The sequence below is a fragment of the Macaca fascicularis genome, chromosome 20, assembly GCF_037993035.2.
Source record: "Macaca fascicularis isolate 582-1 chromosome 20, T2T-MFA8v1.1".
Classification (NCBI taxonomy): domain Eukaryota; kingdom Metazoa; phylum Chordata; class Mammalia; order Primates; family Cercopithecidae; genus Macaca; species Macaca fascicularis.
The window spans coordinates 80,093,278-80,144,817 of record NC_088394.1 but is presented as its reverse complement, the minus strand read 5'-3'; the positions used below and the strand labels follow the sequence as shown (position 1 = coordinate 80,144,817).

Below are 51,540 nucleotides of genomic sequence, written 5' to 3'. Positions count from 1 at the left end.
GGCAACCCATGCCTTGCCTCCTGGTGCACATCAACCCTCACCTCTGAACAAAGACTGCCTGGGTCTAAATCCCAATCTGCCACCTACAAGTCTTGTCACCACAGGCAAGTGACTTCAGCCTTTTGTAAGATCAAACTAATTTCCTTAGTTTTAAACAAAACGAGAAAACAGAGTTTTTCAACTCCACTACTGTGGACCTGAGGAAACAGATTCTTATTTGTTGTGGGTGCTGTTCGAACATAATAGAATGTTTAACAGCATCCCAGCTTCTACCCTCCGGCTATGGGTAGCGCCTCCTCTCCAGTCAGGATGATCCAAATGTCTCCAGGCATTGCCTGCTGTCCCCTGGGGGGCAAATCCATCTGAGCAGGAGAGCCCTGCTTTACAGGGTTGTTTCGAGGGTTAACAAGTTTAGAGAGAGAACCAGACATATAGTCAGTCACTGTCATTACCTGGTTCCTCAGTTAGGACTGGGGTTGCCTGTAAGGAATGGTGACCCTAAAATAAGTGACCTAAACTGGACAGTAGTTTGGTTTACTTGGACAGAAATGGACAAACATAAGCAGTTTGGGGCTAGATGGCAGTTTGGCTCCACTTCTCTAACGTTTGAACTCATCCTCTGGGTCCAAGAGGACAGCTACAGACACCGTGGAGAGGGGAGGGGCAGAGAGCACTTGCCGGCCAACCAATAAGATCCCCAGATGCCACCACCATGACCTTCCACTAACATCCCATTGGCCAGAATGTGGTCATATGGTCACACCTAGCTGCAAGGGAGGCTGGGAAATGTAGTCTTTATTCTAGGGGTGGGGAGTAGACAGTTAATGTTATATTACAGTGGAAGAAGAGAGAATTGGCTCAATGGGTCATGAAATCTCTTGGGCCTGCTGCAGTCAGGAAGCTGATTAAAGCCAGAGGCTGTCAGAGCCACGAGGACAGAGAGCGAGATAATCCTGGGAGCATCTGGTACATTTTGCTTAATAAACCATTGGACAAGAAATATTAGCAGAGCACATGAGAAATAAACACATCGGAAACTTGCCTCTAAACAGAAATCCTCCAGAACTGACACCCATTATAATCAACTCCCTCCTCCATGCCAGGACTATGTGCCCTCCATGTTCTGTGTGAATTTGTGGCAGGAGGATGGAAACAGAAATCCAGGGCACTCTGCTTTCCTCTCGAGTCTACCACCCGGAAGTTGCATGACTGAGGTGAAGTCCCCATGCCCTCCAGGCCTCAGCTTTCTCAGCTGTACACAGGGCCAGTATTGGATTCTCAAACAGCAAAACAAGGCTGGCCACGGTGGTTCACACCTGTAATCACAGCACTTTGGGAGGTCAAGGTCGGAGGATCACCTGAGGCCAGGAGTCTGAGATCAGCTTGGGCAACATAGGGAGACCTTGTCTCTACAAAAAATAAAAAATAAATAAAACCTAGCTAGGTCTACATGCCTGTAGTCCCAGCTACTCAGGAGGTTGATGTAGGAGGATGGCTTGAGCCAGGGAGTTCAAGGCTGCAGTGAGCCATGATCATGCCAGTACACTCCAGCCTGGCCAACATGGTGAAACCCCATCTCTATTAAAAATACAAAAATTAGCCTGGTGTGGTGACATGTGCCTGTAGTCTCAGCTACCGTGGAGGCTGAGGCAGGAGAATCACTTGAACCTGGGAGGCAGAGGTTGCAGTGTGCCAAGATTGCCTCACTGCACTCCAACCTTACTTCTCTAAAGAGAGCCTGAGAAAAAACCTGCCAAGAAAACAAGGGGCAGAGCTCTTGCCAAGTTGGGCTTAGCTTTACCCCTTCCATTAACAGGCCATGGTATAGAAACAGGGCTGATTATGTTTGGGGGCTTGACCCCCAAACCGGCATCTGCCTTTGAGGAGGCAGCAGAGGGGAAGACCCTTGAGCTTGCGGAGACAGTGGTGACTCCATCTTGGATGCTAGTCTGCCATGTTGATTTCTGATTGTCTCCAGTCCTGGGAATGCCTCTTGCTGCTTACTTTATTTACTATCCCTAGTGTAAGAACATGACAACCTTGATATTATTGGACAAATTCTAAGCTATGGCACACATGACATTCTTGCCTGTTAGGAGAGTTGCCTTTGTCTTACTGGAATATGTACCCCCTTCCCCTGTGATAGATATGATTTTGCTCTGTGTCCCCACCCAAATCCCAGCTTGAACTGTAATAATCCCCACAGGTCAAGGGTGGCGCCAGGTGGAGATAAGTGAATCATGGGGCTGTTTCCCCCATACTGTTCTCATGGTAGTGAATAAGTCTCACAAGATCTGATAGTTTTATAAATGGGAGTTTCCCTGCACAAGCTCTCTTGCCTGCTGCCATGTAAGACGTACTTCGCTTCTCATTTGCCTTCCACCATGATTGTGAGGCCTTCCCAGCCATGTGGAACCGTGAGTCCATTAAACCTCTTTCCTTTATAAATTATCCAGTCTTGGGTATGTCTTTATTAGCAGCATGAGAACAGACTAATACAGCAGATAAGCCTTGGGTCTGGGGTAACAGGTACAGAGATCTACCTGTCCCGCTGCCTCCAAGACTGTGCTTCTGTCTGCAAGCTCCCCCCATAAAACACGCTTTACCCACAAACTCAATTTGTCTGCCTTGCTCTTTTGTTTCTCAACTCCTTTGGCTTTTTTTTTTTTTTTTTTGATGCGGAGTCTCACTCTGTTGCCCAGGCTGGAGTGCAGTGGCGGGATCTCCGTTCACTGCAACCTCCGCCTCCTAGGTTCAAGGGATTCTCCTGCCACAGCCTTCCAAGTAGCTGGGATTACAGGCACCCGCCACTACACCTGGCTAATTTTTCTATTTGTAGTAAAGACGGGGTTTCACCACATTTACCAGGCTGGTCTGGAACTCCTGACCTCAGGTGATCTGCCCACCTCAGCTTCCCAAAGTGCTGGGATTACAGGCATGAGCCACCATGCCTGGCCTCCTTTGGTTTTGGGAGGCCACATTGCATACACGGCCTTTTCATGGAACAAGCCTCCTCGAAGGCTCCCACGACCCACAGGCACCACACTCAGTGCTCACCAGCGCATGAAACCCTCACAAGCCCATTCCACAGAGAGGAAAGCTGAGGCTCGAGAGGTTAAAAAGGCCTCTCAGTTGTGTGACACACAAGGCCACACAGCAATTTGTGTGCAAACAGAGCTTACAATCAAACCCACTGACCTCCAGGACCCCAGCCTCGTCTTGGCACTCTCTTCGGACTGATTTCCCAGACGGAAGCTCAACTTCTTCTGGGGTCTCCCTGTCACTGTCAGTCTCCTGCATTTTGGTCATGTTAAGGTGACATCACAGGAAGCCCAGACTTGGCGCTCTGCTTCTGCATGGCTTACCCAGGGGCCTGGAGGCCCAGCTTCTCTCTGTGTGTCTCATGCCATTGCAATCCCAGACCACGGCAAGAGCCCGGAATACACACAAGCAGAAACACAAAGGGCTCCTCAGGTGAGTCCCAGGGATGAGGACCCTCAGACAGCCCTTAGCAACCAGATGCACACTCACCCTCAAACCCCTTCCGCAGCATCTGCAGATCACTAGGCACTCACCATCCACACATAGCTAGTTTGGTTTCGTCTTCTTGAGACAGGATCTCACTCTGTTGCCTGTGCAGTGGCATGACCACAGCTCACTGCAGCCTCGACCTCCCCACGCTCAAAGCAATCTTCCCACCTCAGCCTGCCGAGTAGCTGGAACTACAGGCATGCACCAACACGCCTGGCAAATTTTTGTATTTTTTGTAGAGATGAGGTTTCACTGTGTTGCCCAGGTGCGTCTCCAACTCCTGAGCTCAGGGGATTCTCCTACCTCAGCCTCCCAAAGTGCTGGGATTCCAGGCGTGAGCCACGACACCTGGTTTATTTTGCTTTAGATTTTAATATAAATGGGACTGCACCAGAGACACTGATCTGCATCCTGCTTCCTCCCCTTAACAACATGCTTGAGATCCCTCCATGTCTGTTATACAGAACGCTATCATGCTATTTTTAATAGCTGTGTAGTATTCTACAGTGTGATGGTTAATTTTATGTGTTAACTTGACTGGGCCACAAGGTACCCAGACATTTGGCCAAACATGATTCCAGGCATGTCTGTGAGAGTGCTTCTGGGCGAGATGAACATTCCATCAGTACACTGAGCAAAGCTGATCATCCTCCCTCATGTGGGTGGGCCTTGACCAATCAGTTGTAGGCCCAGCGAGAACAAAAAGGCTGAGAAAGAGGGAATCCCTTCTGTCTGACTGCTCAAGCTGGAACACTGGGGTTTTTTGGGTTTTTTTCCCCTACCTTTGGACTCAAACTATATCAGCTCTCCTGGCTCCCCAAGAAAAGCCTCCCATTCTGGCCTATGGCCATACCACCCTGAACGTGCCCAATCTCATCTGATCTCGGAAGCTAAGCAAGGTTGGGCCTGGTTAGTACTTGGATGGAAAACCTCACATTCTGGCATTCTAGGTGGACACATGTTTTGAGGGTCACCCTTCGACTCCACCTTTGGCAACAATAATGGAGGTCAGCGTTTACTGATCCGCTTGCTACAAACCTAGTAAGCCCCCTGTAGACCCCCCGCACAACAGTGCAATGGAGGAGGCGCTACTGTTGCCCATTTGGATGGTGAGAAGATGCAGGCTTAGCTGGAGGATGAAGCTTCCCACTGAGGTCATGCCGCTAGGAGGAGGCAGACCTGCGCTTCTGCCTGGGTCTGTGCAATCACCCAGGGCTTAACCACAGTTGCAAATTCTACCCCATTAAGTGACAGTTACCATCTCACCCTCTAAAAATTACCTCAACCCCAGGCATACAATAACAGCAAGCCAAGAAAATTATTGGATTTGATGATATTGAGCTGAAATGGAAATGTAGATTCTCCACGTACATAAGCATGAGAATGAGACTGTGGGAGCCCATTACATTTCCTCATTAGACTGCTATTGTCATCACTCGATTCCCTAACTAATAGCCCATGTCCTGCCTGAAGCAATAGTGAGTCTTCCATGTAATTTCTGATGGCTTAAATGTCCCCATTGACATCACAGGACTTATTTTTCTTTCTAAATATATTTGCAAATGGTTGTTTCTCAGCCTCAAATCAATACATCATGAATAGAGTAAACCAAAGTCACAGAGAGCCTCACTGAGCACTTTCCACAGGAACAAACATCATTCTATTAAACAGGCCCAGAGGAACCTTGGACTTAAAAGCCACAGAGAGGCCGGGCATGTTGGCTCACGCCTGGAATCCCAGCACTTTGGGAGGCTGAGGTGGGCGGATCACTTGAGCTCGGGAGTTGGAGACCAGCCTGGCCAACATGGTGAAACCTCGTCTCTATTAAAAATAATAATAATAAAAATAAAATTTAAAAAAAGGCCAGGCATGGAGGCTCACACCTGTAATCCAAGCACTTTGGGAGGCTGAGGCAGGCAGATCACCTGAGGTCAGGAGTTCAAGACTAGCCTGGCCAACATGGTGAAACCCCGTCTCTACTAAAAATACAAAAATTAGCTGGGTGTGGTGGTGCACCCCTGTAATCCCAGCTACTTGGGAGGCTGAGGCAGGATAATCGCTTGAACCCTGGAGTCGGAGGTTGTAGTGAGCTGAGATTACACCATTGCACTCTAGCCTGGGCAACAAAAGCAAAACTTCATCTCAAAAAAATTAAAATTAAAATTAAAACTTTTTTAAAAAAATGGCATAGAGACTTGGGTTCAAATTTCTGCTCTAGTCCTTTGAAATCATGTGGCCTTGGGCCAGGCACTCAACCTCTCTGCAGCTTGGCATCCTTGCATGTGACGCTGCAGTGAGGCACTCATGTCAGAGAGCTACCAAATCAAGTAAGACTCAATCACAGGCCGCAAGTTTGTCGATTATGACACGTTATGCAGATGTCAGCCGCTATTCATCTTTTGTCAAGCAGAGGAGCCCACTGCCAAGATATGACCATTTGAACCTCCATGTTTTTAATCTAGGTTTAGTTTGTCTCAAGTTCAAATGCATGTCCTTAAATAATTAATTTCTCTTCATATTCTTTTTTTTTTTTTAAGATGGAGTCTCGCTCTTTTGCCCAGGCTGGAGTGCAGTAGCACGATCTTGGCTCACTGCAACCTCTGCCTCCCGGGTTCAAGCAATTCTCCTGTCTCAGCCTCCTGAGTAGCTGGGATTACAGGCGCCCGCCACCATGCCAAGCTAATTTTTGTATTTTTAGTAGAGACGGGGTTTCACCATGTTGGTCAGGCTGGTCTTGAACCCCTGACCTCGTGATCCACCCACCTCGGCCTCCCAAAGTGCTGGGATTACAGGCGTGAGCCACCGTGCCCGGCCATTTCTCTTCATATTCTAATCTTCAAAGCCTCAATGGCTGTAGTCTTAGTGAGGCGGTGCCACCAAAAGCAATGAAATTCCTGTGACAGCCAAACAGGGGCTGGTGGTTATGCGCTCACAGCTTGGAAAATAGAATCGGAAGGTGTCAAATGGGCTGTTGCCTCTCTGAAAAGGAGTTCTGCATGACACAGAGAGGACAGGCTAGACGCTGGGGGTCCTGGAGTCGAGGGATGCGGTGTGGCCCCTTTGTATTATGAGCTGCTGAAACCGGAGCTCAGACCTTGCTTGGGCGAGGTCTGCAAGGGGCTGGGCATGGGACTGAATGGCTTCTCTTCCTCCCACACAGAAGAGCCACAGCACATGCACACCTTACCAGCAAAGCTCCCGTCTTCACCACTCACATTCCTGGCCACCAGAGAGGGTCCTGCCCAAGGGTGCCCTGCGACATCATCATGCTTCGTCTTTGCAAGGACCACAAGATGCATCAGGGCTGAGATGGCAACCATGAGCAAAGGAAGACCTGGCGAGATGTACTCTGACATGGACACAAAGGTGACAAAAGACAGCCTGGTATGCCAGAGGGAGCAGGATCCCTGGAAGAGATGGCCATCTGGACTTCCCAGGCCCATGGATATGTTTATTTCCATACTTGGAGCATACACTGGACATAGGGGTCTTTTGAATCCACCAGAGCTGTGTTTTCCGCCATGATTGTAAAAGACCAGTTCCCAGGATGTACCAGAAAACTCCCCTGGACAGGTGGTGTCACTTCTGCCACCTTCTTAGTTACATGGTATAAGCCAGTTAGGAAACGTCAGTCATCAGGCACCTCTGCACCCGTCAGCAGGCCATCGTCCTCTCCTTTCCTTATAAAAAAATAAATAAATTTGGCCGGGTGCAGTGACTTATGCCTGTAATCCCAGCACTTTGGGAGGCCAAGGCGGGCAGATCACTTGAGGTCAGGAGTTCAAGACCATCCTGGGCAACATGGTGAAACCCTGTCTCTACTAAAAATTTAAAAATTAGCTGAGTGGGGTGGCAGGCGCATGTAATCCCAGCTACTCAAGAGGCTGAGGCAGGAGAATCGCTTGAACTGGTGAGGCAGAGGTTGCAGTGAGCCGACATCACACCACTGCACTACAGCCTGTGTGACAGAGCGAGGCTGCATCTCAAAAAAAAAAAAAAAAAGAAAAATTCACATACAAAAAATGAAAAAAAAAACCCCACAAATAATAAATTCACCTTTAAATCACAAAAAATATACTTGCAAATTAATTTTGCTAGGTTTATAAAGATGGGGCAGTCCAGTAGAGTATTTAAGAGCATGAACTTAGAATGCCTGCATTCAAATCTCACCCACATTCTCCTCACTGCTATGTGACCTTGGACAAATTGCTTGACCTCTCTGAGCTTCCGTTTTCTCATCTGTAAAAAGATAATATAAAGCGTCTCTATCTCAAAGTTGCTGGGAGGCTCATTGAGGTCATGACGGAAAGGATGGCATCAGCTCTCAACCATTTACTACTCTATGGGTCTGGAAATATGCATGACAAGATGGAAACAGTGATTGTTTGAGATAAGCGTGTGTATTCGAATATCTTCTGTAGACATAAATTTTGTACAAATATACAAACCAATGGTTATGGACTGAATGCTTGTATTTCTCCCCACCTTCATTTATATGTTATAATCCTAACCCCCAGTTGGGTGGTAGTAGGAGGAAGGGCTTTGGGGAGGTAATGAGGTCAGGGGGATGGAGTCCTCATGAAAGGGATTAGTGCCGTTATAAAAGGGACCCCAGAAACTCTCTTGCCCTCTTCCCTGTTGGCAGTCTGTTGCCTGAAAGCTTGCCTTCACCAGAACCCAACTATGTGGGCGGGCTCCCTAATCTGACTTCCAGTCTCTCCAAAACCATGAGAAATACGTTTCTGCTGTTTATAAGCCACCCAGTCTATGGTACTCTGTTACAGCAGCTCAAATTATCTAAGACAACACCACATGCTCATGCAGTGGGTGCAGAGACCAGAGGAGGGAAGATGGGGCAGTAGAGAAAAACACTCGGCTCAGTTTTCTCCAGAGAACTCATTGTCATAGTATTTTTGGAGAGTCAGCATTCGGATTTACACATATACATATAACATTGAGAAAATATGGAAAGTTATCTGGAAGAAAAATAAACCTTGTTTTCTATAACCTACCATCCTATTCCCAAGAGAGAGATAGTAGGTCAGTAACAAGGAGATGGTGGGTCAGTAATAAATGCTCTCATTTTTAGCTAGGCAAGTCCTACTTGGAATGGGAAAAAAAAATAAAAAGTGTCCTTTCTTTTGGATTTTAGTCACAGCCTCCAATCTAGTGCCCAGGGGATTTTGAGGGGGTGGGGGTCTAGAAAGTTGCATCATTCAACTCCTCTGAAACTATCAAGGTCCTTCCCCCGATCGCTCTCAGTTCTGTGTCACAGGGCACCATGACTTCTCCCTTTCAGATCCCCTCTCCCTTCTCCTCTTCAAGGACCCTTGACCTCCTTCCCTACCCCAAGGGTTCTCCATTTCTCAGTGCTTCTCGGTCTGCGTGGACCAAAGGGTGGGGCTTCCCATCTGTAAGTGTGTCCGAGTTGGTTCCTTCCGGTGGATTCGTGGTCTCACTGACTTCAAGAATGAAGCCACGGACCTTTGCAGTGAGTGTTATAGCTCTTAAAGGTGGCACAGACCCAAAGAGTGAACATCAGCGAGATGTACCGTGAAGAGGGAAACATCGGAGCTTCCACAGCCTGGAAGAAGACCCAACCTGGTTGCCGCTGCTGGCTGGGGTGGCCGGCTTTTATTCCCTTATTTGTCCCTGCCCATGTCCTGCTGATTGGCCCATTTTACAGAGTGCTGACTGGTCCATTTTACAGAGTGCTGAATGGTCCATTTTACAGGGTGCTGATTGGTCCATTTTACAAACCTCTAGCTAGCTACAGAGCACTGATTGGTGCGTTTTTACAGAGCACTGATTGGTGCATTTTACAAACCTCTTGTAAGACAGCAAAGTTCTCCAAGTCCCTACTGGACCCAGGAAGTCCAAGTGGCTTCCCCTCTCATAGGGAGTTCACCAACACCACCTTCCAGCCGCATTACTGCTAAATAGGGCTCCTCTTAACCCAGCTCTTGGTATTACTTTGCTGAAAGAATTTCTATCTCTTCCAGGCCAAGCACAGTGGCTCATGCATATAATCCCAGAACTTTGGAAGACTAAGGTGGGTGGATCACTTGCGACCAGGAGTCCGAGACCAGCCTGGCCAACATGGTGAAACCCCATCTCTACCAAAAAATACAAAAATTAGCCAGGCGTGGTGGTGGGCACCTGTAGTCCCAGCTACTGAGGAGGGTGAGGCATGACAATCTCTTGAACTCGGGAGGCAGAGGGCACAGTGAGCCAAGATCGCATCACTGCACTCCAGCCTGGGTGACAGAGTGAGACACTGTCTCAAAAAAAAAAAAAAAAAGAATTTCTGTATCTTCCAGCATTTTGTCAAATTAGCAAAATTCTCTTTTTGGAACATGCCAGGATCCTGTGGAAGGAAGGAGGAAAAATAACACATTCCATAACATTTCTCTCTACATAATTAACCTAGAAATACGTTTCTGAATGCCTACTGTACACATTCAGGGAATGTGTTGTGTTGTGCTAGCTACAAACATTTTCAAACATTTAAAAAATTACAGTAAGTGTTGGAAAGAAAATAATGAGAGCCAAGAGCGTGCATATGGCTTTCTAACCTGGAGTGCGGGGGAGGCTCCCTGAGGGAGAGACGGTGAAGCTGCACACGGAAGGAAGAGTAGGAACTGGGGAAGGTGGAGGGTGGGAAGGAAAGGACTTTCCAAGCAGTGGGAACAGCATGAGCAGAGATCCACAGTGGGGAAAAGGGTGATGCAGTCTAGCGGAACACTCCGCTTTGTCTTCTCCAGAGCTCATTTTGATAGTGTTTTGGGAGAGCCAGCATTTGGATTTATACATATACGTAGTTTTTCAAACCAAACAAGATTGCACAACATTCTGTGCACGCTTTTTTTGGTCGATAAATTTCACCTTCTCATTCCAGTAAGATTTCACCTCATCTAATACCCAGACCAAATTCAAATGATCTCAATTTACTCAAAAATGTCTCTCATGGCCAATTTGTCTCAACTGGTATTTAACTATGGAGCAAGAACTTGATAGTTCACAAGATCCGAGTCGAGACCTTCAGGCAGCCTAGGAGAGTGGAAAGAAATCTACCCATTCTAATGTCTGTTCATTCATCCATCCATCATCCATCCATCCATCATCCATCCATCCATCCATCATCCATCCATCCATTCATCATCTGTCTATTCATCCATCAATCCATTCACCACCCATCCATCTGTCTGTTCATCATCCATCTATCTTCCACGTTAGCTCTTACGCCAGGTGCCTAACTGACAAACTTCCAGCTCTGGCTCAACTCTGACTTCTTAAATCCAGGCCAGCCCTGTTCCCACAGCATAACACTACTGGAGGGTCTCAGTCTCCTAGTTTTACTGGGACAAGGAGACCATAACCCCCGCTTCTCCACCACTTTTTGCTCATTCAGACTAAATATACAGTGGATAGTCCTGTCTGTCCTTTCTATTTACTTAGCTAGCAAAAGTGTTATGTGCAAAAGCCTAAATTTTTGCTGACAGCAAAACAAATTTTTAAAAATCCTTTTAGGATAAGAAATATGTTTGTGTCCAGGCAAAGAACAAAACTTCTGCACTTAAAAAAAAATCAGGTCAATTATTCTATTGCTTTTAGCCTCTCAATCTTGCCTGATTAAATACTTACTCTAGAAAATTGAGGATCCAGGGGAGGACAGCAGACTTTCCTGGTGACCTTCTTGCTCCCCTCTAAGGAAAATCACTGCCCTAGATTTTCAAAATCTTCATAAAAGCACAGTATGTCTGGAGCAAATAGCTCTTAAAAGGTGTGAAAGCAAATTATGAGATATTTCCAGCAATAAAACTGGGTTTGTGTTTCTGGTAAAACATACAGATTCATTCATACAAAGAGCCATTGTCAAGATATTAGAAACAAGACTCATTTATCTCTTTTAAAACTCATTAATAAAACCACTAAAAATAATCCCTAACCTTTACTGCTTATTTTATGCCAAAAATTATGCAAAGCATTTACATACATAATCTTATTTAATCCTTAAAACAGCCCTTTGAGTAGAAACTATTGATCTATCATTAGCCCCATTTTAGAGATGAGGAAACTGAGTTTTAGAAAATCCAAGTAACTTGCCCAAGGTTAGAAAGCTGGAAATTGAAGGAATGGAAATTTAAACCCAAGGGGTCTGATTTCAGAGCCTACATGCTTAATTTCCACGAGATAGTTGGGCTTTGTATAAAAAGAAAAATACATATATGAGAAAACAAAATAGAAATTATGTCTAAATCTTCCATTCAGAGATAACCACTTAGCACCTTGATCTATATTCTTCCACTTGATTTTTCCTTTACTTTCTTCACTTACTAAATGTAGCATGAACATTCCCTCGGCCAACAGGCATATTTTCAGCTGTATTTTGAGCTCTCTGGAAACACAAATACATTACTGGAAGCTCCACCCCTAAGACTGGAAGAACCAAGAGAAAGAAGATATCACGAGTGGATAAAATCTCCAGGGACTCCTGTGGGAACCAGGAACAAAGGTGGAATTTGGAGGGCTGCTCTTTCCTTGGCTTCTGGCAAAGTCTTGTGGTTTATGATGAGATGTGGGTTGTTAGGAGTCATCAGAAAGGACTAAAGAGGATGGAAATTGTAGAAGCGGCAGCAGCAACATTAACATGACCACAGGTTCTTTGACATTCCTCCCACTGAGAGGTGGAGCCTGGGTCCCCTCCCTTTGAGAGTAGGCAGGCTTCTGACTGCTTAGACACAGGAGACATGACACTATGTGACTTTTCAGGCTGGGCCACAAAAGGCCATATAGCAACTACCTTACTCACAAGGCACTGACCCGCCATTTTAGAAGTCTCACTACCCATGGAGGCTGCCATGCTGAAGTGGCCACAGAGAGGTGCTTTGAGCAACCGTCCCCACTGAGCCCAGCCTTCCAGCCATCGCTGCCAGCATGTCAGACACAGCACTAAAAAGGACACCTTAGAAGTGGATCCTCTAGCGCCCCCCTCAGATACTAGAGTCACCCTCAGCTGTGGGGCTCTGGCTGAGACTCTAGACATCATGAAGTAGAAAGAAGCCGTTCTTGTTGTGCCTTGCCCAAAGTCCTGACCCACAGAAGCCAGGATTCTCTTTTTTTAAATTTGTAATAAATAATCATTATTTTATGCCAATATGTTCAAGATGGCTTATTGCAGAGCAAAAGATCACTGGGACAGAATTTGGCACCTGGAAATGGGGACTGACCTATACGAACTTGGAGCAGGGCTCAGAGGTTGCTATACTTGCATCTGAGGCACCACCACGTGCCATGAGACCAAAAATCTCTCAACGATCCCAATGATCCCAGTCTCCACCTTCCCTTCCTGGGCCTCCAGGAGATGTGTTCTACTAGGAAAGGGCATTAAAATATAATTTTCAAAAAGTTTTTAAAAATGAGGCCCAGCACGATCACTCACACCTGTAATCCCCTCACTTTGGGAGGCCAAGGCGAGTGGACTTCTTGAGTCCAGGAGTTTGAGACTGGCCTGGGCAACACGGTGAAACCCTGTCTCTACTAAAAAAAAAAAAAAAACAAAAACAACAACAACAAAAAAAACTTGTCCCACGAATATAGAATGAAGGAATATGTGTCAAAAATCCCTCATTCTCATGAGTGAAGGGACCAAGAACACTAAAGCTGGTGACCATCCTGAGTATTTACAGGCATGGGAGAAGAATGCTGGGACAGGGATCCTGGGTGACACACAAAACTGGAGAACATTCTTTAGGGCAATAAAACCGTGACCTTGGGGTTTCTTCACTAACAGACAGCAATCAGACTCATTTCTACCACACAAAAATTTGCAAGTTAACATGTTAACCTCAGACTCCAGGGGCCCTACTCAACAGTACAAAGAGAGTCAAACAAAGCCACAATTCCCCCAGATAATTAAATATAAATAACTCCCAAGCTGGCCTGTTCACAGAAGCTACAGCATGACATTGAAAGGACGCACATGTCTGCCTTGCTCCCAAGTTTTACATCCTTTTTCCTCAGGAGAGTCCTGGTAGCAGAAACTCTCTCTTGCCCAGGCACATCAGGTACACAAGGGACCCCAACACCCCTCCGCCAACACTGCTGCAATTCCAACATCCTGAACGTAGATGCCAATCTCTGCCTACAATCTCCTTTCTCTCCACCTCACCTCTGTCTTCCTGGAGACCTCAGGCTCCCACCCCTCCTGGCTTTCCAAGACCCCCAGACCTCTCTTGACCCCACTAGGCACCCCTAGCCCCCAAGATCCAGGACCGTCAAGCTTCCCAAAGACCTACCAAAAGATGGATGATTCTGAAAACATACAAAGTTTCCAAATCATGAGGAAGAAAAATCTCTTATTAATATAGACTTTGATATTTAATACATCCATTTGTTCATTAGTCAATTTTGCATCCAAAATATTTCATTACATTGAAAAGCACATGTCGGCTTCCCTGTCACATTGGAAGTGACCTCTCTGAAGCAGGTACAATGTCTGCTGAGGAGTCAGTGCCAATCATCCATTAAACAAGGTCCTCATAGCCAAAAGATTTGCAAAGCAAAACAATAAATATGTACCCACATCTTTGCAGAGCAAAACAGTTTCTGGATGTGAAAAGCGGGTGCACATAAGAAGGTTGATAGGCTGTGAGGTGAGGCCTCCAGGAGTAAGACCCCCTGAAATGGGCCAGCTGCTCCCCATCACTGTGCCCTACCCCCAAGTCTCCTATTCCCATCTCCTGCCATTTGGCCTTCTTGTCCCATCATTGTCACCCCTGAGTAGACTCCACTCCTGTGAACAAGGCTGGTGCAAAACGTCCTGCGCCATGCCGAAGATTCCACTGCAACCCCAGTGTTGCCCTTTTCCATCAACTTCTCAAAGGAGCTGAGCAGTTCTGCAAGAAGGGAACCTGCTTGGCCCTCCTTTCCCCAAACTTACTGGAACAATACTCTTTTCCTTGGACAGCTGGTATCACTCATACTCAGGAATGGCTCAGCAGATGGCAGGCCATTGAGGACAGACGCACAGCACAAATGTTTCCCAGGAGGGCACCAGGGAGTAGGGAGAGAGGAGAAAGGGGAAGGAGGTGAGGAGGAAGAAACTAACACCCCTACCCCGCCACACACACACACACACACACACACACACACACACACACACACACACACACTCTTCTGCAGGAAATAATTAGCAACTGACAAAGAATAGTTGGAGGCAGTCTACGGCTCTCAAGGCTGCCCCAATGGGGTCTTCGTGTGCTGGGCTACACAGACTCACCCAGGCTGTTCTTTGGAAACCCTGGGAAACTTTAAAAGGGTCCCTACCCATCAGAGTCCAGGACACGCCAGGGACCAGCCCATTTCCACATCCAACGAACGCCAGATCCTGGCTCTTTCCCTGCCTGTCAGCCAGGACCTGGCCTACTGTGGGAAGTTCTCTTTCCAGGGTTCCCTCCAGGCCTCCCATCTCACAGAGCCAAGGGGAAATTCATTGCTTTCCCCCCATAGTTTTGCCTTCTGGATTGCCCCTCATTTGCCTGTGTCTCCCTCTTCCCTCACTCCCTCTCCACTGGATCCTAACTTCCCTACCTCCTGGCCTCCACCCTGTCCCCCTCACCTCTCACCCCACCTTCCTTTTCATTCATTCACTCCCAAACTTCCAGCTTCCTGGGCTCCCCTCCCCTCGGCACTGCAACGTCCCTCTGCTGCCATAGAAACCACCCTGAAAGGTGACCACTGACCTTCTAATTGCCCAGAGTCCTGTGCCAGCTGTGCCTCCCTGTCCATTCTTGTATGACCCCCATTCTGCACACACCCCCACCTCTCTCCTTCTCACTGCACCCCTCTGAAGGTGAGTTCTGATCCAGGGACAAAGGTGCTGGGGAGACGTGCCTTTGAACTCCAGCACTGTACAATTCTGTGTGCTCCGGACTCAAAATCCCCACATCCCCAGTGATGCCCTGAACCCAGCATGCGCAAGGCCGACATCCTCTGGCCCAACCTCTCCTCCCCCACAGCTTTCTGTGTGAGTGGCTGCCCGCTTCATCCACTCTGCCACACAGACTGGAAATCTTGGGGCCACAATAGCCTCCTCTGGCCCTTCATTCCCTCCAATCACCCAGTCCCAAGCCCTGTCAACGTTTATTCTCCCTGAAACATCCCTGCATTCTTTCCACTGCCTCCTTCGTTCAGGTTCTTATCTCACTCACACACTCTTTTTGTGGTCTCTTAACTGGGGTCGCTGTCTTGTCTCTGCCTTCACCGGGTCTTCAAGTCCCACCCTAGATGAATCTTCCCCAAGTGCATGTCAGATCTGGCCAAGTACTTCTTGAATCCTTTCCACGATTCTGCGATGCCTTTGGAATAAGATCCAAGTGCCCAACCCAGGATTCAGCGTCATCTTTGCTCTAACCCCATTTTCCTTTCTAACCTAATCCCGGGCTGTCCTGTGCCAGCCACACAGGCATGCCCCACCCTGTACACCTCAACCCTCACTCCTGCACTCCCCTCAGCCCAAATGCCTTCATCAGTGCTACTGCCCAACCTCCTACCCATATGTCCGTACCCAGCTCAATGCCCCTTCCTCCAAAAATCTTCCTTGGATTCTCCCAGTGCAAACAAATCTGTTTTTCCCTGTCTTCCCCAGACTCAATGGTTACACTCCATTCTTATTACTCTAAATTCATCTTTGTTATGATGGGCTCAGTTATGAGTCTTCCTCCCCATGTGAAGTCCTAAGGCCAGGGCTGTGTCTTCTTCCTTTTTTCTTTTTTGAAATAGGATCTCACTCTGTCACCCAGGCTGGAGTGCAGTGTTGCAATCATGGCTCACTGCAGCCTCAACCTTCTGGACTCAAGTGATCCTCCCACCTCAGCCTCCTGAGTAGCTAGGATCACAGGTGTGCACCACCAAGCTTGGTTAATTTTTGCTTTTTTGTAGAGACAGGGTTTCGCTATGTTGCCCAGGCTGGTCTTAAACTCCTGGCCTCAAGCGATCTGCCCACCTTAGCCTCCCAAAGTATTGGGATTATAAGTGTGAGCTACTGCATCCAACAGGGCCGTGTCTTTTTCACTCTGAACACTCCTTGGGCTCCACAGTCATGCTCTGTCCATGGCAGAACTCAGCAGGAAGTAGATATCCCGCAGGAGACAGTACCTCCAACATGACTGTGGTCATCTTTGCAACAGACCTAATAAACTAGCCAACTCTCCCAGCCATCAAAAACTATTTAAAAAGCTATAACTTTATTATAGTTGCCAATATGTCCTATTAAATCATTATGACCATAAGCGGGTTTCAAAATGACACACGAAGATTAAAAACAGGTTAAAAGTAAAATTCAGGATCTTACTAACCTTAAGGTTACCAGTCGCAGCTCAGTCTATACGCCATCTTGTCTCATGCTTCTTACTCAGCCACGAACCCTTTTCCTGGCCTCTGCTGCCTCCTGAGGCAGGGACACAGCCCCAGAAATGCAGTCTTAGTGGAAATTAAAATATTGGCGACGTGCAGAAGAATGGTTGGGAGCAGACCACCTGGTTTTGAATCCTGGGTGTCGTGGGCAAGTTCCTTACCTTCTCCAAGCCTCAGTGTCTCCATCTCTAAACCGGGAGAATAATCAGATTGACCTGAAAGGCTGCTGGAAGGGTTAATTAAGATGAATACGAAGAAGTCAGGCATGGTGGCTCACGCCTGTAACCCCAGCACTTTGGGAGGCTGAGGTGGGCTGATGGCTTGAGGTCAGGAGTTTGAGACCAACCTGGCCAACATGGCGAAACCCCATCTCTACTAAAGATACAAAAATTGGCCGGGCGTGGTGGCTCAAGCCTGTAATCCCAGCACTTTGGGAGGCCGAGACGGGTGGATCACAAGGTCAGGAGATCAAGACCATCCTGGCTAACACGGTGAAACCCCATCTCTACTAAAAAAATACAAAAAAATCTAGCCGGGCAAGGTGGCGGCGCCTGTAGTGCCAGCTACTCGAGAGGCTGAGGCAGGAGAATGGCGTAAACCCAGGAGGCGGAACTTGCAGTGAGCAGAGATCCAGCCACTGCACTCCAGCCTGGGCGACAGAGCGAGACTCTGTCTCAAAAAAAAAGATACACAAATTAACCTGGCGTCATGGTACACACCTGTAATTCCATCTATTTCGGAGGCTGAGGCAGGAGAATCGCTTGAACCCAGGAGGCGGAAGTTGCAGTGAGCCGAGATCACACCACTGCACTCCAGCCTGGGCAACAGAGTGAGACTCCATCTCAAGAAAAAAAAAAAAAGATGAGTACGCAGAAAGAAGCCATAAGAAGTGATCGTGATGCTGCACTGGCCATTCTTGATACCCCAACCTAGCAAAGGAGAAACAAAGTGATGTGTTGTCTCTTGACTGTGAGCGCTGGGAGCCAGCCTCCTGTGGAGGGCACATTAGCACTCCTAATCCGTGTGCAAAACCCCTGAGTTCCTGTACCTTCTCCTCCACAGGACCAAAGAATCACAAGATTTAGGGCCAAATATCACCCCCAGAATACTTGTTCATGGCAAAGAGAAAGCATTCCCTTGTAGTGGTGACATCTGCTGTGACCACCTTAACCCAGCCAGGCACCCAGCCTCACCCAGGGCAGACAGCCAGGCACACTGAGCTCCCAGCGTCTCCACCTAGGGAACGTTCTTGCCAAAACTGCTGAAATCAAGTGCGGGCAACACTTTAGACCTCATTTCCAGACACAGAGGGGAGAGAGGGACAGCTGGCAATAATCGGATAAATCCAGAAGGAGAAACAGTCTACCAGACAACTGGCTTGATCTCTTTAAAAAGTCAGTGTCATAGGGGAGACAAAGGAAGGTGCTGGAAAGAACAGAGGAGCATTTGAGATTAAATGAGCAAAGAAATATAACCCTCAATTAATCCTTAATTGGATCTTTGTTTGTTTTAAATAAAAACAACCATAAGAGACCTTTTGGAGACAAGGAAATTTGGAAACGGGGTGGATATAAGATGGTATTAGGGAATTATTGTTCATTGTGTTCAACTTGATGAGGATTTTGTGGTTATGTAGAAAGTTATCCTTATTTTTCTGAATGTCCATGAGGAAGAATTCAAGAGTAAAATATCAGAGTCTGTAACTTACTTTGAAGCACCTTGAGAAGAAAAAAAATTATATGTATCTCTATATATATATATGCATGTATAAAGTCAATATGGCAAAGCGCTAATAACGATAAGTCTTGGTACTGAATAGAGATATTCATTGCACTCGTTTTGTAATTTTTCCACTTGCTTGAAAACATTTCATAATAAATAGATAATAGGATCTGGGGGGCCGAGACCCCCAGTCCTTGGTCTGCTTGGTAACCCTCCAATCAGAATCTAAGAATGTCAGATCTCCTTAGAGAGTCACCTTGCTCCAAAAAGGACTCTGCCACGGCCAGAGCTTCAGCTGCCTGGCATTCACAGTTTTAACTCAACTACATGTCCCTTTGTAGCAGTGGCTGTCCCTGACAACCCGCAACTGCCTGAGGACAGACTCACTCTCAGAAAAGAGCTTGCACCTTTCAATGGGGATAATTACATCCTGAGCAATATTTTTAAACAGGAAGTTTAAGCGGCTGTAAATGGTTCAACCAGATTCCTCTTCCTTCCCAGAAAAGGAAGACAGAACATGGGCAGAAAGTATCAGGGCTAACCTTGATCTCTGCCTTTCTTCCATCCTCAGGACCTCAGCATTCCACCAGGAAGGGAGGCGGAGGAGGAGGAAGGGCAGTCACAGGGGAAGAGTTGGACACAGAGCTGGGTATAGTTGCAGTGGTGACTGATTAAAAAAATGGGGCTTCTGGGGCTCAAGCAGCTTCAAAGGCTCAGCTGCTTAGAAGCCACTCACTGTGATACCTGATCCTAACCTGCAGCCAAGGCTGAATCAGCCCACTGATATGTCTTATTCGACCCTCCACAGCTGTGCTTGTTTTGAATTGAAGTATAACATACATACTAAAGTGCACAAATCAGTTGTACAAATTGAACACTGTGTCATCAGCCCCCAAAAACAACAGGCCCAGCCCCGTGACCCCGCTCCTGTGTCCTTCCCAGTCATTATGCCCTCCCAAAGGGAATCATCTTCCTGACTTGTATCACTGTGGAGTAGTGTTGCCTGGTTCTGAACTTCCCATACATGGAATCACAGGCTGTCTGTGTCCTTTTTGGGTCTGGTGTCTTCCATTAGCACGCTGACTGGGAGATGCTTCTGCATTGCTGCAAATGGCTGTAGTGCACACATTCTCATTGCCATGTGATATTCCGTGGTGTGGCTCTGCTATGATTGATTTGCCCATTCTCTTGTTAGTGGGCATTCCAATTTGCAGCGGTCATGAAACAGCAGCGTGACAAATCTCCTAACTGGTGAGCAAAAGTGCACGGCTCTCATGGGCATCCACCTAGGAGCGGAATTGTTGGGTCATCAGAAACACACATGTTCAGCTCCATGGTGCCTTGTAAATTTCAGAGTTGGTCAGTAACATTTAGAATTTGAGAGATTTAGGCAGGGCGTGGTAGCTCGTGCCTGTAATCCCAGCACTTTGGGAGGTCGAGGTGGGTGGATCACTTGAGCCCAGGAGTTTGAGACCAGCCTGGGCAACATGGTGAAACCCCATCTCTACTAAAAATACAAAAAAAGTTAGCCTGGCATGGTGGTGTGAACCTTTAGTCTCAGCTTCTTAGGTGGCTGAGGTGGGAGGATTGCTTGAGCCTGGGGGGTGGAATTTGCAGTAAGCCAAGATCATACCACTGCACTCCAGCCTGGGTGACAGAGCGAGCCCCTGTCTCAAAAAGAATTTGAGATTTAGCATAAAAATCAGGCAAATGGAAAAACATTGCAACACTAGACCCACATTCCACCATCATGAGTTGGGTATTTGGGCTCCCTCTTTTGCCAAGCCCAACCCAGCCTGCCTTGTGTCATTTTCCCAGCTCCTGGAGGCATCGTGACTTTGGGACTCTCCATGGTAAATGATCTGAGTGTGCTTTTACTTCAAGTGCATAATGAAAATTACTGAGCTTAGTTTCCCCAATGAGTCCATTCTGAATGATCCTGGGGGCCTGAGGACTGCGCTCATGTTACTCCAGTGGAGTCTGAGGCCTTGAGCAGGAATCAATTGCCCCTGATGTATGCCAGGCATGGTGGCTCATGCCTGTAATCCCAACACTCTGGGAGGCTGAGGCGGGTGGATCACCTGAGGTCAGGAGTTCGAGACCAGACTGACCAACATGGTGAAACCCCATCTCTACTAAAAATACAAAAATTAGCCAAGCATGGTGGCACACGCTTGTAATCCCAGCTACTCGGGAGGCTGAGACAGGAGAATCACTTGAACCCGGGAGGCAGAGGTTGTGGTGAGCCAATATTTCGCCACTGTACTCCAGCATAATTTCCCCTGATGTGGTGTAACTAAAGCTGAAACAGCTGAGGGCAGGTCAGGGCCCCCCCAGCTGCTGCTATCTACTTGGCACGTTCTCTACCTTCCTCCTGTTTATTCCAGTTCCCCTCCCACCCTCCCAACCCTCTAGCCACACAGATGGGCCCTTATTTACACTCACATCACCTCCAGGCTGTCCTGATACATAATCTCTTTCTTCCAGGCTATCTCCTTCTCAGGATGACTTTTAATTTCACTTAAGCCACATAAAATGATATATAGAGAGAAAAGGAAATTTCCCTTTCACCTCCTCTCCCAAGCTCCTCAGTTTCCCTCCCCAGAGGCAACCACCATTTCTAGTTTCTTAACCATTTTTTCAGAAATCAAATAAACTCACTCACTACCCTTGTCTATTTTGATGCAGGCTGGTGCATGCAGTGAGGTCTGTGCTGCGGCTTGCTCTGTGTGTCTTGCTGGGCCTTGACGGCGGTGTGTATATAGATTCTCCTGATTCTTTTGAACAGCTGCAGAGTTTTCTCTTGCCTTTATGACCATCATTTATTTAGCCAGTCCCTTAATGAGGGACATTTTGGTCATTTCCAACCCACCACAATCACAAACAACACCGTAATGTTATACACGTCTTTGCACACATGAGCAAGTATAGCTGCAAAATAAATCCCTAGACCTGTGACTGCAGGTCAGAGGAGGTCTGCATTTCTTATTTTGATCAACCGCACCAAATTGCCCTTTAAAAGGACTGCACCCATTTACACTGCCTCCAGCAATATCTGAGCAGCTCAAATGAGCTCTTGAAAATGCCTATCTGATCACCATCCTCCTAATTTAAAGCCACCTGTCCCCAATGCTGGCTGCACGGCAGAATCCCAAAGAGACTTCAAAGCAACCCTATAAGTGAGGCCTTAACCCCCGAGGTTCTGACTGAGTTAATTAACATGTGGCCCAGTCATTGGAGATTTTTTTTAAGCTCCCCAGGTGATTCTAGAACGTTCCAGCGTAGAGAACCACAGCTATAAATTCACTAGTGGTTCCCCATGCCTATTCCCACCACATAAAGTCCAGCCTCCTCAGCAAAATAGAGAAGGCCCTTCATTTTCTGATGCCCTCCTGCCTCTCTGCCCTCCTTCTTGGTACTTGCCACTTCATGTCCAACTCTCTGTTCCTGCTGAATCCGTTTCAGACTTCCAGAAGCATGGTGTTCTCCAGCCCATCTGTCTTGACCCAACCTGCCCCTTCTGCCAGTACCCGCTTCTCCACCTTGCTAGCTGCTACTCACTCCTCAAGGTTTGATTAACCAGGGGTTCTACCTTTAGGAGCCTTCCCTGACCTTCCTGGGGAACAACAGTCACAGTGATGTACTGGGGGCCACAGGCACAGGCTTGCAAGAGCCGATCCTTAGCTTCTCTTCCCAACTCCCTCTTCAATGATGCTGCTGTTAGCTTGACACTGGCCATGGCAGGGGTACTTATGCCACAGCAACTGGCAACCACCACATATCAGAAACTTTTTTTCCCCAGAAAGCCAGCTATTATCAATTAACATCACGCAGGTGTTACAAAGCTCCTCTGCATGCTCATGGCAGCCAGGGATTTCATTGACTCCAGCTCCTCTCATGCTGTTATCAGGAGACTTTCAGCCCCTGTAATAATAGATAGCAGTGAAGATGATGAAAATAATAATGGCTAACTCTTACTGAGCATGTGTGTGTGCCAGACACTGAAATGAAAGCCTTACGTGTGTGCGTTCATTTGCTCCTCACAATAACCCTGAGAGGCGAGGACTGTGGTGACCTCCACTGTCCTGAGGCACAGAGGGGAAAAGTGACTTGCCTGAGGTCATACAGCCAGTGAGCAACACAGCCGTGACAGTAGATGCTCAGTCAATGTTTGTCCCGTGGAGGGAGGGATCCTAACTTCTGCAAGCAGGTGCTGGGCGGCCTGGCTAGATAGACAAGGTAGGGCCTTGTCCTCAGCAAATTGCAAATATCCCCGATGGTTTGTGACTGGCCTATCCCCTCCTTCAGGCAGGGCAGTATTAATTAGCTATGGCTGCTATAACAAAAGCCATACACTTAGTGGCTTAAAATAATGCAAATTTAATATCTTACAGTTCTGGAGGCCAGAAGTCTAAAGTGAGTCTTATGGCGCTAAAATCCAGGTGTCTGCAGGGCCATGTTCTTTCCTGGAGGCTCCACGGGAGAATTTATTCATTGTCTTTTCCAGCTTTTAGAGGTCACCTGCATTCCCTGGCTCACGGCCCCTTCCTCCATCTTCAAAGCCAGCAGTATCTGATTGAGTGCTTCCTCACATCACTCTCTCACCCTCTTCTCTTTTCTGCCTCCCTCTTCCACATTTAAGGACCCATGAAAACATTGGGCCCACCTGGTGAATTCAGGATACTCTCACTACTTCAGATCAGCTGATGAGCACCCTTAATTCCAACTGCAACCTTAATTCCCCTTCGCCATATCAAGTAACACACGTGCAACTTCAGGAACTGGGACATAGACATCTTTTGGAGGTCAATATTCTGCCTCTCACAGGGCTGCCCCTTTTCTTGCTCCATTTTGTGGGACAAAGACAACTCCCTCTTCTGAAGGACACTTCTAGAAAGAGCCAGGCCTTGGTGACATCTAAGAAGGTAAAAGCTAGATGTGATCACATCCACCAGTTTGGGGACCTGGGGTCCTCCTTCTACCAAAACAATACAGAGAGATGTGCTCAGTCTAATTTTGATGATGATGATGATGATGACGGTTGATGTATTAGGTAGAGCAGGGCCGAGTTCTATGGGCTTTACAGAAACTAACTCTGGGTCAATAGGAACTCTTCTTCCTGTGGCTTCCTCTGCTACTCCTCCTCACCCATAGCCCAGTGCAGCCACCAGCCCCACTGCTAGATGATCTTACAGGGCCAGCACCCACTACCCATGCCAAAGTCTCCATGTCTTTGGGTCCAAATTCTCAGGAAAGAGAGAGAGCAAATTTGATTGGTTCATCTCAGCCTATGGGTGAAGCACTCTTAGGGTAGGTGTCCTTCCTTTGTCTGATTGGACAAAAAAATATTGGTCCTATCTGACTGGCTGGGGCCAGGAGGAGGTGTACAGGATATAAATACCATCTGTGATAGGCAGACTAATGCCGCCTACCTCCAATCCTGCAAAGAGGCCCATGCAACCTGTAAATATGGAAATAAGTTCCTTTGCATGGCAAAAGGGACTTTGTAGTTGTGATTTAAAATCTTAAGGCTGGAAGACAATCCCAAATTATCCACGGGGCTCAATGTAATCACAAGTGTCCTTACAAGGGAAAGAGGAGGATGAGAGTCAGAAATGGAGATGACAGCACAGAAGCAGAGGTCATAGTGATGTAACTGCAGGCTTTGAAGATGGAGAAGGGGCCACAAGCCAAGGGATGCAAGAGGCCTCTAGGAGCTGGAGAGGGTATGGCAACACATTCTCCTCTAGAACCTCCAAAAAAATCTCAGTCCTACCAACACCTTGACTTAATCACTGTAAGACCCCTTTTAGACTTCTGGTCTCCAGAACTGTAATTTTTTTTTTTTTTTTTTTTTTTGAGAGAGAGTCTAACTCTGTCACCAGGCTGGAATGCAGTGGCATGATCTCAGCTCACTGCAGCATCCACCTCCTAGATTCATGCGATTCTCCTGCCTCAGCCTCCCAAGTAGCTGGGATTACAGGCACGCACCGCCACACCGAGCTAATTTTTGTATTTTTGGTAGAGATGGGGTTTCACCATGTTCGCCAGGATGGTCTCGATCTCCTGACCTCGTGATCTACCTACCTCGGCCTCCCTAAGTGCTGGGATTACAGGCAGAAACCACTGCACCCAGCCAAATTTGCATTATTTAAAGCTTCTACATCGGGGTTGTTACCGCAGCCATAAGAAATTCACGTGTGGTCACTGTGACTCATCCCTTGATCAGAAAAATGTGGCAGAAGACATCTGGGTTGGGCATTTCTATGTATGCCTCAAGTTCCAGACTTCCAGGATGCCAAGAGGATGGGAGATGTGTTACTGGCCCTGATTAGCTGAGGTCAAGTGTCCATACTGGGGAGGGACACTAGGGACAAGAAGACAGTAGCACTAAGCCAAAAGGTGACTGGGACTTCACAAAGACCTGAAGAAAGGCTGAGTGGATGCCCTGGGGAAGGGGCTGACGGGGCTGAACACCAGGCTGAGGGAAAGGTCCCACAACCTGGGAAAAGTGACCATATTGACAGAAGGCGCCAAAGTGTGGAAAGAGCAATGGACTGCAAGTCCACACTGAGCCTGGCAGTGCCATCCACTGACTTGGAGGGTTCAAAATGAGGGACCTGCACTAGGTCAGTAAATCAAGCCTTCTTTTAGAAAAGTTTTTGAACAGCAGACTGCTGTATTTACACTAAATCTTTCTTGCGTAATTTTGGAAAGAAATTGCTAAGATGATAATCATGGCCGGGCGCGGTGGCTCACACCTGTAATCCCAGCATTTTGGGAGGCAGAGGCGGGTGGATCACTTGAGGCCAGGAAATCAAGACCAGCCTGGCCAACATGGGGAAACCCTGTTTCTACTACAAACACAAAAAGTAGCTGGGTATGGTGGCGGGTGCCTGTAATCCCAGCTACTCAGGAGGCTGAGGATCAAGAATTGCTCGAACCCAGAGACGGCGGCTCCAGTGAACGAAGATCTCGCCACTGCACTCCAGCCTGGGCAATACAGTGAGACTCCATCTCAAAACAAACAAACAAACAAACAAAAAAGATGATAATCACAATAATAGCAAGCATTTGAATAGGACTCACTTTTGTGACAGGCCGTCTTCTAAGAGCCTTGTCAATGTAAATTGATTTGTTCAAAACTCACAGCAAATTGATAGGTGCCATCATCTTCAGGTCACAGACAAAAAAAAAATTAAGGCATAGAGAGGTTAAGAAATTTGCTCAAGGTCACCAGCAGGGAATTGATAAATTCTTGATTTGAACCCGTATACTCAGGATCCAGAGAGAACTGAGAGGAAGGGGGTAAGTTAGGGGAGATTTAACCAGACAGGCTAAATCCAGACAAATAAGACACAGCTGAGAGAGGTGGGGAGACAGCTGGGGTAGGAGGAGGACCATGAGCTGGAAAGACAATTCTGAAGTGTCTTCTAAGAGCACCATTGGAGCAGCTGTGGGGTCTGAGGAACAGGGGAGTCCGAAGAAGGAGGGAAGCTTCTCCGCTACTGGCAGGTGCCCTGGGATCTCTCTGAGTGGCTCTGTGTGGACGCTGGACCATGCTGGGTCACAGCCTTTATTGGGGTTACATTTACAGTTTTATGGAAACAGATCAGTGCAGCTGCCATGGTTGAGGTAGCAGGCCAGGGGTTCATCCTTTTGTCTTCCCCGTCGTCACTGCCCCAGGCCAGGCCCCTCAATCATTTCTGCAGAGTCCTTAGGATTCAAGCAATACCATTTGAAAACCACAGCACCAGACAGACCTCCATTCAGTCAGTTCTCTGCTCTGCCTGGATTTGTTCCCATTGCCAAGTCCACAGAGAGCCCACCTAGGCCAGCAGCACCTGTCATCCCCTTGCAGGCAGCTGTGGAAGGCTCACCCTCTAATCTCTCTCACTCCTGGATCCTCACATCAAAACTCAAGGGTCTGTTAAGTGATCGTTTTTATTTTTGTTTTTTTGAGACAGAGTCTCACTTTGTCACCCAGGCTGGAGTGCAGTGGTGCGACCTCCGCTCACTGCAAGCTCTGCCTCCTGGGTTCAAGCAGTTCTCCTGCCTCACCCTCCCTAGTAGCTGGGATTACAGGCACCCACCACCATGCCCAACTAATTTTTGTATTTTTAGTACAGACAGGGTTTCACTAGTTGGCCAGGCTGGTCTCGAACTCCTGACATTGTGATCTGCCCGCCTCTGCCTCCAAAGTGCTGGAATTACAGCTGTTAGCCACCACACCCGGCCTAAGTGATGGTTCTAACCAGCAAGATGACCTTGAGCAAACCTCTTCTCAGACCTTCAGGGCCTCAACTATCAAATGCAGTGAAGATAACTTACATTCAGAAGCCAAGAGCCTGGGCTTCAGAACCTCTCAAGAAAATGCAGAACAGTCAACGTATAGTGAGCACCTACAAGATGCTGGTTTTGCAATTGCAGCCATCACTGGTTTCACTGTCCTCATTTGACTGAGAAACCCAAGGCCCAGAGAGGTGAAGTGACTGACCGAGGACACACAGCCAGGCAGTGCAGAGTCCAAGTCCACACCCAGGCCCTGGACCGATGCCTCTTCCTTTTCACCCAGCCAACCAGTCAACCAGCACAGGAGCTTGCACTTACAGTTCTGATCTTCCCTGAACCCTCTCTCATTCCTGTGTTTTAAAGACAAGACATTTGAGGCTCAGAAGCAGTAACTCACCTGCCCAAGGTCACCCAGCCTTTCACATAGGAGCCAGGATCCAGGCGTGTGCGTGAATTCCAAGCTCACACCTCTTCCTATCCCTGTTCTCTAACACGGCCCCCTTGACTCCCACCCAGGGCTCAGAGCCTGGGCTTCTGTCTGAACCTGTCCCAGGCCTGGGCTGGTTAAAAGCAGCAAAAAGTTCCTTCTGCAGCTTGAGCTTGAGCCTGTCACCATCATCAGCATACCCCAAGAGCCTCTGGGGTGGCTGGAGACAGGTAGCTGCAGATGCCTCCGGCCCCAAGTTGCCCTCTGCCCCTCCTGAGTTGTGCTCCTCCATGCCAGGGGAGGGAGGACAGCTCCCCTTGCCTCCTAGGCGGTTGGCAGAGTGGCAGCGGCTGCTGCTCCTTCCTGCTGCTGGCTGATGGAGAGATTATTTCTAAGCCCTTCCCATTCCACCCCCCCCCCAACACACACACACACTGGCTTCTCTTGCAGGACCACACTGGCTGTCCCTGTGGGACTTGAAGTGCAGAGTCCGCTGCTCAACCAGAACAGCTGCCCTGGCTCCCTCCCAGCAAGAACCCCCAGACTCTCATCTCTCATAAGGAAAAGGACTTCTGGGTCCTTTAAAACAATCCCACCTCAATCCCCCAGGGCTCTCCTGCAGCTGCTGGAGAGAGATGCAGAATGAATGAACTTCTGGTTTCTGGAGGCGGCACGGGAAGAAAGATTGGAAACTAACTCTGCCAGAAACTGCTGTTTTGGGAATTATTTTTCTTCCCCTTCATCTCCACTACAAACCTGTCCCTTCCCTGGGCACCAAGACATGGGCTCCCCTTGCTTGGCAGAGAAACAGCTGGAAACTGGCTCCCTGAGACAAGAGGGTGAGTGAAACTTGACGGGAAGAGTTAATGCTTGCTGCAGAGCGGGCGGGGGCCGGGGGGAGGTTGATGCTGTTAAACATCCTTGGCAAAAGTGCTATTTTCAGTGAATTCCTTTCCCATGCTCCGGAAGGAGCTACTTGCCAGCTGTTTGGAAAGCCGTAGATTGAAAAATTGGGTTTATTCAGTGAATGCAGAAAGGGCAGTTTGCACGTTCTGGAAGGAGCCCCAGGCTGGGGGACAGAGTGCTGAGTTGGATTTGGATTTGCTGTGTGACCTTGGACAAGTTACTTCCCCTCGCTGGGTCTTGGTTTTTGCACTGGGAAAATGAGGAAGCTGGCAAAGGGCTCCCCGGATTTCAAAATACTCTTCTCTCTGCAGGCTCCTCATCCTCCTCTGGCAGTCCCCTGTGAGCAAAGTAATGCACTCAGAACAACAGAATGTTGTGCGGGGAGCAAGAGTGTGAAATAGGCTGCAATTCACTCTCCACTATCCACCAGAATCCAACTGGCTCTGAAATTGAGAGGAACTTTGATTTCCATTCAGCTGCCGAGTTTCTCTCTTGATTGGAGTGGAGTGCATCTGAAAATGTAAGCTTATAGATGCTTTGGAAATGGCTCTGGCTAGAATGAATGGCATAAGAAATGGTTGCAGGATCTGAAGGTTAGAAATATTATGGAAAGGACTTTTTAAATATGTGAATTGGCTAAATCTAAAACACTCACATTAAGTCAAGCATCTCATATAGGTCTGAAATGGAGAGAGCATTAGAGGCCCCTTCTTTTTTTTTTTTTTTTTCTTTTTGAGACAGAGTATCGCTCTGTTGCCCAGGCTGGAGTGCAATGGCGCAATCTCGGCTTACTGCAGCCTCCGCCTTCCAGGTTCAAGCCGTTCTCTTGCCTCAGCCTCCCAAGTAGCTGGGACTATAGGCACATGCCACCATGCTTGGCTAATTTTTGTGTTTTTAGTAGAGACGGGGTTTCATTGGCCAGGCTGGTCTCAAACTCCTGACCTCAGATGACCCACCTGCCTCGGCCTCCCAAAGTGCTGGGATTACAGGCATGAACCACTGTGCCCGGAGGCCTCCTTCATTCTGCAGATAAAAGACCATGGCCCTAGAGAGGGGGAGTAACTGGCTGGAGGTCACACAGCAAGGATGGCTAAGGCAAGCGCACAATGAACATGGAGGAGTACTGTGATTACAAGTATGCCATGCTCCTCTGTCCCCTTAGCAAAGGCCTCCCCAAATGAGGAAGCAACCAAGAGTGATTAAGTGAGACTGGTGGAGTTCCTCCTGAGACCTAGATGCTTAGATGCTGTGCTAAGGACAGTCACATTCCTGGTCTGTTCCAACTTTTAATAACAGACCCTCGCTGAGCTTCCTGATGTCAGATGCTTGCTAAACCGTAGGCAAGACACGCAAGACTTCCGTGCGTCAACCTCCTTATCTATAAAGTGGAGATCTTATGTCTACTTCATGAGGTTGTTGAGGTGAGTTAGGGGAAGCCAGGCATGTCAGAAGCATCTAGAAGTGTTATTAATACACACTTTCTTGTATGTTACTGCATATAACCCTTGCCATGCCCTACAGTGTGGGTACTCAAACTGCCCCCATCACACAGATAAAGCAAAGGACTCAGAGACACTGAGTAACCCACCTGTGCTGGCAGTCCGTAAGGGATTCGGCCCTGCCAGTGAACTTGAGAGCCTACATTCTTAAGCTCTATTTTTACCAACTGTACCTTGCAAGATTAGTACAAGTCTTGCCATTTGAATGAATGATGCTGAGATCAGAGAGGTATAGCCACATACCTGAGACCACAGAGCCCAGAAGTGGCACCGCTCTGATTTGTCCAGCTCAGGACTGAGTTACTCATCCATGCAATTCAGTCCCCATCCATGCAACGTCTGTTCTGGAGACATTCTTCTTCGATACCAGTAGATGTTCCACCAGGGAAGGGCTTTGTTCACTGATGTATCCCAAGCACACAGTAGGTGCCCAATAAATATGTGTTGAGCTAAAGGTTAAAAGAACAAGCCATGCAGATGCGGTTGCAGGAAAGCACATGTAAGAACATCTGTAGTCGCGACATCCAGGACTCTTTGCCCCAAGACTGATTTCCCTTCCTTTTTCTTGCTCTTTGTCCCTTGGGTATCAGACTGGTAAACCCAGCACTTCCTTGCCTTGCGATCTTCGACAATGCCCATGCCTTCCGGAGACCGGGGCCTGCATCCCAGACACCACCACTATGGTTCCCACAGCCCTTGGAGTCAGCTCCTGTCCAGCCCGGTGAAGATGCCGTCCATCAAGGGCCTTTACTACCGCAGGGTGCGGAAGGTGGGCGCCCTGGACGCCTCCCCGGTGGACCTGAAGAAGGAGATCCTGATCAACGTGGGGGGCAGGAGGTATCGCCTCCCCTGGAGCACGCTAGACCAGTTCCCGCTGAGCCGCCTGAGCAAACTCAGGCTCTGTCGGAGCTACGAGGAGATCGCGCAGCTCTGCGATGATTACGACGAGGACAACCGGGAGTTCTTCTTTGACAGGAGCCCCAGCGCCTTCGGGGTGATCGTGAGCTTCCTGGCGGCCGGGAAGCTGGTGCTGCTGCAGGAGATGTGCGCGCTGTCCTTCCAGGAGGAGCTGGCCTACTGGGGCATCGAGGAGGCCCACCTGGAGAGGTGCTGCCTGCGGAAGCTGCTGAGGAAGCTGGAGGAGCTGGAGGAGCTGGCCAAGCTGCACAGGGAGGAGGTTCTGCGGCAGCAGAGGGAGACACGCCGCCCTGCCTCGCACTCCTCGCGCTGGGGCCTCTGCATGAACCGACTGCGCGAGATGGTGGAAAACCCGCAGTCCGGGCTGCCTGGGAAGGTCTTCGCTTGCCTCTCCATCCTCTTCGTGGCCACCACCGCCGTCAGCCTGTGCGTCAGCACCATGCCGGACCTCAGGGCGGAGGAGGACCAGGTGAGTGGCCTCTGATGGGGCCCATGGCTCCACCCCGCAGGGTGCCTGGGCAGAGGTGTCTTTTAGGGGCCCACGAAAATGTCTTCAGGTCTTAAAATAAGAAGAAAAAACATGAATATTATCCAACGTGGATTATATTCATTATTAGACCATCAGTGATAAAAGACAATTTTTCATCTTTTTTTTTTTTTTTTTGGAGTCCTACAAAGGCAAAAGTGCCTACGACTCACTGTGAAAGTCATTCAGTGGGCCGGGCGCGGTGGCTCAAGCCTGTAATCCCAGCACTTTGGGAGGCCGAGGCGGGCGGATCACGAGGTCAGGAGATCGAGACCATCCTGGCTAACACGGTGAAACCCCATCTCTACTAAAAATACAAAAAACTAGCCGGGCGCGGTGGCGGGCGCCTGTAGTCCCAGCTACTCGGGAGGCTGAGGCAGGAGAATGGCGTGAACCCGGGAGGCGGAGCTTGCAGTGAGCTGAGATCAGGCCACTGCACTCCAGCCTGGGTGACAGAGCAAGACTCCGTCTCAAAAAAAAAAAAAAAAAAAAGAAAGTCATTCAGTGGCCCTCAGTCACGCATGGACTCAGTGGGCCACACAGACCCAGCGTCACCTCTCCAGGCTCTCCCGACTCTGTGACTACAGGCGAATCACTCCACCTCCTCTCTGAGCCTGTCTCCCCCTCTGTGAAATGGGTAATGTCACCACCAAGGTTTACTCACCCAGTGAACTCAATATGTGTTTACTGAGCAGCACTCTGTGCTAAGCCCTAGACCAGGTCAAAAACATGAAATCCCTGCCTTCTTGAGCTAACATTCTCCTGGGCATCCCCACTCCGTTTTCAGATGAGGAAACTGAGGCACGGGCCATTTATTTTCCTCGGAGCTCCACAGTAAGGACACCAAGGATGCAAAGGTCCCCAGGCCTCAGTTTCCCTGCAGTGCTCAGTGTCTGGGCCAGTCTCACTGGATGGGAAACTCACAGGTGAGCTGATATGTAAGTCACCCCGCCCCAGGAGGCCAGAGCAAAAAGTGCTGCTTGCCCATACCTTCATCCCCTTTCCAGGGAGTTACAGGAGACCCCAAGATACCCTCCCTCCAACCGGGAGCCAGATGGTCTGAGAAGCAAAATAAGAACCTAGCATTTGGTTGAGAGGGTTATTGGAAAGCTTCAGAGAACTAGATTGTTTCCTGATGTAAAAGATCACTCCTCCCGGCACCGAGCTCCCCAGGGCTGCCCATCATCCTGACGTTTGGAGCTTACCTTGTAATCAACAGAGAGAGAAACTAAACACATATGTAAGATGGTGCTTGCTCTATTTGGCTCATAACAGTTGCCAGCTCACCTAAGTTCTCTTCGCTTAAAGATATGTCCCAGGGCAAGACACCGGGATCAGAGAACTTGCCAGATAGAAAGGACTTAAATGGAGAACCAGCCCATGCCTCACACACAGTAGGATCCCAGTAAATATGGGTTGAATAAAATGTGTCTTGTCCAACCTACAAAAGTTTGACCCTAAAAAAACCCCACAAAATACTTGGGCCTCTAAACAGCTTATTTTCCCATGGAGAAGACGATAATGCCAATCATAGGCATTTTTTCATTCTACAGCATGAAAGCATGTGATTTCAGCGCCTGCCTGTTCACAGAAATATTTATGTGTGGACTCCGCAGTACAGAGATTAAGATAAAACAAGTGACCTCCCTACCCCATTTCTTAAGGGTGCCCTGATTCCAATTAATAAAGAAAGGCCCCTGGATGCCCATAAACCTGTTCCCTCTTAGAGATTTCCAGAGAGGGGAGAAATTGTGTAGGAGCCAGGATTTCGGTTGTGCAGACGGCCAAGATCTTTTCAAAATCCAATGCTTTGAAAATGACGAAGGGCATGAGCCCAGGCCCAGCTTAACAGTGACTAGGGAAATCAAATTAGAGGGGAGAGGTGGGCCTGCAGACCTGCGCAGTCCAAAGTTTCAGCCGAGGATCAGGCAGCCACGTCTCCTCCTGGGACAAGAGAGATTTATGCCCGGGCCCAGCCACAGTATCTTTATGCTTTCTCCTGAGTGAAAGCGCCTTTGTGTGTGTGCCCAGAGACAGGCTGAGGTGCTGCCCGGAGAGTGTCTGTGTTCCTGTTTAGATAATAATTCAGAGAGCAGGGAGGCTGAGGACGACGCAGTCTTTGTTCTCCCAAGACGGTGACCTTACATTTACGTAAAAGGACGATGGCCACACGTGCTTTGTGTTCCTTATTTGCCCTCAGGGAATGTCACTCTGAGAGGGACCGGCTGCTTCTGGGTCAGGCAGTGCCCGTTGGGTGTGGGGCCAGTGTCCTGCAAATTGACCCTGATGGCATCCACGCACATGAAATGTCACAATGGCAGGGTGGGGGAACAGACCCAGGGCTATAACCCACAGAACTCCTCCATCAGAAACAGAAACAATGGACGGACATTTGCTGTAAACAGTTTTCCATTTTTCTACCTTCTCATAGCAACATCCCTTGGAGTAAACCTGATAGTGGGGTAAAGGTCTGTGCCAGGGATTGCAAATTACAATGGAGTCTGGGTGCAGCGGCTCACGCCTGTAAGCCCAGCAGTCTGGGAGGCCGAGGTGGGTGGATCACCTGAGGTCAGGAGTTCGAGACCAGCCTGGCCAACATGATGAAACTCCGTCTCTACTAAAAAAACACAAAAAGCATTAGCCGGGTGTGGTGGCGTGCACCTGTAATCCCAGCTACTTGGGAGGCTGAGGCAAGAAAATCGCTTGAACCCTCAGGCAGAGGCTGCAGTGAGCCAAGACTGTGCTACTGCACTCCAGCCTGGGCAACAAGAGAAAACCTCCATCTCAAAAAAAATTACACTGGAGAAGGGAAGAGGCAGTGTAGAGAGGAAGGACCAAGCCAGCGCCTGAGCTCTTCTAAGGGGCACCAGATTTTAAAGTTCTGGATTTCCCTGGGGGATTCTTCCCCAAAAGGATCAAAGAACCAATGTTTCCTAAGTGCCATTCATGAGGTTGGCATTTCACACCGTGGACTGATTTCATCCCTGTGGCAGCATGGGGAAGTGAATACCACTTCCACCCCCATTTTACAGATGGGAAACTGAGGCTCAGAGAGGTTTTATCACTTTCTGAAGCTCACAGTCAGTGGCAGCGCTAAGATTTGAACTCACCTCTGATTGGCTCTAAAATCCAACCCCCTATGACTACACAACACTGATACCATCTTTCTTTCCTTTCCTTTCCTTTGTTTTCTTTCTTCCTTCCTTCCTTTTCTTTTTCTTTCCTTCTTTCCTTCTCTTTCTCTCTTTCTTTTTTTAAATTTGAGACAGGGTCTAACTTTGTCACCCAGGCTAGTGTGCAGTCGCACGATCTTGGTAGCTAACTGCAGCCTCCATCTCCTGGGCTCAAGTGATCCTCCCACCTCAGTCCCCCAAGTAGCTGGGACTACAGGTGTGCGTCACCACACCCAGCTAATTTTTTGTATTTTTTGTAAAGACAGGATTTCCCCATGTTGCCCAGGCTGGTCTCAAACTCCTGAGTTCAAGCGATCTGCCTGCCTTGGCCTCTCAAAGTGCCAGGATTATAGGCATGAGCCACCGTGCCCAGTCCTAACTTTCAATTCTGGGCCACTTCACCTGTAGTCTAGAACTTCAGCCTCAGGGGCATTTTGTGCTTCTGAGGCAGCCAGACTTTGTGAAACAGCTCTCAGGCCAGCAAGATGGTGCAAAGGCCAGACACCCTGGGTTTCAACCTTGGCCTCACCCGTGACTAACCCAGTGATCTTGGGAAAGTCACTTAATCTCCTTGAGCCTCAGTTTCCTCCTCTGTGAAATGAGGGTGCTCTAAGCGCTTCCCTCAAGGGATCATGTGGTGCATAAAGCAGCTGGGACAGTGCCAACACTCAGAGGTGCTCAGCGAACATCCGTCATACTGATCATCATTCATTCATTCATTCAGTAGTAGTTAACAGGAGACCAAACATTCATCCTTTACCTTCCTTCAACAACAGTCATTGACTGCCTACTAAAGCCCATTCTTCTGGGTGCTGGAGAGAAGACAAATTTCTTTTTTTTTTTTTTTTTTTTTTTTTTTGAGACGGAGTTTCACGCTGTTGCCCAGGCTGGAGTGCAGTGGCGCGATCTCGGCTCACTGCAAGCTCCGCCTCCTGGGTTCACGCCATTCTCCTGCCTCAGCCGCCTGAGTAGCTAGGACTACAGGCGCCCGCCACCGCGCCCGGCTAATTTTTTGTATTTTTAGTAGAGACGGGGTTTCACTGTGGTCTCGATCTCCTGACCTTGTGATCTGCCCGCCTCGGCCTCCCAAAGTGCTGGGATTACAGGCTTGAGCCACCGCGCCCGGCCGAGAAGACAAATTTCTTACTTCCTTGGAGCTTAGATTCTGAGCAGCCCTGCTCATACCTTTTTTTTTTTTTTTTTTTTTTTTTTGGGACAGGGTTTCACTCTGTCACCCAGGCTGGAGTACAGTGGCACAATCTCAGCTCACTGCAGCCTCTGCCTCGCGGGTTCAAGCGATCGTCCCGCCTCAGCCTCCTGAGTAGCTGGAACCACAGGCAGGCATCATCACGCCCGGCTAATTTTTGTATATTTTGTAGAGATGGGTTTCACCACGTTGGCCAGGCTGGTCTCAAACTCCTGAGCTCCAATGATTCTCCCACCTCGGCCTCCCAAAGTGTTGGGATTACAGGCATGAGCCACTGCACCCCAGCCCCCTGCTCCATTTTTCTGCGTTGACATTTACAAAACATGAAATCGAGCACCTTAAAGGAAACAATTTAGTGGCATTTAGTACAATCACGATCTTCTGCAGCCACCACCACCTCTATCTAGTTCCAAAACTTGTTCTCAGCACTCCAGAAGAAAACCCTGTCCCAGCTAAGCAGTCTCTCCTCCTCCCTCTCCCGCCAGCCCCTGGCAGCCACCCATCTGCTTTCTGTCTCCATGAATTAGCCCATTCTGGACATTTCACAGAAATGGAACCATGCCAGGTGTGGTCTTCTGTGACTGGCTTCCTGCTCCAGCATCATGTCTTCAAGGTCCATGCACACTGTGCCATGTGTCAGACCTTCGTTCCTCTTCATGGCCGAATACTATTCCACTGTATGTATATGCCACTATTGGTTTATCCATCCAGCACTGACGGCCTACTCCACGTTGATAGCTGAAGATAGAGAGACACACTCCAAAGACCGACCCCCACCTCCAAGGAACAAGATGAGTTTGAGACATGAAGCCAGGATTCTGTTCCCACGGCTGCCACACAGACCCCTTTCAATAGGCAGGATTCAAGATCTAGTCCTGACCCTCGTTTTTTTTTTTTTTTTTCTTTTTGAGATGGAGTTTTGCTCTTGTCACCCAGGCTGGAGTGCAGTGGTGCGATCTCAGCTCACTGCAACCTCCACCTCCCAGGTTCAAGCGATTCTCCTGCCTCAGCCTCCCAAGTAGCTGGGATTACAGGCACGCAACACCATCCCCAGCTAATTTTTGTATTTTTAGTAGAGATGGGTTTTCACCATGTTGCCCCGTCTGGTCTCGAACTCCTGGCCTCAGGTGATCCACCTGCCTCTGCCTCCCAAAGTGCTGAGATTACAAGCTTGAGCCACCCCGCCTGACCCTGACTCTCGTTTGAATGCACTGGGAGATCCAGGGCAGGTCACATCTGCCCCTGGACCTCAAACTCCTGCTGGTAAAATGATGGTCTGGACTTGTCATTTTACAGCTGACTGGTCCCTAGCGTCCTTCCAGCCCTGGGCACCTGCAGCCTCATGTCCTTGTCTGTTTGCTGCAGTTTTCCAGGTTCTTTCTTTCCCTCTGCCTTCATTGTCCTCCCTGCCATTCATCTCTCGCGCCCTCTCTACGTGACCTCAGACCTGGCCGGGCAGCTCTGCCTTTTACCTCCCTCCGGGGCAGCCTGAACACCACTGGCCAGGACCATTTTTATTCCTCTTTACTGCTACTAAGACATCCCAACCACTGCAGATAGTATCAGGTCATGGAAAGGACCAGCATCTTCAGTTTGCTCGTCCCGGGTTGAGTCCCAGCTCTCCTACTCCCTGGCTCTGCCCTCAGACAAGTCCTTTTCTTTCTCTGTGCCTCTATTTCCTCACCCATCAAAGAGGACAATCATAACACTATTCAGAGGGCGGTGCTGAGGACTGAATGAAAACCTGTATATCAGGCACCAGCACAGAGTGGACGCTTGTTGTTTTGCTCCCCCTTGGGGCTGGGCTCATACCTCTGCACCTGCTCTGCTGCTCTGCTCACCAGCCTCCGTCCCTGGCTCCCTCCAACCTGAATCGCAATGGCCAAGTCAGGGGCCGGTGACTCAAATGTCCTCTCCATCCCCTTCCAGTGCCTGCCCTCATTCCTCCTCTGCTCTGGCTTTCAGCGTGTCTTTTCTGAGGGCTTGCTCTGGCTGGAGACTCGGTAGGAGAAGTAGGGAACTCGCCACGCTCAAGACCATCCCTGCCGGCCTTCCCACGGTTCTCCTCCCACCTTGGGTGCTACTCCTGCCCCACAACATTGCCTGGGGCTTTCAGGGATATTGTCAAAGGGACATGTACACCCTATGGCAACCGAGTAAAGCGCCCTTGGTGATATCTCTGCAGAACCATGGTGGGGTTAGGGAGCAGAACCACGTGGGCTCTTCGGTTCTCGCCTTCCTTCTCATCCTAGACTGTAGACATTTCAGCGTCTTACTAAGGTGGAGGGCTGGGGAAGGAAGGCACAGAGAGTGGTTTGTTTGTTTATTTGTTTGTTAGTTTTGAGACGGAGTCTCGCTCTGTCACCCAGGCTGGAGTGCAGAGGTGCGATCTCAGTTCACTGCAAGCTCTGCCTCCCATGTTCACACCACTCTCCTGCCTCCTCAGCCTCCCAAGTAGCTGGGGCTACAGACACCTGCCACCACGCCCGGCTTTTTTTTTTTTTTTTTTTTCAGACGGGAGTGCAGGTTGCTTACCGCAACCTCCGCCTCCTAAGTTCAAGTGATTCTCTTGCCTCAGCCTCCAGAGTAGCTGGAACTACAGGCGCCCGCCACCATGCCCAGCTAATTTTTGTACTTTTAGTAGAGACGGGGTTTTGCCATTTTGGCCAGGCTGGTCTCGAACTCCTGACCTCAGGTGATCCACTAGCCTCAGCCTCCCAAAGTGCTGGGATTACAGGTATGAGCCACTGCGACCAGCCCACAGAGAGAGATTCTTAAAAGACCAGCTGGGACTCTTGGGCCCCCCTCCCCAGGATGCAGCTCACCTTTTGGGCTGCCATGTCCGCCTCCCTGCCTCCTCACCCTTTAGTAAGAGGCCCTGCGCAAGAGCCAGCTCCTGCCTCCTCCTCTGTCCCTTTCTCGGACCATGAATCAGCTTCCTAAAGAACTGGCCTGCTCTCTGGAGCTTCTCTGTGCTCGGTGGCATTTAGTAATTGCTCTAGCAAATGCTTATCCTAGTTTTGTTGCTTTTGGTTGTTTTTATCCTGCAGCTGTGTCTCTCCCTGTGTCCCGGCCAAGAATCAATATTCCCTGTTTCCTGGCCTGGGGCCTCCCCGATGCTCTGCAGGTGACAGTTTCCTCTGCCTCCTCACACTCCCCCCGCCTCCGCGTGTCCAACTCCCAGCCCCCTGCAAATGCCCCGCGCAGACACCGCCACCCACACTCATTCAGGAGTCGTTGAGGAAGGGCCCCTGCAGGCTGGACCTGTGCTGGACACTGGGAGGGTCCCTAGGTCTCTCCTTCAGTGACTGCTGAAGGGATATTAGTACAGAGACGATGGGATGGCGGCCTGCCATCTCTGCACAGGGAGAACCACTGTGAGACTCACAGTCAGTGGATACTTCTTAGACCCTTGCTGGGCTCCCGGCCCTGTGCTAGTCATTTCCCTGTTTCCTAATTTAATCCTCACCGCAATCCCATTCTACAGATCAGAAAACGGCCTCAAGAAGTTACGTAACTTGCCTGATAGCCGCTAAGCTAGTAATGCTCCCTCAGCAGCAGTTCCTTTTTCTTTTTTCAAGACAGGGTCTTGCTCTGTTGCCCAGGCTGGAGTGCAGTGGTGCAGTCTCGGCTCTCCTCCAACCTCCTGGGTTCAAGTGATTGTCGTGCCTCAGCCTCCTGAGTAACTGGGATTACAGGCATGCACCACCAGGCCCAGCTAATTTTTGTGTTTTTAGTAGAGACAGGGTTTCCCCCACATTGTCCAGGCTGGTCTCAAACTCTCTTGCCTCAAGTGATCCGCCCACTTCAGCCTCCCGAAGTGCTGGGATTACAGGCGTGACTCACCATGCCCAGCCCAGTGGCAGCTGCTTTCTAATAAGAATTTGCTGGAAGCTCTAGAAGAGAAGTCAGCCATCCAACCTGCCCAAGGTGAAGGCCAGGGAGAGCCCATGGTGGATCAGCTGCAGGGCCTGAACCGGACAGCAGTGCGGGGAGAGGATTGAGGAGGAAGACAAGCAACGTAGATTTGAGGAGCTCCTACACTACAGCGTCCCTGAGCAGGTCTCCCCGGTGCCCACAATTGCCCTGCGGGATGAGAATCACCTCCCCCATTTCACAGAAGGGAAGACGCCTTCAGTTAGATGACTCATGGGCCAGGTCCCATGATGGGGCTGACCCCGTCCAATTGGTTCCAACACTTTCAGAGTCCCTGTGTCCCAGTGTTGGGAAGAGGGGACAGCTGCTGGGAGTGGGCGGGAGGGGAGACCTGGGGAGGAGGGATTGCGGCTCATGGTGAGGAGGGGCTTGGGGGAGGCCCATGGGAGCAGAGTAAAGGAGGGGAGGGTGGCAGAGGGCACGGGCAGGAGAGAAAAGTGGCTAAAGGAGTGGGAGGAGTGAGTCAGCACATCCAGGCCCCAGGAGAGCCTCAGAGGAAACAGCTCAGGGCCTCAGGCCAGGGCCAGAGGCACAAATGGTGAACTCACCGCAGGAGGGAGGGGAGGAAGGGATGCCGAGCTGAGGAATGGACCAGCCCTGACTAAGGAGCTGCAGCAAAAGTGAGAGGTGGCCACGTTCCAAAGTGGGACTGGCAGGACTTGCTGGGAGGGACAGAGAGGGCGAGGAAGCCTCCAAGCTCATGTGGACCCTGAGCCCCTCCCAGATGGAGCTTCCAGAACTGGCCCTCGCTGCACCTGCAGGGCCCCCAGGGCAGCAGCTTTGCCCTCAGGAAACCCGCCGTGCTGCTGCGTGAAACAGGCCAGGCTCTGGGACCCCCACTACTCCCACCTGCTGCCTCCCCCAGGAGTACGCAGCCAGCTCAAACTGACTGTAACTCCCATACCACAATATTCGCCCTTTTAAAGTGCGCAGTTCGGTGGTCTTTAGTATCATCATGGAGCTGCGAAGCCATCATTCCCTTCCTCCTCCATCCAGCCCCGGACACCCACCCCTCTGCTTTCTGTCTCTGTGGATTTGCCTGCTCTGGACATCTCACTTAAATGGAATCATCCAACATAGGGTGTCTGTGTCTGGCTTCTTTCACTCAGCATCGTGTTTTCAAGGTGCATTCATGTTGTAGCATGATTTAGCCCTTCATTCCTTTTCATGGCTGCCTACTATTCCATTGTGTGAATAGGCCGCATATTATATATTCACTCATCAGTTTGTGGATGTTTAAGTTGTCTCTACTTTGGGGCTATTATGAATAATACTACCATGGACTTTGTGTACAAGTTTTGTTTTTGTTTTTGTTTTGTTTTTTTGAGACAGAATCTCAGGCTGTCACCCAGACTGCAGTGCAGTGGCACAGTCTTGGCTCGCTGCAACCTCCACCTCCTGAGTTCAAGTGATTCTCCTGCCTCAGCCTCCTGAGTAGCTGGGATTACAGGCGCCCACCACCATGCCTGGCTAATTTTTGTATTTTTAGTAGAGACGGGGTTTTACCATGTTGGCCAGGCTGCTTTTAAACTCCTGACCCCAGGTGATCCACCCGCCTCAGCCTCCCAAAGTGCTGGGATTACAGGCATGAGCCACCAGAACCGGCCTGCGTACAAGTTTTTGTGTGGACATATGTTTTCATTTGTCTGAGCTATACACCTAGGGGTGGAACAGCTGGGTTGCATATTAACTCTGTTTAACCTTTTGAGGACCTGCCAAACTGTTTCCACTGCCACTGCCCCATTTTACATCTGCACCAGCAGTGATTCTCCACAATCTCACCGACACTTGGCTATTGTCTGTCTTTATGATTCTAGCCATCCTAGTGGATGTCAAATTGTGTCTTACTGTGGTTTTGATTATCCTTTATTTTTGTTTTTTAACTTTTCATTATGGAGAATTTCAGACATTTACAAAGTCAATAGAATAATATAGGGAACCCCTGGGAAACCATGACTCAGCTACACGCAATGGTCAATATTCTGCCACTTTTTTTTTTTTTTTTTTTTTTGAGATGGAGTCTCGCTCTATCACCTATCACGCAGGCTGCAGTGCAGTGGTGCGATCTCGGCTCACTGCACCCTCCACCTCTCAGGTTCAAGCGATTCTCCTGCCTCAGCCTCCCAAGTAGCTGGGATTACAGGCATGTGTCACCACGCCTGGCTAATTTGTGTATTTTTAGTAGAGACAAGGTTTCACCACATTGGTCAGGCTGGTCTCGAACTCCTGGCCTTAGGTGATCCACCCGCCTTGCCCTCCCAAAGTGCTGGGATTGCAGGCGTGAGCCATCGTGCCCAGCCAATATTCTGCCATTCTTGTTTCCTCTCTCTTTCTATCCCCTCTCCACCTCAAATCACGTATCATTTGTTACTATTTTTCTTTTACAGCTTTACAGGTAAAATGTACATACACTGAAATGCACAAATCTTAGGTGCAGAATTTAATAAGCGGATGCACCCATGTCAGCCTCTCCCCTGTGAGTACAGAATATTTCCGTGACCCTAGAAAGCTCCCTTGTGGCCCTTCACAGGCCATCCTTACACTACCCAGAGGCAGCCTCTGTTCTGATCACTTTGTGTACCCTAGATGAGGCTGTCTGATCTCGAGCTTCCTGCAAATGGAAACACACACCCAGCTTGCTTTGCTCCACACCAGGCCCGTGGGATTCATCCGTATTGTTTCATCATTCACGCCCTGGGCCTTCTCCGGGCCGACACTTGTTCTTCCTCATTACAGGAAGGAGCCAGAACACACCTCGCTGTGCCTGTGACAAGGGCCAGGAATAGAGTGACCAACCATCCCGGTGTGCCCAGGGACCAGGGGGTTCCTAGGACCTGGAACTTTCTGGGTTTAAGCACAGAACTTCCACAAAGGGAGAAAGGATAACTTTTTTCTTTCCTTCTTTCCCCCTTTTCTCTTTTCTTCGAATATTTGCTAAGCTGGGAATTATTTCCTCTGCCCAGGCTCCATAAATACCCCCTGCCCAATGCCGGCATTTCTGAGGGACCAGTGCTGGGAGGCTGGATTTAGGATGCAGAGCAGAGCCTGATGCAGGTGCAGTGACGCGGCAGAGCAGAGCCCTTGCTGCAGTCCAGAGAGGTGGCCAGTGGGCCAGGCCATGGGAGGGGAATAGTCAGTGTGCATGGCTTGAATGTCCAAATGCCAGCCCCACAGGCAGGAGGACCCGGCAGAGCCTTCTCGGCCTCTCAGGAGTCACCTTCCTGAGCTATTGGGTCATCAGTGTGGAAGTTATTCCCGGGCTGTGAGTATTTTAAGCCTAGGGAGAAACTCCCAGGATGTCTGCAAAGAAAGAGGCCTTGTAGACAGAACCTAGCTCGGAGCCTGAAAACCTTCCAGGTGCCTCAGAGTGAATGGGGGCAGTTGCCAAATGTAGATTTCTGGGCGCCACCCTAAGGTCTGGATTTTGTGATGAGGGCCCAAGAATCTGCATTTACAACAAGCACCCTGGGGACTTCTGGTGCCGGGGTTTCCAAATCAGCTTTGAGAAATGCCAATTCTGTTCCAAACTCTGTATTAGAAACTGAAGCACAGAGAGGGCCAGTGGCCGCTGCAAAGTCACACAGCAAGTTTGTAGCAGGGCTGGGGAATGGGAACCCAAATCTTCCGAGCCCTTCAGGATCCTGAAGCAAACCCTGGGTAGTCGTGGCGAAGACCTCTCAGTGGGCTGGAGAATCCCCTCACCTTCCTGTAATATCTAGCCATAGGAAGAAGGCATTGCTACCCTTACACTGACCAGGCAGACTGTGGTCCATGACCAATGTATGATTGTGTTAAAATGGCTACAGTGCATCCTATGCCTGCGAGGTGCACGGTCCTGTTCATGGCTTTATATGCGTAATTTCTATTCATCACGACAGCTCTTCAGAGCTTAGACAACTGAAAGTCCAGAAGGGACAAGTGATTTGCCCAAGTAAGTGGAAGAGGTGGGATTTGAAACTGTGCTAGGCTCTGGGAGTATTGTAACTAGACAAGCAGACATGCTTTCTGGAGGGCTTGAAAGCTGGCAGGGCACAGAAAGTTCCTGATTCTCCAATCTTGCTAAAAAACTTGCTGTGTGGCTTCGCAGTGACCCCTGCCCCTCTCTGAGCTTCAGTTTCCAAAGAAGAGGCTGAAACACTCTGGATTCCACCCCTTGGCAGTGCTGCCTCTGACTCCCACCCCTGCAATAGTCCACACAGAAGTCCAGCCAGAAAGGTACCCTGCCCTGGACAGGCAAATAGAGACTGGCATGGTTCAGCCTGTTTCTCTTCCTCCAGCAGCCAGGCATAAAGAACATTTCCGCTTATGATTTCTGTGGGCACTGGAAATAATTTCTTTTTCCACTTCAGAGCACTTTAATCCAAAGAAAACTGTGGTTGTCAACATCTTGCCTTTAACACAGACAAGTTGCTTTGGCCATTCATCCATTCATCCATCAAGTATATGTATCGTGTGTGTGTGTGTGTGTGTGTGTAAAATATTTATAGCTACGTTTTCTACCCTGGCTCCACATTTGAATTATCCATGGGGGTTCTGGAAAATTCTACTGCTCAGCTCAAACCTAGATTAATTAAATTAGAATCTTGGGAGGACCTGGCCCAGGCAACAGAATGTTTCAAGGAACCCCCAGGTGATTCTAACCTGCAGCCAAGGTTGAGAACCACACATTAGAACAGTGCCTGTCAAACTTCAATTTGCATGAGTCACCTGGAGATCTTGTTAACTGCAGAATATGATTCCGTGGGATGGGGTGGGGCCTGAGATGCTCTGTTTCTAACAAGCTCCTCAGGGAGGCTGATGGTTTTGGCTCAAGGTCCACACTCTGAGTGGCAGAAGGGCTGGTGGAACTACCCTGAACTATTCGGGAGGAAGAACAAAATACAGAAACCAGAATGGCGCCCACGTGGCTGGAACTGCCCAGCTGGAATCCCGCGTGTCAAGGGCAGCAATTACACATCCCAAGGGCTGTCCTGGGGATTTGGGAGCCCTCTCTGCCCCACCAGCCTTCAAACCATCAGAAACGATATCTGTTTGTCTAGTCACAGTATGCCCAGGGGTTAGCACCATGCCTGGCACAAAGTGGGCCCTCCATACATTTTGTTGGCTAAATGAATGAGGGGTGGTAAACAACAAAGTTACAAAATAGCCAACAGCAGCTAAGAACCCTGGTACCACCTCTTAGATATGTGAGCTCAGGCGAGTCACTTCACTGCTGTGACCAACTTCCTGGGCCGTCAAATGGGGTCATGCTGCCTGCTCACGACAGTGCTATGTGGCTCGAGTAACAGCAGCAGAGCATTGCATGGTCCCCCGAGGTACTTATGTCATTAAGGTAGAGGCTGGCAGCTATAACAAAGAGACCGCAAACTAGAATAGTTTTAAACCAAATTTCTCTCTTGTGCAATAGTCCCAAGGTGAGGGATGTGGGTGAGTACAGACAACTCTTATTCCAGATTCTCCCGCCTTGATGTTCCCTCCTGGCCTGCAGCACTGGTCCAGTCCTCTCTTCTTAGCTGGGTTGCAGGCCCATCTGTGCTGTCCCGGCTCACACGAAGGATGAAAAGAGTGTGCACGAGTTAGATCCAGAAGTGGTTTGCATCACTTCTGTTTCCAGTCCAGAGGTGAGGACTTAGTCATTTGGCCACACCTAGTGGCAAGGGAAGCCAGAAAGAACGGTCTCTGACCTAGCCGATCTGCTGTATACCCAGCCACAACTGGAAAACTGTGTAAAAGGAGGTTCTGGTGGACAACTAAGTTTACAGCACAAAGCTCATGGGCATGAAGTCGTCCCCCAATTTCCAGCGCTGTTGCGGGTCCACTCTCTACCCCGCGTTGTTGCCTCTTCTCCCCGCAGGGCGAATGCTCTCGGAAGTGCTACTATATTTTCATCGTGGAGACCGTCTGCGTGGCCTGGTTCTCTCTGGAGTTCTGCCTGCGGTTTGTCCAGGCCCAAGACAAGTGTCAGTTCTTCCAGGGGCCCCTGAACATCATCGACATCCTGGCCATCTCCCCATACTATGTGTCACTGGCGGTGTCTGAGGAGTCCCCGGAGGATGGCGAGAGGCCGAGTGGGAGCTCCTACCTGGAGAAGGTGGGGCTGGTCCTGCGTGTGCTGCGGGCACTGCGCATCCTCTACGTGATGCGCCTGGCCCGCCACTCGCTGGGGCTGCAGACGCTGGGGCTCACTGTGCGCCGCTGCACACGTGAGTTCGGCCTGCTCCTTCTCTTCCTGGCCGTGGCCGTCACCCTATTCTCCCCTTTGGTCTACGTGGCCGAGAAGGAGTCAGGGCGGGTGCTGGAGTTCACCAGCATCCCTGCCTCCTATTGGTGGGCCATCATCTCCATGACAACGGTGGGCTACGGGGACATGGTGCCCCGCAGTGTGCCAGGCCAGATGGTGGCCCTCAGCAGCATCCTGAGCGGGATCCTCATCATGGCCTTCCCGGCCACGTCTATCTTCCACACCTTCTCCCACTCCTACCTGGAGCTCAAGAAGGAGCAGGAGCAGCTTCAGGCCCGTCTCCGCCACCTCCAAAGCGCTGGTCCGGCCAGTGAATGTGAACTCCTGGACCCCCACATGGCCAGTGAACATGAGCTCATGAACGATGTCAATGACCTCATCCTGGAGGGCCCAGCCTTGCCTATCATGCACATGTAACTCAGCACTCCCTGTGACTACATAGTAACCTCAACCCATCGCCCTGCCTGAAACACACTCAAGGGTACCCCACATAGACCACCTAGTGATGTTCTAGAGCCCAGGGAGGACTCCCAAAGCTGGAGGGGCATAAGACCACAGAGGCTGTGTGTCTGTGATCCTTGTCCCTGGGGGCCCGATGTCCCAGGCTGACTCTGTCCAGCCTGCTTGCCTTTTCCTCTCTCTGGCCATCTACTGAGCACGTCCAATCTTGCTGGAGTAGCTCAGTCTTCTTTCATTCTCTTTTCCTTCCCAGCAGAGGCTTTAACATCCCAGGCTGGGTTCTGGATGCCCACAGAACTAGTAACCATTGGTATTTGCATACTGAGCCTACAGAATTTCATGATTTCCCTAAGACCATCTTTCCTGGGCCATGCCACCATTGGAAATCAAAGGTCCAGTCACTGCAAACCCCACTGATCAAACTCTCCCACCCAACCTTTCCACGGGTTCCAGAGGGATCAGTATGTTCTCCTTCCGCTTACCACCACCAGTGGTATTTCCCTAATGCTGCTGCCTCCTGTCAGCTCTGAACACTTGTAGCTAAGAATGAAGAATCAGCCTTTTTGCAGTAAATCCCATGTTGAGGCTGATGCCCACAAGCCTGCCATCCCCCACCTGGAGCTCAAGAAGGAGCAGGCATCCCCAGGCATGCCTGGAATCTGGGACCTGGGAACTGGGACCTGGGACCTGGGACCTGAGACCTGGGCAGAAACTCCACTTGCCAGCACAGCCAGGCCCTCCTTGGCCGCCTGGACTCTTGGTGTGGTGTTCTCCAGTTATCCAGTCCTTAGCCTTACAGAGACAAACTCTTTCAGGGTCCACGTTGTCCCTTGAGAAGATCGTTCCTGCTGCTGCTTCCTCCCACACTGCAGGGGACCTTGGCTTTTCATCCACAGCTGAGCCCCCATGGACTCAGTGTAGCTTCGGCACAGAAACAAGGGGAATCGTAGGTGCTGCCCCTTGCTGGCTTCCCAGACTAGTCTTCTCCATGCTGGAGATAGACATTCTTAGCTCACATTTCAATGTATTTATTTATTTGTCCATTCATCTGTGAATAGAGTCTGTCCTTTGCATCCAGGGGAGGAGGCAGATGGAAGTCTGAGTCACTGGAGATAAAGCAGCATATTCTGAGAGCAGGCAGGAAGGAGCAATGAATTCCAAGCAGTGAGCTCCCAAAGACTTCACAGAGACATGGGCAGGGCTGGAGAGTAGAGGGGTATTTTGGGAGATGAAGCTGAACAGGTGGGTTGGGATGAGAAGGCGTGGGCCTTGCATGCTCTACGGAGGGCAGAGTGATGTGTGCAGGCTGTGGGTTAGGGAGATGACGAGGCTGGATTGGGCGTCAGAAGCCCAGTTTGGGATGAGGAGCCATTGAGCCATTCAGGCAAGACAGCGCTGCCTCCTTCCTAGGATTAATCGTACAATGTTCTGTCAAATCCTGGCTTCTCCCAGAAGAGCACACCTGGGAGACATCCTGAGGGCACTTCCCCAGAGTGGCTTGGCCCGCACAGGAGTTTGCGGTTGGCTCTAAGACCCCTGGAGAAAGTGCACGAGATCCAAACGGATGACAGAGAAGTGGTTTAGGCCCTGCCAATCTGATGTAGTGTACGTATGAGAGTAGTCAGCATTTTACCACTGCTAACAAGTCCCTTGCTGTTCATTCATTGTTAGTTTTTCACAATGTCCTGCTATGTGCCAGGCACAGTCCTCCACTGATGGCAATGCCAGGCAGCAGCATGGCAGAGGGCTCTGGCCCAGGAAGCGCCCTGCACCAGCATCTAGTGTCCAGGGAGCCTTGGCCTCCTGGGGAGCCCACCTTTCCTTGGAGTCCTCCGGGTGTCCCCCCAGCTGATGCGGGCACATGTCCCCATTCTTTTAGACCCCAATCTTTCCCAAGCTGACATGTCACCAGGTGACAGAGTAGTCCAGTGGCCATGACACAAGGAAAGCCCCTGTACCCTATAAAATCCCCAGCCTGGACGGCCACTCCACTCCACAAAGTGACAGGCAGATTCCCATAAACCTTGGATAGAAATTCCATGTGACAGGCACCTTGGACAGTAGCCATAGAAGTATTTCTGTTCCGGACTAACATTTTATTTATGTATTTATGTATGCATGTATGTATGTATTTATTTATTTATTGACAGAGTCTCTCTCTGTCCACCAGGCTAGAGTGCAGTGGCTTGATCTCAGCTCACTGCAACCTCTGCCCCCCGGGTTCAAGCAATTCTCCTGCCTCAGCCTCCCAAATAGCTGGGATTATAGTGCCTACTACCATGCTCAGCTAATTTGGTATTTTTAGTAGAGACAAGGTTTCATCATGTGGCCAGGCTGGTCTCGAACTCCTGACCTCAGGTGATCTACCCGCCTCGGCCTCCCAAAGTGCTGGAATTACAGGCACGAGCCACCGCGCCCGGCCCAGACTGACATTTTAATAACTACTCTTAGGCAAAATAGTAAAAGGGCAAAGTCTCCCACTTTCTCTCTGGGAGCTGGCTGGCTTGGGCGCTGGCTGGAACCCAGTGTCTCCACTGTCCGTGTGACCTCGGGCAGGCCCCTTCCCCCTCAGGCAGCTGCAGGCAGGTGTTGGGCTAGACCTGTGGGATTCTGACCTGGGTTCCACAAAGCAAGCTCAAGGACTGTCCTGTGGATGAAGACAGGGCTCTGCCTCCTGGGGCAAAACATTTGCAAGTAATAATGCTGAAAAGAATGTACGAGTTCCCAGTCCCCTCTCCTTCCAGTCAGTGTCCAGCCCAGCCCTTTGAACTGGGTGGTAAGCTCACTCTGGAACCAGAGACAAAGCCTAAACAGCCACTGGAAGGTCTGGGACCCACATCAGCCCCCACATCCACCCTGCCTTCTCACCGAAGACATTTTTTGTGTTGCATGCCTGGTGCAAAACGTATTAATGACAGCTCTGCCTATCCCTGTAACTGGCTTCTTCTACCCAGGCATCTCCCTTCTCCTCTACTTCACCTAGCAGGCATCTTCACCAAAGTGTGCCAGCGCTAAAAGAAACATTTAAAATCAAAATTAGGTGAAGCACCACCACCGTTATGAGATTCTATAGAGTCTTATTGTTCACCCAGTTGAGATGCTCTGCTAAATTAGACATGGAAAATTGGAATTGATTGCTCGCATGTGGGGCTTAATTAAATGCTCTATTTTTTCTCCCTGGTAATGTCCTAGGAGACGGGTCTACATTGTTTTAGTCTAGCCTTGCCGAACCGCCTTTCCTTTGTGCTGATTGAATAGGGGGGAAGTGACAAGCAAGTTACCAGGCAGTTTCTTCACCCCTGTTGGCTGAAAGGCCCCTTATGTTACCCAGAAGCGCTTGTGTTCTCTGAGGCCAGTGGGCACGACTGTAGCCAAAGGTGGACATCTTCCAGCCGAAGGCAAAGAGAAAACAGCCCTTCACGGCAAGCCATTTCGTGTTGTATTGTGGACGTGGTTGCCAGCGGTAACTGGGAAACTTTGACTCAGCATGTTCTAGCCAGACAGAGTTGAGCCCAAGTAGTGAGCTAAGGAAGGGTGAATTAATTCTTCAATGGCATGAGAGGGATGCAAGACTGTACTGGGGACCACTGACTCTATTTCGATGGCTTTAGGACTTTAGAATATGGTAAAACTGGAAGTCCCACTGGAAGACCGTCGTTCCGAGCAGGGAGTTTCCACGAGGGACGCGTGCACCCCTGCGGATGACGTGCATTTCACAGTGCAAAGTGTCCAGTGATTCCATCGGATTCTCAAGGGAATCAATGACTTCTCCAGAAAGATAACAAATTCTTAAGTAAATCAACTCCCTCATTTTAAAATGGAGAGATTAAGCCCGGCACAGTGGCTCATGCCTGTAATTGCAACACTGTGTGAGGCCAAGGTGGACAGATCACTTGAGCCAAGGAGCACGAGACCAGCCTGGGCAACATGGCAAAACCAAGTCTCTACAAAAAATACAAACATTAGTGGGGTGTGGTGGCGCATGCCTGTAGTCCCAGCTACTCAGGAGGCTGAGGTGGGAGGATCACCTGAGCCTGGGAGGTCGAGGCTGCAGTGAGTTATGATGGCACCACTGCACTCCAGCCTGGGCGATGGAGTGAGACCCTGTCAAAAAAAAAAAAAAAAAAAAAAAGGAGCGATTAAGGCTCAGAGAGGGAGGGTCACCAACCCAAGGCCACACAGCCAGGTCATCTAGTTAGATCCAAGTATCCCAGTTTCCAGCACATCACTCTGTCATGCTGCTGCTGTTGGGCTCATCTGAAACAGCATCCGAGCCCTCAAAGAAAAGATTCAAGATGAGATTGTAACAACACTTTGCCATGCTGTCCTGACCAGATGTCTCGGGGTGTCCCAGGTACTTTGTGTAACAAAGTTACACAGATCAGTTTCACCAGACTTTCGTTTTCTCATTTATCCCAGGGAGAGTTTAGACGAGAGGATTGAAGTCCTTCCCGGCTTGGACAGTCTGTGACTCTGGGAAGGAGAGCTCATTGCCACAGTCGATACCATGGAGAGGGGCAGATAAGAACCCAGAGAGAGACCAGAAAGAAAAACAGACTCTGTCCCTTGACGATCCACAAAATTGCCCCCTTGGCAAAAATCAGCAAGTAGTCCAAGTCTGAATGTAAGTTCACTGAGCTCTCTTTCCACCACCCGCCCACTGCATCAGGGCACCTCGCCCACCATGAGGCCTCATTCTGGAAGTGCCTGGCTATCTGGCTGCACACACTCAGCAGCCTGCCTTTCTCCAGCAGCATATTAAACTCCCTGCCTCCTCTTCCTCACAGTGACATGTTAATCCTGGGGATCACCTAATGAAAGATTACTCGTCACCAAGCAACTGATATTTTTAACATTTTACTTGGAAAATATGTCAAACCCACAAAAAAGTTGCAAGAACAAAAATAGTGCATAAAACACCTGAATGCCACTTTTTTTTTTTTTGCATTTTGTCCATCTGCTTTCTCCTTTGCTCCATCTATATTTTTGTCATATCTACATGGTATTGTTAATAATGGGTTTATTGAACCATTTGAAATTAAGTTCCCCACATCATGGCCCTCTGCTTTCTAGGTGCACCTTTATTTTTGATTAATTGATTGACTGACTTTTTTTTTTTGAGACAGGATCTTGCTCTGTTGCCCAGGCTGGAGTGCAGTGGCGCAATCATAACTCACTGCAGACTTGACCTCCTGGGCTCAAGCAATCCTTCTGCCTCAGCCTTCTGAGTAGCTGGGACCACAGGTATGCACCACCATGCCTGGCTGATTTTTTTTTATTTTTTGTA

The 51,540-nt window shown here is 49.4% G+C and overlaps 1 protein-coding gene across 2 annotated transcripts; it reads left to right on the top strand.

Annotated features, from left to right (window-relative positions):
• The first annotated feature begins 27,813 nt into the window (after window positions 1-27,813).
• On the top strand, window positions 27,814-47,300 carry KCNG4 (potassium voltage-gated channel modifier subfamily G member 4). Of its 2 annotated transcripts, XM_045381907.3 has the most exons (4): window positions 27,814-28,227; window positions 28,606-28,814; window positions 30,384-31,180; window positions 45,408-47,300. In XM_045381907.3, the coding sequence occupies exons 3-4, from the start codon at window positions 30,425-30,427 to the stop codon at window positions 46,209-46,211; spliced, it is 1,560 nt and encodes a 519-aa protein (XP_045237842.2). In that variant the 5' UTR covers window positions 27,814-28,227; window positions 28,606-28,814; window positions 30,384-30,424; the 3' UTR covers window positions 46,212-47,300. The 2 variants fall into 2 exon arrangements, with proteins under 2 accessions (XP_045237842.2, XP_015298749.3); XM_015443263.4 differs by lacking the exon at window positions 28,606-28,814.
• The last annotated feature ends 4,240 nt before the right edge of the window (window positions 47,301-51,540 follow it).

Bases quoted from the DNA above. Each gene is read 5' to 3' on its own strand.
- KCNG4 (XM_015443263.4), top strand. From the start codon at position 30,425: ATGCCCATGCCTTCCGGAGACCGGGGCCTGCATCCCAGACACCACCAC. The intron at 31,181-45,407 runs GTGAGTGGCCTC...TTCTCCCCGCAG, and splicing joins TCAGGGCGGAGGAGGACCAG to GGCGAATGCTCTCGGAAGTG.